We start from the raw sequence: 72,089 nt of genomic DNA on the forward strand, positions 1-72,089 counted from the left end.
TAGCATGGTAAGCATTGTCCATTACGCTCTGCGTACTAACCCATGGTCTACGTGAGAGTTCTTTGTGGGGTTAGGTATGTTTCCATAGTCTTGCGTCAAGAGGAAGATCTCATACAACCCATGGAGTATGGGGGAGAAATCAAGCTTGAATCTTGCCGTCCATTGTGGTGTCAATGGAATTGTGAATATGTGCTGAAGAGTGGCTCACCCATAGTGGAGTATGGGGGAGCAATCAACTAGTCTTCATCGAGCCAACACAATCAACAAAGGTGGTCCAATTTGAGGAAGTCAAGATCGTCATCATCTAGCTCAAGTGGACTATGTGCAAGGCAAAGGTTTGCCCTTGATAGGTTTTCTATTCTACCGGTCTCATAGTGGTCGTTGGGAGACCGGGTTGTAGGATCGATTGCCGTACTATCAAGGGGGGCTCTCTAGTGAGTAGCTTGATCATATCGTTCGTCGAGAGCTCAAACCATTGCATACTTGCATCATCTCTCTTGGTTCTTGTTTGGTTCTTCTCCTTGTGAGATTTGGTCTCATGGTCATCTTCTTGACAAGATCGAGTTCATCAAAAACCGATTTCATATGCATCTTCTTTTGTGTTTTCGGTGTTAGAGTTTTTACCGGTCTTAATTGAGAATGGGTTATCACCATTTTTATTTTGGGTATTTTCTCAATTTCTATTTCTTGATATTTCTATCAAGATTGTGTTTGCTCTTGTCCTTAGCTTTCCAACAAACTTGATTTCGTTGAATTCGGAGCTCGTATGCGAAAGTTAAGGCTGTTTAGATATTACCTGTTTTACATAGAGAGGTTGTACCGCCCCATAGAGAGGTTTTACCGGTTGACCAGTACAACCGGTGTTTGGAGTGGTTGTACCGCTCCAGAATTGGTCCGGAGGTTGTACCGGCCATGTACCTCTCTACCACCAGACTAGTTTTTGTTGTGGTGCGGTTGTTGGGCGGTTGTGGGCCGGTTGTACCGCTTATTGCCTGTTACCGGTTGTACAGGTGCTCATAGAGGTTGTAAAGCTCCTATGTTTTTCTGCACATAATGGGCAGATTCATGGGGACCTATTTAAGGGGTCTTCTTCCCCAATGGTTCCCTATCTCTTGAGCTCATTTTTGCCCCCATTGTTGACCTTCTTTCAGCTTTCTAACTCTCAATCCCTCCATAGATTCTTGCTAGTTTTTGAGGGAAAAGGGAGAGGAGATCTAGATCCACACTTCCACCAATCACTTTCTCCTCTATGTGAGGGGAACCCCTTGGATCTAGATCTTGGAGTTCTTGGTGTTCTCCTTCTTGTTCTTCCTCTCACTTTCCTCCCTAGCATTAGTTGCTTTGGTGGGATTTGAGAGAGAAGGACTTGGGCACTATGTGTGCCCTTGCCATTGCATTTGTGCATCAGTTTGAGTTCTCCACGGTGATACGTGGAAGTTACAAGTTGAGAAGCTTATTACTCTTGGGTGCTTGGTATCCTTGAGCTTGTTCCTCTTGGGTGCTTGGGCGCCCTAGATGGCTGGTGGTGTTCGGAGCTCAATCATTGTGGTGTAAAGCTCCGGGCAAGCGTCAGGGTCTCCAATTAGGTTGTGGAGATCGCCCCGAGCAATTTGACGGGTACCGGTGACCGCCCCCAAGGGTTTCCAAAGTGTACAGGTTCGGTGACCGCCCCCAAGGGTCGCCATTTGTACGGGTTCGGTGACCGTCCTCAAGGGTCCCTTAGTGGAATCACGACATCTTGCATTGTGCGAGGCCGTGAGGAGATTACGGTGGCCCTAGTGGCTTCTTGGGGAGCATTGTGCCTCCACACCGCTCCAAACGGAGATTAGCATCCGCAAGGGTGTGAACTTCGGGATACATCATCGTCTCCGCGTGCCTCGGTTATCTCTTACCCGAGCCCTTTACTTATGCACTTTACTTTGTGATAGCCATATTGTTTCTTGTCATATATCTTGCTATCACTTAGTTGTTTATCTTGCTTAGCATAAGTTGTTGGTGCACATAGGTGAGCCTAGCCATTTTAGATTTTGTGCTTGAAAAATTAACCGCTAGGTTTATTCCGCATTTGTTCAATCCTAAACCGTAATTATTTTAAAACGCCTATTCACCCCCCTCTAGGCGACATCCACGATCTTTCACATACTTATTGTGAAATTCTATTAGCCCTCAAAGCAAAGTACTACTACGCATGCCCCTAGGGGGAGGTTTGTAGGATTTAACCATCGCGTTCCCCCGACCTTCACACAAAGGAAGACACTCAATAATAAATCGTGCGCCAACTTCTTAGCATAACGAGAGACTATACCTGCATGCTTTAGGAATCACAAACCTTAACACAAATATTCTTACTAAACCATAATTACTCACTAGTACAACCCACATATTATCATCTCTATATCTCAAAACTATTGCAAGGAATCAAACTTATCATATTCAGTGATCTACATGAAAGTTTTTATTATATCCCTCTTGAGTACCTATCATATTAGGACCAATTTCATAACCCATGCATATTTCCATTACTATTTATTAAACTCCCAAAATAATATAAGTGAAGAATTAGAGTGCAACTAATTCTTTAAATTATAACCACCGCCGTGCTCTAAAAGATATAGGTGAAGTACTAGAGCAACTGCCTAGCTCAAAAGATATAAGTGAAGCACAAAGAGTATTCTAACAAATCATGAATAAATATGTGTCCTTCTCAAAAGGTGTCTACAACAAAGATGATTGAGGCAAACTAAAAAGAAAAGAAATAAAATACTCTTATAATACATGACGCTCCAAGCAAAACTCATATCATGTGATGAATAAAAATATAGCTCCAAGTAATTTACCAATGGTTGATAGAAGAAAGAGGGGATGCCATCAGGGGAATCCCAAAGCTTAGAGTCTTGGGTGTCCTTGAACATTACCTTGGGGTGCCTTGGACATTCCCAACCTTAGGGTCTTGTCACTCCTTATTTCTTCGTCCATTGCAATCTCACTTAAAACTTGAAAACTTTAGCACATAAAACTCAATAGAAAATTTGTAAGATCTGTTAGTTTAACAAGCAAATCGTTAACTTTAGGTACTGTTGTAAACCTATTCATATTTTATTATTGCATAATAGCTATTGTATTCTAAATTAACCATGACTTATACCCCCATACAATACATAGATTCATTAAAACAAGCAAACTATGCAACGAAAACATAATCTATCAAAAACAGAACAATATGTAATGATCTGGACAAACACAATACTTCTGCAACTCCAAAAATTCTGGAAAATTTGGACAACGTGGGAAATTTTTATATAAATCATATGTAAAAAAATCAGAATTTTATCAAGTTTCAGTGAATCTAAAAAATTCTGCTGCTGGGAACAAAAGTTTCTTATTTTTCACAGAATCAAATCAACTATCAACCAAATTATCCCAAAGGCTTTAATTGGCACAAAACTAATTTAAACATAAAAACACAACCATAACAGTAGCATAATTGTGTTCAAACACAAAAACAAAAAACAAAAAGTAAAAATAAAGATAACTATTGGGTTGCCTCCCAACAAGCGCTATTGTTTTACGCCCCTAGCTAGGCATACTGCATAGTTTCAAGTGTTATCATCCTTCAAATTAATTCCATAGGTGGCCCTCATAATAGATTCATATGGTGGCTTAATTCTCTTTCTAGGGAAGTGTTTCATTCATTTTCTTTAATCGAAATTGGAATCTTATATTACCTTCTGTCATATCAATAATAGCACCTAGCTATGCTACGTAGGAAAGCCCTACCAAGTATTATAGGACAAGACGGATTGCAATCAATATCAAGCACAATGAAATGAATGGGCGCATAATTTATATTTGCAATAATAAGCACATCATTTATTCTACCCAAAGATTTCTTAATAGTGGAATCCACTAAGTGCAAATTAAGGGAACATCCGTCCAAATCATGAGGGCCTAGCACATCACATAAAGATTTTGGTATAGTGGAAACGCTAGCACCCAAATCACATAAAGCATTGTGCTCATAATTTTTAATCTTTGTTTTACTTGTAGGTTCTAATCCATCAAATAGTTTTCTAGGTATTTAAACCTCCAATTCTAGCTTTTCTTCTAAAGCTTTCAGCATAGCTTCTACAATATGTTTAGTGAAAGCTTTATTTTGTTCATAAGCATTGGGTGAATTTAACATGGATTGCAACAAGGAAATACATTCAATTAAAGAACAACTATCATAATTAAAATCCTTGAAATCCAAAGTAGTGGGCACATCACTAGTTAAAGTTTTGACCTCTCCAAACCCACTTTTATCAAAAAAAAATCATTAAGATTATCACCCTTCGGACAATTGAGATGCCTTCTAGCTAAAGTTGACTCATCTTAAGTCCCTCTTTCATCAAGTTTTATATTACTAAATAAAGATCCAGTAGGTGTGACACCAATCATTTTAATATCTTCATCATGATTACGATAAAAACTGGGCGGAGTCTTTTTTCTAGGAATTCTCGCTTAGCTCTGAACCTAGCGGTTCCGTCTTTACTTTCATTAATGGAGACATAAATAGATTTAATGGACTCACTAATATCAAGCTTGGGTGGCAAAATTTTGGATTTGAGATTTTCCACATCATGAACAATTATATCCATGTTCCTAGCCATATCATCAGCTTTATTTAATTTTTCCTCTATCATAGTATTAAAAACCTTTTGAGAATTAATAAATTATTTAATATTACTTGCAAGATTAGAGGGAATCCTATTGTTATTATTAAAAATTTACCATACGGATTTCCATAATTATTAGAGAAATTTCTAGGAAATGGCCTAGTATTAAAATTACCCCTATAAGCATTACTATTGAAATTATTTTGAGAGACAAAATTCACATCAATGGGATCATTATTTTTCTCAGTCAAAGTAGATAATGGCATGCCATTAGGATCAACATGAGCACTCTTACTAGCAACCATTTTCATAAGCGCATCTATTTTATAACTCAAAGTATTAATTCCTTCAACAGAACTCACCTTTTTACTAGTTGGAGTTCTTTCAATATGCCATTGTGAGTAATTTGCCATAATATTATTGAGGAGTTTTGTAGATTATCCTAATGTGATTTCCATAAAGGTACCCCCTGCGGTGGAATCTAAAATATTTCTAGAAACAAAGTTCAATCCCGTATAAATTTCGCAGCAAGGATGAAAACCAAATTTTAGCACGATCTCGTAGTGAGGGCGGAAATAATTCAATTTTACAATATCATTATCCACATCTTTTTTCTTTTGCATATCACACAATTCAAGAAAGTATTAAGATGGGATGCATCATCTTCATTAGGAGTACTAGAAAATTGTTTTTTCATAACAAGATTTAGCAAAGTAGCATTAATATCACATGACTCCGTACTAGTGGTAGGAGGAGCAATTGGGGTACTAATATAATCATTATTATTAGTATTGGAAAAATCAACAACTTGGTATTTTCTTGAGACATAGCGACAAAGCAAGCAAACGGAAATATTTTTTGTGTTTTTGTAAAACTCTTTTAGAAGCGGGGAGATGAAAACGAGAGGCAAATGGCAAATGAAAGTAAGAACAAGTAGATGATAGTTTATGCAAAGGAACTTGACAGGTTTTGGTGATGTCTCCCGAGCAACTGCGCTAGAAATTCTTCCTCTTACTTGTGAGTTACGTTGAGATTTCCTCGAGGAGGAGAGGACGATCCAGTACAGTAGAGATAAGTATTTCCCTCAGTTAAGAACCAATGTTATCAATCTAGTAGGAGAACCACAGGAAACCTCATTAACAGCATCTACACACAATAGAGCAAATACTTGCGCCCAACACGGTCAAGGGGGTTGTCAATCCCCTTGGCGGTTATTTGCAAGGATCAAATCTGATAGTGATAGATAGATAAATAAAAACACAAAATAAAATAATGGTAAATACATTGCAGAAAGGTATTTTGGGATTTAATATATGATAAAAGTAGACCCGGGGGCCATAGTTTTCACTAGAGGCTTCTCTCTCAAACAAAAAGCATACGGTGGGTAAATAAATTACTGTTGGGCAATTGATAGAAAAGCACATAATTATGTCGATATTCAAGGCAATGATCATGTATATAGGCATCACCTCCGAGACAAGTAGACCGACTCCTTCCTGCATGTACTACTATTACTCCACCCATCAACCGCTATCCAACATGCATCTAGAGTATTAAGTTCATAAAAAACAGGGCAACACCTTAAGCAAGATGACATGATGTAGACAAAGTAAATCCAACCAGTATGAATAAACCCCATCGTTTTACCCTTAATGACAACAATACAAATACATGTCTTGTCCCCTTTTGTTAGTAGGATATAGAGCACTGCAATATTGAACCCATTACAAAGCACCTCTCTCATTGCAAGATAAATCAATCTAGTTGGCCAAACCAAACGGGTAGATCAGAGAGAAATACAAAACTATAATAATCATGCATAAGAGAATTCAGAGAAGACTCAATTAATACTCATGAATAATCTGATCCTAAACCCACAATTCATCGGATCCCAACAAACACACCGCAAAATAAGATTACATCGAATATATCTCCAAGAACATCAAGGAGAACATTGTATTGAAGATCAGAGAGAGAGAGAGAAGGATCCATATAGCTACTAGCTATGGACACGTAGGTCCGTGGTAAACTACTAACACTTCATCGGAAGGGCAGCAAGTTTAATGTAGAAGCCCTCCGTGGTCGATTTCCCCTCCGGTAGAGTACCGAAAATGGCCTAGAGATGGGATCGCGGAAGAAAAGAAACTTGTGGTGGAGGAAAAAGTATTTTGGGTGGCTCTATGATGTATTGGGAATATTTGGGAATTTATAGAGGTGCAATTAGGTCAAAAGGTGCCACGAGGGGCCCACAAGCCTGGGTGTGCGCCTACCCCCCTAGGCCGCAGCTCCTGAGCTTGTTGCTCCCTCGTGGCCCTTCAGGTCTTCTCCCGAACCTTCTAGGGTCCCTTCTGGTCCAGAAAAAAATTAATCCAAAGTTTTTTCTCCATTTGGACTCTGTTTCATATTGATTTTCTGAAAAGCCAAAAGAAGCAAAAAAACAGCAACTGGGACTGGGCACTAGGTTAATAGGTTGGTCCCAAAAAATGATATACAATTGCATATAAAACATCCAAGATTGATACTATAATAGCATGGAACAATCAAAAATTATAGATATGTTGGAGACGTATCAGCAACCCAAGGAATGTAATAACATAATATTCATGCAAGGTTCAGTACAAAGAGAAGCTACTACTCTAAGTTTGGCAGTTTGCGGAAAGCTAGTTTTCAATGCATATGTCCTACTTTTGAAAACAGCAAGGCCTCGTAGTCCGAAGAACCACGAAGCCTAAGGTCACAGATATCAACATAATCATCTTAACTTTAACATCAACTTGATCATCTCTGTATCAAGTCTGGGTACTCAGTACCCTCATTCTCATCATCATCCACATTCTCATGGCATCACAACCATCATACCCATCAACACAAGAACTTGGTTTTAAGTGTGGTCATCCCAATTGTCCTTACTGTGGACATGACTATTCAAATAGTTTTAAACTCTGTGGAGGGTGCATACTTTACCCACAACATCCGACGTACTATCCGTGAACAATCACGCCCCACGATACCTCAAGTATCTGAGTGTAGTACTCGGTCATTGGTCATCCCCAAGACTGGTCCCCCCCAACATAGAGACAAAGCTGAAGACCACACAACCCCCATATAGTGCTCACGAGAGGGACTCTTTCGAGCCACACAACCCTCATCTATCATGGAGGGGATCCTGACGTGAGGATCTATTCCAACGTCACATCAAGGTTCAAGTCAAGCCCCGTTACCACGGTATTGTGGTCGCGCTAAAGGTTGGGTAGATGGTCACGTTCTTATTCCAATCCTTCCGGAACCTTTTATCACATAGTCTCACATTATCGAGTCACCCATTACGGGTACTCACAACTTCCCCGAAAGTTTCTTTGCGTGTCCAATCTATATTTTCCCACCCGTCTAGCATGTCTAAGCAACTACAATAGCGTTTAGTTATGACCATTGTGTTTCACGGGCTATCAAGGTCAGGATAATAACGACATCTAGGATATCACCTATGTCATCATGCAAATGGGTTTAACTACTAGCAATGCATAATCGTAAATTTTGATGCGTGAAAATAAAGAGTCGATTGCACCACTGGTGCTAAAACTTGACACAAAGAGTCACTTTAGTGCCAGAACTTGCGGTGTACATATAAGTGATTCAAGAACTTGGCTTGACCGTGCAAATACGGTGTTGTATACTCCTGCAGCTCTGACTTGGCGTTCCAGCATGGCGAGGAGCCCACTTTCAGTGGCTGAAAGGGTAGGGCTGGGTGTGTGGCCTTTTTATTTTGCGAAAAGCCCCTGATATATTTTTTATCTCAGAAAAAAGTACAGAAAATAAAATGGTCCGCCAGAGGTTTGAACATGTGACCTGCAGAGCTCGTGAACAATTTTAATCCCAAAAATCAGTGCATTATTTTGCGGAAAAAATCAGTGCATTTTTTAGTCCCAAAAAACAGTGCATGATCGATCATTCAAACCAGGAACCTCATCAGGTAAATAAGTGCCCGGGCATTGCACCACAACCGACAAGGCAACTTATTTTGATGTAAATTACAATTTATGAATATAACACACCGCGATCGTGTGACTAAACTGAATTGCATTCGGCGCAACCATTTTCAACATTTTAATTTTTCACATTTTTAAATTTTGTAAAAAATATGTAAACTATAATCATGCGTTATAAATAATATACATATAAATAAAATAAACTACATTGAAAATGTTCATATAACATCGAAACATATCCAGGTACTAATTTAACAAAAATCCATATAATTAAATTTTATGACTATAACACAAAACGATCGTGTGGCTAAACTGAATTGTAGTCAGTGTGGACAATTGCAACGTTTTAGTTTTTTGCATTTTAAATTTTTGTAAATTATAATGACGTGTTATAAATAATATACATACAAAGAAAATAAATTACATTATAGAAGTTCATATAACATCAAAACATGTCCCCGTACTAAATTTAACAACCATATAATTAACTTATGTATTTAAAAAAACTATGATTTAAAACGTGTTCACATTTTAAGAAAATAGTAAATTATTTCTAGAATTTTTTATATTTAAATAAATTCATATATATGTTAATTGTTTCCTGATTTCAATATCATATTCATGTAGTATATAAAAGTGATCGTGGTTTAAGGAAATTTTAGGTTGTTTAAAAGAGTTCAGGTGTTTAATAAATTTTATGTGTTTTCTAATTTTTTACATATTTTGTAACTAAAATTAAATATAAAATATGTATGAAAAATAAATAGGAGCCTAGTGTGCCATCGGATTGCAGATTCTGATGTGTACTATTCAAATCATATAAGCATATTTTATAATTCATTAGTATTTTAAATTGTATGAATATGTTTTAAAATAACACATTAATTCTATTTAAAATGACATGAACCTTTTGAATTATGCATAGTGTAATTATACTTTTTAAACAAGAGACGTCTTGTGTTGGGGTGGTATGCCTGGGTATTTAACTTGTTATATTTTGCTTATGGGATTAAAGTTCTTAATTTATATTGTTCAGCCTAAAGTATATAAAGCTTATATATCTTACTGTGTTGTCAAATCTGACTCTGTGTGCTGGATAGCCAACCGCACGGGTAACCTGTAGGTCGTGAGTTTGAATCTGAGGAGTAGCATTTTTCTTTTATGTACAATTTCTCTAGAGCAACTTTTCCGTGAGAGAAAAAAATTATCAAGTGGCTTTTCGCAAAAAGGCAGACCACACGCCCTGCCCTCTCCTTCTTCTCACTGACAGCGGGCCTCACGCCGAGCTGACACACCTAGTCAACGCAGCAAGCGTATACAACACCGTATTTGCACCGTCAAGCCAAGTTTTTGAACCACTTACATGTATACCACAAGTTCTAGCACTAAAGTGATTATTTGTGCCAAGTTCTAGCACCTGTGGTGTAATTGACTCGAAAATAAACTACATCACGAGCAGAAACTTGGGTGAAACAACATGGTCAAAGGTTGCTCGACTGGCTCAGCAAAGTCATCAAATGCTTCTGGTCCTTCTCCAAGTCCTTAGTCTACCTCGTTATCTAACGTTGGACGAAACACAATAAGCAACACAATAAGGCAGAAAAATAGAATTGTCCTAAAAATATAGGAGAAACTTTTCGAGGACCCCTCTGGTCATGAGAAAAATGACTAAAGTGACTTTATTTATTGTAGAGCTATTGGTATTTTTGAACATTTCATTTTGTTGGAATCAAAGGAAATATGGACTTGCATGAAATCCAGAAGATGCCTTTTTATAAAAATGAGTGAATGCACTCATCAAATCAATAATGATTCCAGAAACATTTATAAATTGGTTTCACTGGATTTGGAGTTCAAATGAATACTCTAGGACTTACTTAAGTTGACATATATGCTAAAATGATCTATTAAATGAACCAGACAGAATGTGGTCGTACCAAAAATGTTCAGTATGGCTTTCTAAATAATATATCGTTATTTAGGAAACATGCATAAATTTGAATCATTGCATTTGGAATTCATTTGAATCCTAGGGAATTATTTTTAGTTCACTTGAAAAAGAAAACAGAGAAGCCAACTGAGCTAGATGGGCCGACCAGCCAGATCCAGCTTAGTCGACCGCACGGGCCGCGTGCACCAGTTTAAACCTGGCAGGCGGGGCCAGCCTACCAGTGAGACAGAGAGGGGGGAGCGTTTCTCAAGGCGTCGCCTGCATCGACGCTGGTCATATCCTCCCAGTACAGACACCAATGGACTCGGGAAACTTCCGCGTGTCAGGTGGTGGTCGAGGTGGTCACCGGAATCCACAACGGCGAGGTGGCCCGAACGGCGGCGACGGAGACGATGATGGATTTGACGGCTCGGGCACGAAGGCGTGCGAGAAAACATCGCACGAGCTCCGCCTCGACGAAAGAGGAAGAATGGGAGAGAGAGGGAGCCGTGGGGTGGCCGAAAACAACCGGTTCGACGGCGACCCGAGGCGGTTCCGCCGTGCTCGATCTTGAGCTTACCGAGGGCTAGGCAAGAAGCTTTTAGGCGCGGGCGACGGTTGGTGTTGGTGGAGCTGGATGGGAGTGGAGGAGAGGCCAGGGGCTCCAATTCGCGCCCTGGAGCGTGCCTGAGGCTCGGTCGTGGTGTTTGTAGTGGACTGAGAGCGCGAGGAGGGAAATGAGCATGGCCAGGTGGTTAAGGGGAGTGCGTGGGAGCGTTGCATGGCACCTGAGCAAGGAGAGAGCAACAGTTGTGGCTTGCACACGTCGGGCGCTCTCGGCTCGGGTCATGGCCGTCCAACAGTCCAAAGAAGAAGAGGAGAGGCTTGGACTTTGCCCAACAGTCACTAGGGGTGCAGATGGATGGTTTGGATACACCGGCTTGGCTTAGAATGGTTGGGTTTAGTAGCATGGCATCAACAGTGCCATTAGTGCACTGTTGAGCGTGCTCTGACGATTTCAGCGATTCTAGGAATGAGGAGAGGTTTGCTACTGTCCAGGGGTGGGTTTTGACCAAGTCTTGGTGCTGGGGATCAGAAGAAGATAAGGGAGAGAGAAAGAAAGTGCTCCTGCCCCCCTGTTCAGAATGCTGGAAGCATAGATTTGAGCAATGATTTGGTCAAATTGACCACTGAGGATGGCACTAGATGGGCTTCATTGCAGGAGGCAGCTCTGATAAAAATTTCGTGGCATTTGGAAAAACTTCGCTTCACAAAATTTTCAAAACCAGATTCTGCATGTAGTGAAACAGAGGAAGTAATCCAAACCAAATGAATGATCTGGTGGCTCAAAATTGGGAGGGTGGACATTTGACTACATTTAGCCATCCAAGAATTATTTGGGAATTTTTTGAGAAACTTCCCTGTGTAAAAGTTTCAAACCCTAGAAATGGGCAAAACTGAAAATTGTAGATCTAGGAATATTTTTGAATATGATAAGTGACGTGTTACGGGTTGCGAGCCGTCAGATCGGCATAACTTTGTGGTTGAGCGTTGTCCTCACTTTTGCAACAGAGATCGTGTTGCAAGTTCTCTTTCGCAACACAAGTCTTGTTGCAAAACATTTGCAAGAAAGGTTGTGCTGTAGATTTTTTTTGCAACATAGCTCTTGTTGTAGATTTTTCTTTTTGCAACAGAGGTTTTGTTGCAGAATTTTTTTTACGTCTCCCTTTTTTGGCATCAGAGCTGTTGTTGTGAAAGGAACTTTTGCAAAACGGGTGATGTTGCAGATTTTTTTTTTAGAACGAAGTACTTAGAATAGTGCGGTGCATGAGCCACATATGGGACATGCGTCACGCTCCGGAGGCGGCGGACGCCCCATCGGATCAGCCGGTTGTTCTTGAGCTTTTCCCATATGATAATGGGTTGAAACTCTTATATACGATAATGATTATGTTATTTTTGTGTAGCTCGCATAAAAATGTATTTTGCCATGAAACTTTACAGACAAGTGGTATACATCTGTAGGTGTGTGTGTGTGTGTGATTAAGAGCTTTTTTTAAACCTAAATTTTGGTTTTTGACTTTTTCTTTTCTTTTCAAATTTAAAGCTCCATGGAGCTTGAGCTCCATTAGCAATTTCCGACATGTTCGTACATATAAAATACTTATCATGCATTAAAAATACCCACAGTGTATTTGAAAAACTATTCATCGAGTATTAGAAGAAAGTTTACCGAGTATTTCAAATAATGTTCACCACATATTATTTAGGGGAAAACACCCACCATCAATTAACTATTTATATTACGGCCAACATCACCTTGGACATAAAAGAAATCTTAGTCAACTTATGTGTAAGCGGACCCTAGAAAAATGCACTTAGTGCACCACGTGCAATCGCCGCTCTCCATTCAGCTTCCAAATTAAGAGATGAAGCTAGAACAGACCAAAGAAAACCAACACCGAGCAAATGGACGCCACACAAACACTCGAGACAGTTAAAAGGCATGGTTAAATTTAGCAAAGCCAATGGCCGGGCAGCCAAGTAATTAGGTACCAAAGCCAACACGCGCGCGCGCGCACGATCGGGCACGCACGACCCCGCCAGACTTCCTCTCCACCGCGCTCTCTCCTCCCCTTCCCCTCCAAGGCGAACCAAGAAACACCCGCCGACCTCGCCAGCCTTCGACCACCGCGATGTGGTCGTCGTGGAGCCGGCGGAAGCCAGCCGCCGGGCGGCTCACGCATTCCCCGTCGTTATCCTCGTCTGCCACGTCGCCGTCCAAAGAGCACAGCGGCATCGGCTCCGTCCTTGACGATGCGGCGGCACCCCCCGCCGGCGGAGGCAAGATCGTCCTGCACCGCGTGCGGTCGTCGACCAAGCTACGGACGTGCAAGTCGTTCGCGGCGGCCGAGGAGGCAGCGGCGGCCGCGGTGGCGGCCGAGCGGCGTGTCGTGCTCTACTTCACCTCCCTACGAGCCGTGCGGCCCACGTTCGAGGCCTGCCGCGACGTGCGCGCCATCCTGCGCGGCCTCCGTGTCGGCGTCGACGAGCGGGACGTGTCCATGGACGCGGCGTTCCTCACCGAGCTCCGCGCGCTGATGCGGCGGGACCAACCGCCGCTGCCGCAGCTATTCGTCGCCGGACGGCTCGTCGGAGACGCGGATGACGTGCGCGCGCTGCACGAGAGCGGGGAGCTCCGGCGCGTCGTGGCCGGGGCGCCGCAACTTCCACCCACGCCGTGCGCGTCCTGCGGCGGCTCGCGGTTCGCCCCCTGCGTCGCGTGCGGCGGCAGCCATCGCTGGTTCAGCGAGAAGACTAGGGGGTTCCGTGTCTGCGCAGCGTGCAACGAGAACGGCCTCGTGCGGTGCACCGCATGCTCCCGCGGCTGAAGCTCCTCACATATCGGAGGCGACCATATCGCGCATGGAAATGGAAGTGCTGGCTACCTCAATTATCAAATGTGCCTGCCCCATTCGATTGAAATCCAAAGGATATGTTCCTCAAACCGTGTGATTTGTGTGAAGATCGATGTTTGGACGTGGTTCAAGCTTAGCTGATGTTCATGAATAGAAAGATCGATTAATTAAAAGGAGGATAATTGCAGATTTCTCACCCTTTTGTTTTCATGGAAATTGGATGAAATCGTAGTTGAAGTAATAACCTGCGGAAGAACCCGAAAGAAATTTGTTACTCCCTCCATTCCTAGGGAGTAGATATGATTAAGTCCCGAATGTTATATTTTGTCTCTCTATCACACTAAGGCCCTGTTTGGTTCGGCTTTTATTGACGGATTCCACTGCCGCGCAGCAGAATCTGAACCAAAGGGCAAACCCAGCAGAATCCGATTTTAGAAATCCGCTGCCAAAATCTGAACCAAAAGCGGAAGCAGCCCAGGACGTGCTTTCCAAAATCTGATTCCGCTGCGGGCCAAAATCTGAAAAAGCTGTATCAACTGGTTTGCCAAATGACCTAAAAAATTTTCACATCAGATTTTCCACATCCATTTTTCCACAGCAGATTTTTCACAGCTGCTTTTAGAAATCCACAGCCGAACCAAACAGAGATGATGGAAGACCAAACAGAGATGATGGAAGACCAAAAACCCAGCATATGCGGTGTTGCAGGGAGAAAGGGGCGCAGAGATGATGGAAGACCAAAATCTAGCGGCGTGGGATGCGGAATCTAGCATCACCCCACCCCTAAAAGAAAAACATTTACTCGCTCACCTGTAACGCTAGAACAAACCCAACCTCAGTTCTTGGCACCGGCGGCGGCAACGACTCAGATCTGCAGAAGTAGCGGTGGCGGCTTCAATCTTTGGTAGGAGGATATGGTTCTCACCTTCGCCTTTGACTCCATCTCGTCCTCCTCATCTCCGCCATGGGTAGGTCGTCTGCTCCAAAGGGTGTAAGCAGCACACAAACCTCCTTCTGATGTTAGGTCGTTATGTACGGTTAGTGTCAATTTCACCATTGCTTACCGCAACATCGATGTCGCCATTAGGTCGTTATGGACGAACGAATCAAGTTGGTTGTTCAAACGGTACCATTCATTGTTGTGATTCAGCCCTAGGCCATGTCGGTCACAAGAGAGTTGTTCGTCGGAGTGATAAGTCTGTCATCCATTATGGTCCATTGCCAATCTGAGATAGGGAGAGTATAGCAAATCTAAACTAAATCTACAACAACGACGACGTAGAGGTTGCAAACATGCTTCAAATGCAAAGGGCAACATTTGCATGTTTGTGGAGACGTTCAGATACAGGGGCTGCTACAAGATAGCATCCAGACCTCTGTTGAAGAGCAGGTAGCAATGTTCCTTCATGTTGTGGGTCATAATCAGAGATTCAGAGTGAGTAACAACTCGTTCAAGAGATCCATGAAGACCATTTCCAGGTATTTCAAGCAAGTCTTGTATGCTATTGGAGGGTTAAGGAGATCCAAGAAGAAGAGGGATGATGATGATGATGATGATGATGGACTTCCCCCTAGTTTGGCATCGATGAACTTCCCCTATTGAGCCATATGACTATTAATTCATACTATAATTTGTTAATAGTTGGGATGAACTAACATTTTTTTACTAGCTAGGACCGAAACTATGTTAATTTCCTACTGCATGTGTAGTGTAGTGTGTGATAAGGTCATCATTAGTGAGAAGCAGTGACCACAACATAGGTCACGCACAACCAAACACCATGTTTTGCACGTTGACAACCATAATCCAGAAATGTTGCCAACCAAACAACAGGCATGAAACTGCTTAGTGGTGCAATGCAGGCTACCAAACTATGTGTAGAGCAAGGTTTTTGGCCTATACCCACTCAACCATGTCCAACTCAGCCACGGATACAAATACCTCAAAATCCATGCAATCTACCAAACGCCTCCTGATACATTTTAAGACCATGACAAAGTGGCAGATGTTTGCATGCAATGCACTAGAGCAAATGGGGGTACTCCGAAGTATTATGATATCCTAGTCACGTGGCATGTAGTACCAGTACTAAGAAACTTGGGACTCTGGTTTCCACTAATCTTGTTAGAGGGAGACGTCCAACAAAACAAGGACAAGGTGCATGCTTGTCTCAAGCCCATCAGTGAAATGTTAAGCATGCGGCCTTGTACATGTTATTCATATTTCATGGACCCTAGTTGAGAGTCGGTAGTGGCAATCGTGTGAGGACGGTGGCTGGGTGGGGGAGTGGGCGATTCATGTGGCCATGCACATCTAGTAGCCATGTGATTAGGGGTTGAAAGTGCAATCCTTATCCCTGGTGGGTTTTGGTGATCAATGGCATCATGGTTCAAGGGACTAACGAACATTCAACTCTATTTCAAATCACATTTCAAAAGATGCAACTCGGGTGATGGTTGATGACCCTCAATTCTTGAACAACAAGTTTTCGCCACGTTAAGTACCTAGGATTACCTCATCACATTAGGAGGCTAACAAGGGCTGGCACACAGTTCATCATAGACAAAATAGCCTCCAGAGCTGCTAGATGGAAGGGACGCTTGATCCACATGGCAGGTTGACTTGCACTCGTCAATGCGATTATCATACCTTTCCTGGTGCATTTCCTTACAATCTTTATCCCTTCCAAATGACTGATTTAGAGGATAAATAAATGCATTAGAGCCTTTATTTGGAATGGCGTCAAGGAGTGTATGGGGGCCACTGTCTGGTACTCTAGTCAATTGGCACATAGTTTGTCGGCCCAAGACGCTGGGAAGCCTTGGGATCAAGGATGTGGCTCAACCATTAGGTTTTGATGGATCTAGTTTGATTGGATGGACACGTCCAAACCTTGGGTTGGCACTACTCTTCCAATCACAACGGCATCTTCATGGCGTCCACTATCATCTGGATTGGGGATGGGACCACAACAAAGTTTTGGCAACCCGATTCGTTGCAGCGGCAACCTTTGGTCGTGCTTGCACCTGGCATCTTCAGGCTCTCCCTTAGGGAAAACATCACCAGGAAAATGGCTCTGATTGACAACAGATGGATGAGTTCCTTTTGTGGGATAAACTCGACAATGCTGCTGCAGGAATCTGATGAGGACATGCCAACCACAGACACCACACCACCAATCATCAGCAATCCAACCACAAGAAGCCATGCAAAGCAAATACACGATCAGGTGAATGCTAACTTAGTTATCATTTGACCTTGAAACCATGGTTGCCTTCACCTCCTTCATTGTTGGTTGAACTCAGGTGCAACATCGAAGAAGGCCAACAAAATTTTCAGCCTGTGCTGAAACAATGTTTTATGACAAAGAAACAAAGTTGCGAGTTCATGAGGAAATAAGTTGTCTGCTGAGAAAACTATGTTTTGGCACTGATGAAACAACGTTTTGTACGAGTTTAGATATCCCAACTTGTGAAAGATTTTCAAAACTCTAGTTTGCTGCTGAAAAAACATTGCTCCGACTCCAGTGAACAATTTTTGGTCAGGAACAACGAACCACCTCCAATGAGAGATTTCATGAAGCTGCCTCATTAAGTTTCAAAGCTCGTTTAGTCACACCAAAGTTGGTTCTCTTTCACAACTAAGCTAGTTTGATTTCACACCTATCCGGCGGGTGTTCCTATTATAAATAGGCTAGCTCTTCCCTTCGTTGGGAACTTTTTCCATTGCTATAAAAACCAAAGACATAGACTCCTCCTGAGATTGGAGAAATCTTATTATCCTTATTCTCGTGATTCCTTGAGAAGTCGCTCCTAATGTATGCTCTATGACTATATCGTGTTGTGTAGGTTAGAGTTTGTGGTTTCCCTTGCGGGTTGCACCTATCCTGTGCTCCACGACATGAGCATGGTTGTGTGGGGTAGTATTGCGGGTTGTGGATCAGCGGTTTTTCAGATTGCAGGCTATAGTTAGCATCCTACTCGTCGGGTCATAATCTTTTATTTTCTATTTTTCAGCTGCTTGCAGCTAGTTATCCCCATCTATTCATCGATCCTACACCATGAAGATCGGACCATCCCTTGTACATTCTGTTCTCCGAAGATGGTGTCGCACTAGAATTCATGACTCTTTGGCTCAAGGTTAGGGAAGTGCAACTCAACCCTGGTATTTCTGATGAGGTTCGCTCGCATTGGACTGAGTCCGGCGTTTATGCTACTAGGTTGGCATACAAAGTGATGTTTGCTGGATCATTTTGCTCACCACAACTTCAGGGTTGTTTAGAAGGACGATGACAACAAGGTCCATTTTCGTGGTTGACTACTAGCTCATGGCAGATTACTTACATCAAGAAAGCTACTTCATCGCGGTTGGATGGGGAGCCCCATTTTTCCAATGTGTGGCACCAATGAGGAGTCTATAGTTCATCTGTTCCACTCCTGCAGTTTTGCGAGGAAGATCCAGAGAGCTATGGTGGCATGGTCGGGCTTGCAAACTCTCAAGCTGACTGACAACCCCACATCGGACAAGCTAGTGGATTGGTGGTCACATTGCCAAAGGGAGGTCCCAGGGTCGAACAGGGAGAATCTGGATGGGTTGTTTCTCTATAGCACCTGGCAAATTTGGACATAACGGGATGGCAGAATTTTTAAACAGGAGTACAACTCGGTGGCAAGCACAACATACATGATTAAGGAGATGGTCAGGCAGAGGGATTTGGCCTTTGATAGGGTGGTTCAAGATGATGGAGGCTTATGTTTAATTTGTTTTTAGCTTCATAGCCATATGCAAAGTCTAGTATATGTGCGGCACCTGACGTGAACCATTTTACTTCTTCTAATAGATATGACATCGCTCTTGTCTTTTTTGAAAAAATGCATACCTTTCATATTTCTAGTGATCCAATATCACAATGAGTCAATAGGTATGCAGATACTATTAAAAGGGGTGAAAAGAATGTGGTGATGAGTTTCCTTATCAAAGTGCTTCCATATCAAATTCCAAACTCATGCAAAACCAACCAAGCATCTCTCGGAAGCTCCGTGTATTTTCAGGGATAACCATTGCAAAACCCTAGTTCCTTTGGAGCCTCCAAGTCAAATCCACTCGAAACCACTTGAAAGGAGTAAGATGTCACCTAGAGGTGTGAATAGGCATTTCAAAACATTTATAATTTGGCTTCATCCTAATTCGAAAATGAACAAGGGGGATACTTTTGGAACAAATCCTAAATATGCTAGGCTCAACTAAGTGCACTAACAACTTAAGCTGAATAGCATGAGCAGTAAAAGGATACGAGCTAGCAATTCAAACTAAGTACAAGATATACCAATAGAAGCCAGTATGGATTGCATAAAGTAAAGGGGACAAGAGAGAACTGATGTTTTGCCAAAGTTCAAGTATCCACCGTGACTTTAGTCTCTGTTGGAGAAGTAGAGTACCAACAAAGTCCCTCAAAAGAAAACAGTGTCACCTTATTCTCCAAGAGCCTCACTGAATCAAGCATGAGCTCCCATTCCCTATGTCTACCTTCTTCCTCCCTTGCAGAGATGACAATCTCCACAACAGCTTCGCAATCTCCACAAAAAACAGCCTGGACCTCTTCACAAACACCCAAAAAAGGGGCCACCGAGGAAACAATCACAAACCTTCTAGGAGGTGGTAGCCTCATGATATATCTCTGTCATATCTACTTTTCCAAACACTTTTGCTCTTGTTGGACTCTAATTTGCATGATTTGAATGACACTAACCCGGACTGACATTGTTTTCAGCAGAACTACCATGGTGTTGTTTTATTGCAGAAATAAAAGTTCTCAGAATCAGACAAAACTTTGTGGAGATTTTTAATTGAATAAATAAAAAATACTAGAACGAAGATCCATCGGAGGGGGCTACCAGTTGCTCACAAGGCAACATGGAGCACCTACCCCCAGGGCGTGCCCTGTTGTCTTGTGGGTCCCACGGGCGACCGTGTGACCTAATTCCAAGCCTATAAATTATGTTTCCCCAGAAAAATAAGAGAAGTTTCATCACGTTTTACGATATGGAGCTGCATCCACCTCCTATTCTTCATCGGCAGGGTTGTTCTGGAGTCCGTTCGGGGCTCCAAAGAGGGGGATTCCTCACCATCGTCATCACCAACCCGTCTTCATCAACAATTCCATGGTGCTCAGTACTGGGAGTGAGTAATTCCTTTGTAGGATTTCTCGATGGTGATGGAGTTGGATGAGATTTGTCATGTAATCCAGTCAATTTGTTAGGGCTTGATCCCTAGTATTCACTATGTTCTGAGATTGATGTTACTATGACTTTGCTATGCTTAATGTTTCTCACTAGGGCCTGAGTGCCATGATTTCAGATATGAACCCTCTATGTTTTCACGGGGCCACCCAGGACCAGCCCGTTGGGGATTTGGGTCAGAGTGGGCGGGAGAGTGCTGTGGCAATGGAAGAGTTTTGTCGGAATGCCGTTGGTCCACCCGAATGGGAGTGTGAGGCCATGGGTTTCGTCGTGTAGGTACAGTGTGCTACCTCTGCAGAGTGTGTAATCTATCGATAGCTGAGTCCACGGTCACGGACACCTCATAGTAGGTCCCACCATGAGTCAACGTTTAATAAAAATTGCACACTAAGCTATGAACTTTGCATTGTTGATGGATGGCAGAAAGGCCATCGAGGCATTTGGGACCAAATGATGGTCGTGGTTGTGATCGTCATAAGGATCACGAGTTGTTCTTGAGAAAGACCACTTTGGTGGTGTGTTTGTGATCCAGAGATTATCACAGTTGGTAAGCTGTCCCGAGGGACGTTCGAGCATGATCACAGCATGTTGACATATAGTGTTGCATTATTAATAATTGGTTAAATATCATGATATTGTTTGTCATTATGATTATGCCTGTTGTGAGTTTGCAAGTACATTCAATGTACTGACCTGGCGTGTCATGCCAGATTTCAGGAAAGTATCGTTGGAGAGGAGCGATGTTCGAGTCTAGATCGTGTCCACATCGGTGTCCCTGTGATATGGAGCTTCCGCCACAATGTTATTCCGCTGCCATGTAGTTGTTCGGATCGAGGCCCCTTTATGTTTACTAAATAACGTACATATTGTTCAGCCGCACCGAGTGTGCCGCTTGGCCTCGATAGCTGTTGTAATGTAAACTCTATTCCGCTAGCATCAATAAAGTGGTTGTTTTTCTGTACCAAGATGTTGTGTGTTGCTAGAAGACATGGTCTCTGGGCTGGCAATGCATGGTAAACTGGTCGCTCTGAGCCGGGGTGCCACAGCTACTTAGGATGTTGTATTAACGAGAGGGTCCGGAGATATCTCTTCGTCACATGGAGTGACAAATCCCAGTCTTGATCCATGCAACCCAACTAGTACCTTCTAAGATACCTGAAGATCACCTTTATGATCACCCAGTTACAAAGTGACGGTTGATACCCACAAAGCATTATTATGGCATTAGGGAGTGGCATGATCTCATGGTCTAAGGAATAGTACTTGACATTAAGGAAGCTATGGCAATTTGAACTTAGTGACACGATCAGATGCTAAGCTTATGATTGGGCATGTCCATCACATCATTAAATGACAACTCGTGTCTATGGTTAGGAAACCTTAACCATCTTAAATCAAAGAATTAGTCTAGTAGAGGCTCACTAGAGACACGGTGTTTGGTTACGTATTCACACATGTATTTGAGTTTTTGGTTAATACAATTATAGCATGGAGAACAAATACTTATCAAGAACAAGGAAATATGATAATAACAACTTCATTATTGCATCTAGGGCATATTTATAACTCAACAACTCGGGGTAGATCTTGTGGTGATCTCCGAACTGGTACAAACTTGTTCTTTGACGGTTTCACACTTTGGATGCTTTGAATGACTCCTATCTGTGTAGAGGATGCAGGGTCCTCAAGAATAACAAGTCCAATTTATCTCAATCAGATTCTTTGGTGATGCAAAATCACTTAACACATTTTGTATATGGGATTTTCCTCATTTATGATTTTTCTTATGGGTTAATTGGATCTATGCCACTACAACATTCACGTGTTGGAAAAATGCCATTACAAAAACTCAAGTTCGAAATATGCCACTACAACTTCCTCGTACATCTATCTATGCCATTTTCTCCAATACTCAGCCATATACTCTCCATATACATGCGCATATACATCCATACGTATCCAATTGACACACCACCTCAGCTAGCACACACACATCTTATCCATTCTCCACCCCGACTCACACATAGCAACCCTAGCGAGCGGCGGCTGGAGGCGCGGGCGACGGCGGTTAGACGCGCGTGACGCGGCGGGGCCCAAGGTGGCGGGAGGCGGGCGCCCGGCTCACGACTGTTCGCTCACTCGCGCCGCTGGGCGCGACGCGGCGGGGCCCAAGGCGGCAGGAGGCGGGCGCCGCGGCCCGTGGCGACTGGAACTACGCGGCACGGCAGTGGCCCGCGGCGGAGGGAAGTAGGCTCCCCGGCTGTTGGCTCGTGCTGCTACGGCTGCTGAAACATCCATGGAGTCGCCAACCCCCAAGTCGCCGTACGAGTGAGTTCCCGAGCCCCAACCTCATGCCTGAACCTCACGCCTCAACCTCTTCTCTTATCGATTGTTGATTGAAATTTTTTCCATAGATGTTAATTGAAATAGCCTTTTACCTGTGTTGTTTTTACATGAAACACGTATGCTGGAGCCAACGAGTATTTTTAGCTTAGACCTAGTTCTTCAAGGGTTTCTATTGAAGGAACTAAGCGGTAGGAAATCATATGTGAAGGGGAAAACAATTAGATGGAACGTAGACTCGGTGGATTTCACAATTGATGTGCTAATGGGTGGCTTAGGTGCTGAGCTAAGAGTTGGCAGGAATCATGGTGTTACTGTGTGGTATTTTGACAAGATAATGGTGCAAGATGTTAGACTAACTCATAAGGATCAACTTCATGTGATGTTTGACATGTACAGAGCAGAGAAGAAGCTTACATTGGATGTTGTTGTGCTTGATAACTCTAATTCTGAAACTCCTGTACCCGTCGTTGACAATGTTGTTCATGTGCCTCAAGCAACTATTTCTAACAATGATGTGCTGTTGATGGATATGCAAGATTGTCCTTTAACTCCTAGTAAGAATGTACCATCTCATGCAAACACACCATTAAAGCAATCTGCACAAGTAGAGTCATCTGCCCAGAATCTAGAAACTGACCCATTTGACATGGTTGAGGAGTACGTCGGGGTATATGATGAGTACATGTATGTTGTTGAGCCATCTGCCCCTGTCGCATCAGCATCTGTTGAGCAGGGCAGCAACATTCAGGAGAAATAGGATGATGGCACTGATGTATTTGTGCACCATGAGGAGGAAGAAGTGATTGATATTGATCCTGCAGGCTATACTGTGGTGCATGACATTGAGAACCCAGACATCAGGGTTGGGGCTCTCTTTCCTGACATTGTGACTTTCAGAAAAGCTATAAGGCAACGTGCTATTTTAGTTGGGTTTAAGTTGGCTAAAATCAAAACGGACAAAACTAGGTTCATTGTTGAGTGTGCACATGGGCCATGTCCATGGCGCATACATGCATCCACATTGCAAGACGGTAGAACAGTCATGGTATGGGTTGTGTACAATGCTATTATTTATCTTATGTAGTTATTTTTTTGTTGCATCTCATTTATGTAGTCCTTGTGCTTTTTGCAGATTAAAACACTTCCATTTGAGCACAACTGTCCAACTACAAAATTATCAATTTGCAGATAAGATTGGGGACTGGGTGAAGAAAAATCCTGGTGTTGGTGCAAAAGACGCCAAAGGAAAGTTGGAAGATGAGTTCAACATCAAGCTGAAATACAACAAGGCTTGGTACGGTATGAAGGTAGCACTAGATCAAATCCATGGTAGTTATGAAGATTGTTTTCCATTACTTTTTAACTGGAAAGCTGAGATAGAACATAAATGCCCGGGGAGTATTGTAGAGATAGAGCTCCTAAAAATGGAGATAAATACCATTTTAACATAATGTTTGTTGCATTCAAGCCTTGCATCGATGGTTTCTTAGCTGGTTGTAGGCCTTATGTTGGTGTGGACTCAACAGTGCTTTATGGTAAGTTTAAGGGCCAGTTAGCATCAGCAACTGTTGTAGATGGGCACAACTGGCTATATTATGTAGCATTTGCTGTGTTTGATTCTGGAACTGGTGAAAATTGGAAATGGTTCATGAAACAATTGCATAGAGCTATAGGTTCCCCACCTGGTCTTGTTATTTCTAGTGATGCATGCAAAGGATTAGAGACTGCCATTGACCTTGTGTTTCCTAATTGTGAAAACCGAGAGTGCATGAGGCACTTGTATGCAAATTTTATGAAGAAATTCCATGGTAAAGTGTACACAGATAATCTTTATCCAGCTGCACGGTCTTTCTCACATCGAAAGTTTATGCATCATATGAAGAAAATTCAGGATGCAAATCCATCGGCTATTGAATATCTAGATATTCATCACAATAGGTTGTGGTATAGATGTGGTTTTGGAGAGGCCGGTAAGGTTGATTATTTGACAAACAACATATCTGAGAGTTTCAACAAGCAAATAAAAGACTTCAAAGGGCTCAATGTGCTGAACCTTTTTGACAAAATTAGGGAGATCATCACAGAGAAGTTCTATATTAGAGGACAAGTAAGTAAGCAGCTAAAGGGTAGGATTCTTCCTCATCTCATTAAGCAACTAAATGCTCTCAGCAAAACCATTGGTCGAAACAAGATTCTTTGGACAAGTGAACATGAGGCAGAAGTCACGTTGTTAGATCTCAAATTTGTCAAAAGACACATTGTCAACTTGAAAGATAGAACACGTACTTGTAGAGTTTGGCAAGTTTCAGGAAAGCCATGCATGCACGCATTGGACTTCATTTGTAGCATTAATGGTGCTGAGATTCAAACATATGTGGATGATTACTATTCTGTGGATAAGTTCAAGGCAGCGTATGCTGGGAAATCCCTTCCATGACAGATAAGTCACAGTGGATCCAAGTGGATTTGGGTTTCAAGGTGCACCCTCCTTTGCAGCAAACAGCAGCTGGTAGGCCACGAGTTCAGAGAATTAGAGGATGGCTAGAGCCCAGAAGGAAAATATTCAAGTGTAAGAGGTGTGGTGAACCTGGGCACATGTAGAAGACATGCAAGGTTCCTAATCCTGAATATATGGCGGTAGATGATGATATACCTATAGAGGATCCGTCTACACCTACAAACAAAAGGTAATGCAACAACTGCTACAACATAAGTATTTTCTGAATTTGTTTTCATGACTAATCTATCACAAAACTGATTTCTCTTGTTTGTACCGCGGGAAGAAATGTGATGAAACAACGGCTACAACAGATGGTGATGCAGCAGATGATGAAGTCCTTATCAATCTTATAAGGTAAATTACTGCACTTGCCTTAATCTATGATTACTCAATCTAAAACACATGTTGTCAATGCAGGAAAAGGGCCAGAACAACTCCACGGAAGCCGAAGGTACCTGAAAAGTTCAATACACCAGCCAAGAAGAAGACACCTGTGAAGATAGCTACGGTAGAAGAGAAGATCAAGAAAAAGACTCCTGTGAAGAAAGCTACAACACAACAGAAAACCAAAAAGAAGACCCCCGTGAAGAAAGTTGCATCACAAGAGAAAGCCAAGAAGAAGACATCTAAAGGGAAGAAAGTCAAGAAGAATGTTCCGTTTGCGCCTGTTATACCTCCACCTCCACCTCCAGAAAGGCAGCCTACAAATGGTGCAAAAAGAAGCCTTCTTTATTGGCTTGGTGGCTAGCGGCTGCCAAAATTAAATCGTGCTTGTGAACCTGTTTTTGTGAACCTATTTAGTCTACTAAATCATGCTTGTGAACCTATTTACGCAATTAAATCATGCTTGTGAACCTGTTTATGAATCTATATGAGTTGTGTTTGTTAATGCGTGTTAAATTGAGCAGAAATGCTATCGAAGTTTCTGGCCAGAACTTCTCATGTCAGTTTAAGGGCCCATATGTGCACAGAAATGGTTCATATTTGAACAGTAGGCTCATAATAGTGTTTATGATTTTCTGTAATTTTTTCAGATTTTTCTGAGAAGTTCAACTTTTGCCAAACTTTGACAAATTTGGACAAAATTTAGAATGTCAGTTTAAGAGTTCATAGGTGCCCAGAAATGGCTCATATTTGACCACTACACTCATACTAGTGTTTATGATTTTCTGTAATTTTTATAATTTTTTCTGAGAAGTTTGATTTTGGGGTAATTTTTGAAATTTTTGGCACCCTAGAAGACCCAAATATGCTGCTGAAAGTTGGAAACAGGGGCAGTATGGTAAATACTTTAGTACAGACCGGAATACTTGTATTATTGAACTGTTATTGTTTCAAGTTGAGAAAATGGCATGGATAGGGGTATAGGAAAGTTGTAGTGGCATATTTCCAACTTGAGTTTTTGTAATGGCATTTTTCCAACACGTGAAAATTGTAGTGGCATAGATCCAATTAACCCTTTTCTTGAATATGTGGGAGAAAGGGTTTCTCAAACAACACTTGTCAAATCACATGGAGCAGCCAACCACAAATGGTTGAGGTATGGTGGCTATTTATAGCCATCGAGCAACCAAGTGGTCTGAAATGACCATTGGAGGCGCACTTCAGCGTGCACACGACACGTGACCAACGGTCTGAATTTCAAAGTTAGGTGCGTGTGTACTGACTTGCGGAACAAGTCATCCAACTCCTGAACGTGGATTTTTAACCCAAGGCTCCCGAAGACTTAACTTCGACACTGAGGCTAAATGGATCACTTCGGAGAAGATTTCCAAGTATGCACTCGCTGAAGAATTAGGTTCGATTGAGCACACACACAAACACTTTAATTTTGCTTTCACTTAGGCCCGACATAATAGTACGGTTTGCATGCCATATGACTCTAGTATGCAAAATTCTACACAACAACTTCCAATTGTTCAATGGGCATTCTGACAACTTCAATGCTCTCACAACATTTTTAGGGGTAATATTCCATAGTTAAACTAAATCAACATGGACTTTCATCTTTGCATACTCACAAACACATTAATCCCTTATTTTTTATCATTAATCATCCAAAACTCACAAAGGGGTTTCTAGATGCACTTACAACAACGGCATCATCAGGCCACACTGTGTCTAAACGAAATCATCTGAACAACTTTGCTGGAGACTTCCACGTGGGCAACTCGCCTGCAACACTATTACAAACACTGATGGGGAACTTGACGAGGGGTAGTGACTTCAGAACCTTCCTACGTCGCGTGTAAGGTATCTCAAGCCATATTTGCTCATGCTCACCCTGTGTGAAGGGCTCATGCCCAGGCGGACACTTTTCTTGTGCCTGCCACCCCAGGTTTCCTTAAAGGGAGTCGTGCAACTACCAAAAAGAAAGGAGTTTGAAGTTTGCACACTAAGAAGGTCAAGACGGAAGATGGCGACCACACAAGACCCCTATGTAAGGGCATTCCTAGGACGGATGGGAGACTTCTTCGACTCTGAAAACTCTAGAAGCGTAGGCATGGTTGATTAGTAGTTCTGATCTAGACACCCCGTCAAGATCGTTCACCTTCAACTCCGGCGACTAGACCTCCAACTTGCCGCACACGCCATTGTGCACCCCATTGTAATCACTATTGACTATAATCCCATATAAGGAGTAGGGCCATTACTCACACACGAGAACGCGAACATATAGGCAAACTTTGTGTCTTTGTTCATCTCATAACTTCTCGAGTTGATGCCTTATCCATTTGTTTCTTTCAGCTCAAACTGTTTGCCGAAAGGAAAATACGAGTTCTACCTGAACTTGGGCACCAACTAGCCAATCAAATTATATTTTATCATTTTTGAAGACGTTGCTGTAGAAAAAGCCGACTTAGTCTACATGCTTTTTAGTTGTGATTGTTCAACGGTGGTTGCATTTGTTTTGCACTCCACTTAATAAATAATAAATATTGTTGTGTGCATCGATGATGCAGAGACCACGGGTTAAACTCCTTTTTTGGAAGAAAGAAATAGCCGAGGCACACCAGTAAATTAAAAACTTGTATTGAAATTAATGAAGCCAGAGAGCTAGAATTCAAGCCCACAGACCCAGGGTCATCCATAAAATTACTTAGGTTCGCAGATATTCCATTAGCTCGAGCTAGAAGATTATCTGTAAACACCACGTGTGGAGCTTAATTATGGGAGTTTCATGTATGACGAATTTGATGACGTGTTTATGCATGGTTTCAGTACCCTCTCAACAGAACAAAAGAAAATCAGTGAAATTCACGAACGTACCTACTCGTACAATATTTATTAAATGTATTTTTAGTTGATTTATTAAATGTATTTATCATTATACTGAATGTACAGCTTTCTTATTTATCAAATCTGAATGTACACCTATGAATTTACTTCATGGTTATCCTTGGAACAAAACCATCTGTGATCTGTCTACCTAACAAACATGATCGAATTAATTGCTTTCAATAACAGAAAACTAGAACTAAGGAGGTGTTTGGTTTCAGAAACTTTTTTGTGTAGGGACTAGAAAAAGTCCTCTTAGAGACTTTGTTATCAAACGGGAGGGACTTTTTAGGGACTAAACTAGGCATTTGGGTCTAAATGAAGAAGACTCTCAAGGAGAGTCTTTTTGGGACTTTTTGAGACTTTTCCAACAATGCCCCTCCATGCACCCATTGGCCCACCCCCCATAGTGTTATTTGATTGTTATTTTTCTATATATTAGGGGCAACATGGTCATTTAATAACCTCTAGGAAGGGACTAGGAACTTTTTAGTCTCTGGAAACAAATAAGGAAGAACTTTTCAGGGACTAGAGACTTTTTAGTTGGGATTAAAAAAAGTCAGAACCAAACACCACCTAATCCTCAATTTCTCTGAATAGGATTAGAGTGGGACAGTTGCCGCATGTCTTTTGCAGCCTTGGCCCACACATGTTCTTGCCTTGTCCCGGAGAAAAAGGTAGCAGTACTGCGACTTTTTCCTGAATCTATCTGAAGATTGCGATAGACATTTACAGTCCAAGTGTGATCGAGTTATATGCTCCCTTAATAAATTGATGGGCTAATCAATTTAATCAAGGCCGATATCGGTCACCAAACGAGTGATGTTTCAGTTTTATCTGCCGTGGTTAATGAGAGGGCACAAGGCAGTGCTTGGCAACGGAGTAATTGCAATCGTTCTCATATACTTCCTCCGGTCCTTTTTACTCTGCATATTAGGTTTGTCCGAAGTCAATCTCATCCAACTTTGACCAAGTTTATATAAAAATTATAGACATTCACATAACAACACCAATATCATTAGATTCATCTTGGAATATATTTTCATTTTATATTTATTAGATATTATAGATGCTAATAATTTCTAATATAAATTTGGTCAAACTTAGCAAAGTTTAACTTTTGGTAAATTCAATGTGCAGAGTAAAAAGGACTGGAGGGAGTAACAAGGGAAGAGCCACACACAATTCCAAGCAGCACTCAATTCCACAAGATTATAATTCTACCAGGGGAAATAATTCTTATGGCGGTGAAATAAGATTACTCATAGTGAAGAGTAACTTATACTAAAAGCGTGTTGCGCGCTTCCTTGCGCCGGCTCCTCCCTTGCGCCTCCTGCCCATCGACAACCTTGGCGCACACACACCGATCACTTACCAAGAGGGCCCACCAAGTGGTAAATCCCTCCACACAGCCCAGGAGAAGCCGGGTCAAAATTGAGATACACAATTCAAAATTAGCAATCTCACTTGATTGTGAGGCTTCTAAATTAGGGAGCATAGTGATATACTCCCTCCGTTTTTAAATATAAGTCTTTTTAGAGATTTCATTATGGTTTACACACGATTGTGTATAGATGTAGTTTAGAGTGTAGATTCACTCATTTTGCTCCGTACACAGTCTTATTGGAATCTCTAAAAAGACTTGTATTTAGGAACGAAGGGAGTAGGAGACTAGTAGTGTTATGCAGCCCATATTCATACGAGTGTATCCGTTAGCTCAACACCAAAAAGCTATATAATATTTCTATTGGTTCTGATACTATATTAAGCTATATAACACCAAAAAGTTTAACCATATGAGTGAGTGAGAGAGAGAGAGAGAGGACCTCATTATGCTCCAACAGTTCCCTGTTTATATTTATAAAAGAAACTTCTAATGTATTTTAAAGTCGGCTCCATAGGATCCCGATTCGTTAAAAAAGGAGAAGGTTGTCCAGTTAATTTGTTCTGCGTTGAACTGAATTATGCATGCATAGCCCAATCTCATGTTTGAGATGAGTGATTATAACCAGTAAGTGCTACTACTCGTGGGTTTTCTTTTCCATGAGAGAAATTCTCATGGTTTGTGTGCACTACGTGACGCAGAGAGTAAGAGCATCTCTAATGGCTTGTGCAAATGCTAGCTACCCGTCGTCCACATTTGGACAACCAAGCCACAATGTCTAAACCAAAAATGTTGGCTCATGAGCTCAGCCATTCACCAATTCGGAGCAATTGGAGGACGTCGGCAGGGAGGCGGCCGCGCCGGCGCTGGACACGGAGGTCGTTGCGCCTGGACCGCCGCCTCATCAGGGTTGAACCTGTTGCTATTGTTTATTTCTCGTAAATTATATAGGGTGTTGCTAGTGTTGAACCTAAAATAATTTCGCGGCTGGTTTATTTTCTCCTTTATATGTCTTGCGGATGAAAAAAATAAATGAGAACAACTCAGAAATGACCAACATAAGATTTTTAGAAAATATAGCTGCTATAAGATACTATTAAAATATATGAAAGAGAATATAGACATCATGTATATAGACAATCCGCTGGAAAACTTAGGTTGTCTAAAAGAAAAAAAAATTACACCATTGTATATGTAGATATAAACTATCAAATTTAGACAAGCCACTAGGGATGCTTTAAGGGCAATGGCCAGTCAGCCCATCGATCGAAAGCTTTCACTGATAGTTGTACTTTCCTTTGTAAATTAATATAAAAATATTTGAATCACTAAAGTAATGATCTAAATGCTTTTGTATTTATTTACGAAGGGAGTACTTACATACTTAGATGGCGATCGATTTTATAATTTTTGAGACTGCATCTGCATGGAGACGGGCAACCAACCGTCGTTCACCGTTAGACCTACCGCATGCTAATTAAATACGTGCAGGCTACGTACCCTTATCCACGGAGGTCTTAGCTGAAAGCTAAGTTAACAAGTACGTATCCACTCCAATCATCTACCACTACTACTAATTGACATGGAGTTAACGAATGCTAACCGTTTGTGTACGGCGGAGAGGGAGAAGGGAGAAGGCGACGTGTATGTCTCGGTCCGTATGGCTACACATGCATGTGGCGGGCGGGCGAGCGATCTCCATCGACGCGCGACCACCCAGCTAGCTAGCTGCATGGTCGAGGCCCGAGGGAGACCAGTCACCCGACGGAGGCTTGTACTCTTCCCGCTCGCTCAACGGAGCCATCCGACGACATATGTACCGTACTGACATGCAAGAGGTGTACGCAGGTTACACCCCCAAATGGTGCATGTCCTTTTAGCAGGTGATTGATCGACTGCGAGGGCGTTTTAATTAGGTGGCCTAATAGTGATAGCTAGGGGATGGTTCATCAGAATTCAAACAGAGCAAACCGTACGTCGATGCCAACGAGAGATGGGAGGTCGTTGAAAATAATAGTCCAGGGATCGAGTGCCTTTTTGAAAAAATTGGTCGTGATCTTACCTGATTACTACTGCGCGCCGGTGAGGATCGAAGGGGTGAGCGGCGCGGTCGGGAGAGAGTCGGCGGCGTTCGGTTTCCTCATTCTCTTTTGACGTACTACGTCGCAGCGGCTGCTGAGAGCTTTGCTTTTAGGTGTGAAATGCGTGACCTACACTCTAGCTCCTTCTCGCCCTGTTGCACTTTGCACCATCTACCTACCGTGCTGCTCTTGCCGGGCTGAACCTGGCTGGGTGTCTTTCGGTAGCGCATCCCCTTCAGCTAACTGGCATGGACAACGGCAAAACGGTCGAGGATTCGGCTTGGCTTTTTTTTCCCACCGTAATCCTGCTACGTACTCCCATCCTACACTCTAAAATATGTTTATATACATTCGTATGTAGTTTGTAATTAAATCTTTTAAAAGACTTATATTTAGAATGGAGGGAGTAGTTTCTCTAATGGATATACAACTAGGGGCGAAAATAACACACAAGTTCGAGAGATAAACGAGTACTTGTTACTGTTTTTATGAAAATGATCCTGATATATTATAAAAGTTCACCAAAATTACAAAGCACCTCAAACATAATAAAAATTACACCGAGGTGCCAGAAATATCGAATAACCACTACCGCCGCCATAATGAGCCGTCAGCGCATCAACATCGCATCTCCCTTACTGCAGCCAGCTTGACCTTGTCAATAACAGTTGGGAAGTTTTCGTGCATGTATCCCTAATTAAGAATCAGTGGCCTAATGCCGTAGGCGTCGTGAATGAACTCTTAAATCGATCGGAAGCACCTGAGACCAAAACTCATCGCCGCAACGCGACAAGAAACCCTAACATCGTCGCCCCAACGAGACAACAAGAATCTACTAGGAGCTCCATTGATTGTGTCTAGACGAACGAACTTGATGAGAATGGAGCATGGGAGACAAACTCGAGGACAAAGCGCCGCCAACTTCTTGAGCGCCACACCTGCAAGGTCTAAAGAAACTCTAATCTAAACTACTGGCAGGATCGAGGCACCGGGACTCCCATCACCGCCACCGACCGCGAAAGCGACATGCAAAGAGAAGGCGAATCCACGTGCTCGCCGGACAAGCCTGAAGAGAACAAGTTTGCTGAAGATTTAACTCATTAGCCAAATGAGTTTACCGAGAGTTAAATACAGTTAGTGCATCTTAGAAGGCATCTGTCTAATTTCAACCACCATATGCCCATGGATATATTCGGACATGCTCGCGGGCAGCAAAAGACTCTGCCAAAAATCCCCTTGGGGAGGTTTGAGGACTGTCTTGAATATTCGCTTCGTTTAAAAAAAGAAAGGGGATCATTGTTTTCTTGTACTACTTTTTACAGCTACAAAAGCATCTCCTCGATTGTATAGATACATGATCTTTGGCACTCCCATGAATATGCAGTATTGTACGTAATAATACAGTTTTGCTACTGAGACTTCGTTATTTTTATTTTTATTTTGAAACAAGGCAAAAGATTTACCATTTTCATTGATTAAAGGAGAAGGTTTAAGACAGATGACCGCAAAGCGGGAAACAAATATCTACTCTCACGGCATTACAATACTCAAGTGGGTGGCACCAACAATAGCCTAAAAATGGGCCTCCTCTTTTATCTTCGCGATGAGCACCATCGTCGTAGCGGCGGTGTTACGGAAAACCCTTCCATTACGCTCTTTCCAAATCTCCCAAGACATGAGCATGAACAAGGAGGCGGTAGCCTTTCTCTGATCTCCACGCTCAACCACATTTCTAATCCACCATTCTCGAACCGAAACCTTATTTCGCCAGCTCCTCACCACATCACCATGTATACCAAGCCATGTTGCAATCTCGATCCAGACATGCTAGGAGTGTTGGGGAACGTAGCATAAATTCAAAATTTTCCTACGTGTCACCAAGATCTATCTATGGAGTCATCTAGCAACGAGGGAGGAGTGGATCTACATACCCTTGTAGATCGCGCGCGGAAGCGTTCAAGAGAACGGGGTTGATGGAGTCGTACTCGTCGTGATTCAAATCACCGATGATCCTAGCGCCGAACGGACGGCACCTCCGCGTTGATCTCCTCCTTCTTGATCCAGCAAGGGGAAAGGAGAGGTTGATGGAGATCCAGTAGCACGACGGCGTGGTGGAAGTAGCGGGATTCCAACATGGCTTCGCCAAGCGCTGCGGGAGGAGGGAGATGTGTCATGGGAGGGAGAGGGAGGCGCCAGGGCTTCGGTCAGATTGCCCTCCCTTCCCCCCACTATATATAGGGCCAAGGGAGAGGGGGGGCAGCCTTGGCCCTTCCTCCAAGGAAGGGTGCGGCCAAGGGAGGAGTCCCTCCTCCCCAAGGCACCTCGGAGGTGCCTTCCCCCTTTAGGACTCTTCCTTTCCCTCTTCTCTTGGCGCATGGGCCTCTTGGGGCTGGTGCCCTTGGCCCATATAGGCCAAGGCGCACCCCCCTACAGCCCATGTGGCCCCCCGGGGCAGGTGGCCCCACCCGGTGGACCCCCGGGACCCTTCCGGTGGTCCCGGTATAATGCCGGTGACCCCGAAACTTGTCCCGATAGCCGAAATAGCACTTCCTATATATAAATCTTTACCTCCGGACCATTCCGGAACTCCTCATGACATCCTGGATCTCATCCGAGACTCCGAACAACTTTCGGGTTACTGCATACTAATATCTCTATAACCCTAGCATCACCGAACCTTAAGTGTGTAGACCCTACGGGTTCGGGAGACATGCAGACATGACCGAGATGACTCTCCGGTCAATAACCAACAGCGGGATCTGGATACCCATGTTGGCTCCCACATGTTCCACGATGATCTCATCAGATGAACCACGATGTCAAGGACTTAATCAATCCCGTATACAATTCCCTTTGTCTATCGGTACGATACTTGCCCGAGATTCGATCGTCGGTATCCCGATACCTTGTTCAATCTCGTTACCGGCAAGTCTCTTTACTCGTTCCGTAACACATCATCCCGTGATCAACTCCTTGATCACATTGTGCACATTATGATGATGTCCTACCGAGAGGGCCCAGAGATACCTCTCCGTTTACACGGAGTGACAAATCCCAGTCTCGATTCGTGCCAACCCAACAGACACTTTCGGAGATACCTGTAGTGTACCTTTATAGCCACCCAGTTACGTTGTGACGTTTGGCACACCCAAAGCACTCCTACGGTATCCGGGAGTTGCACAATCTCATGGTCTAAGGAAATGATACTTGACACTAGAAAAGCTTTAGCATACGAACTACATGATCTTGTGCTAGGCTTAGGATTGGGTCTTGTACATCACATCATTTTCCTAATGATGTGATCCCGTTATCAACGACATCCAATGTCCATGGTCAGGAAACCGTAACCATCTATTGATCAACGAGCTAGTCAACTAGAGGCTTACTAGGGACATGGTGTTGTCTATGTATCCACACATGTATCTGAGTTTCCTATCAATACAATTCTAGCATGGATAATAAACGATTATCATGAATAAGGAAATATAATAATAACTAATTTATTATTGCCTCTAGGGCATATTTCCAACAGTCTCCCACAGTTCACATCGCTATGTGATTAACACTCAAGGTCACATCCCCATGTGACTAACACCCAAAGAGTTCACTAGAGTCAATAATCTAGTTCACATTACCATGTGATTAACACTCGATGAGTTCTGGGTTTGATCATGTTATGCTTGTGAGAGATGTTATAGTCAACAGGTCTGAATCTTTCAGATCCGTATGGACTTCGCAAATTTCTATGTCATCTTGTAGATGCAACTACTACGCTACATTTGGAGCTATTCCAAATAACTGTTCTACTATACGAATCCAGTTTACTACTCAGAATAATCTGGATTAGTGTCAAAATTTGCATCGGCGTAACCCTTTACGACGAACTCCTTTTTACCACCTCCATAATCGAGAAAATTCCTTAGTCCACTAGTTACTAAGGATAACTTTGACCGCTGTCTTGTGATCCATTCTTGGATCACTCTTGTACCCCTTGACTGACTCATGGCAAGGCACATTTCAGGTGCGGTACATAGCATGGTATACCGTAGAGCCTATGTCTTAAGCATAGGGGACGACCTTCGTCCTTCCTCTTTCTTCTGCCGTGGTCGAGCTTTAAGTCTTAACTTCATACCTTACAACTCAGGCAAGAACTCCTTCTTTGACTGGTCCATCTTGAACACCTTCAAGATCATGTCAAGGTATGTGCTCATTTGAAAGTACCATTAAGCGTTTTGATCTATCCTTATAGATCTTGATGCTCAATGTTTAAGTAGCTTAATCCAGGCTTTCCATTGAAAAATACTTTCCAAATAACCCTATATGCTTTCCAGAAATTCTACGTCATTTCTGATCAACAATATGTCAACAACATATATTCATCAGAAATTCTATAGTGCTCCCACTCACTTCTTTGGAAATACAAGTTTCTCATAAACTTTGTATACACCCAAAATCTTTGATCATCTCATCAAAGCATACATTCCAACTCCGAGATGCTTACTCCAGTCCTTAGAAGGATTGCTAGAGCTTTGCATACTTATTAGCATCTTTCAGGATTAACAAAACCTTCCGGTTGTATCACATACAACCTTTCCTCAAGAAAATCGTCGAGGAAACAATGTTTTGACATCCTATCTGCAAGATTTCATAAATAATGCAGTAATTGCTAATATAATTCCAACAGACTCTTAGCATCGCTACGAGTGAGAAAGTCTCATCGCAGTCAACTCCTTGAACTTGTCGGAAAACATCTTAACAACAAGTCGAGCTTTCTTAATGGTGATACCTACAATCATTGTCCGTCTTCCTTTTAAAATCCATATGTACCTAACAGCCTTACGACCATCAAGTAGTTCTCCCAAAGTCTACACTTTGTTTTCATATATGGATCCTCTCTCGGACTATATGGCCTCGAGCCATTTTGGAATCCAGGCCCACCATCGCTTCTCCATAGCTCGTAGGTTCATTGTTGTCTAGCAACATGACTTCCAAGACAGGATCACATACCACTCTGAAGTAGTATGCATCCTTGTCATCCTACGAGGTTTGGTAGTGACTTGATTGAAGTTTCATGATCACTATCATAAGCTTCCACTTCAATTGGTGTAGGTGCCACAGGAACAACTTCCTGTGCCCTGCCACACACTAGTTGAAGAGACGGTTCAATAACCTCATCAAGTCTCCACCATCCTCCCACTCAATTCTTTCGAGAGAAACTTTTCCTCGAGAAAGGACCCGATTCTAGAAACAATCCTTTATTGCTTTCGAATCTGAGACAGGAGGTATACCCAACTGCTTTTGGGGGTCCTATGAAGATGCATTTATCCGCTTTGGGTTCGAGCTTATCAGCCTGAAACTTTTCCACATAAGCGTCGCAACCCCAAACTTTTAAGAAATGTCAGCTTAGGTTTCTCTAAACCATAGTTCATATGGTGTCATCTCATCGGAATTATGTGGTGCCCTATTTAAAGTGAATGTGGTTGTCTTTAATGCCTAACCCATAAACTATCGTGGTAATTCGATAAGAGACATCATGGTATGCATCATATCCAATAGGGTGCAGTTATGATGTTCGGACACACCATCACACTATGGTGTTCCAGGCTGTATTAGTTGTGAAACAATTTCCACAATGTCTTAATTCTGTGCCAAACTCGCAATTCAGATATTCATCTCTATGATCATATCATAGATATTTTATCCTCTTGTCACGACGATCTTTCAACTTCACCCTGAAATTACTTGAACCTTTCAATAATTCAGACTCGTGATTCATCAAGTAAATGTACTCAACATCTACTCAAATCATCTGTGAAGTAAGAACATAACGATATCCACTACATGCCTCAGCACTCATTGGATTGCACACATCAAAATGTATTACTTCCAACAAGTTGCTTTCTAGTTCCATTTTACTGAAAACGAGGCTTTCAGTCATCTTGCCCATGTGGTATGATTTGCATGTCTCAAGTGATTCAAAATCAAGTGAGTCCAAACGGTCCATTTGCATGGAGTTTCTTCATGCATATATACACCAATAGACATGGTTCGCATGTCTCAAACTTTTCAAAAATGAGTGAGTCCAAAGATCCATCAACATGGAGCTTCTTCATGCGTTTTATACCAATATGACTTACGTGGCAGTGCCACAAGTAGGTGGTACTATCATTACTATCTTTTGGCATGAACATGTGTATCACTACGATCGAGATTCAATAAACCATTCATTTCAGGTGTAAGACCATTGAAGGTATTATTCAAATAAACAGAGTAACCATTATTCTCTTTAAATGAATAACCGTATTGCGATAGACATAATCCAATCATGTCTATGCTCAACGCAAACACCAATCTCGATGGTAGAGGGAGCGTGCGATGCTTGATCATATCAACATTGGAAACACTTCCAACACATATCGTCAGCTCACCTTTAGCTAGTCTCCGTTTATTCCGTAGCTTTTATTTCGAGTTACTAACACTTAGCAACCGAACCGGTATCTAATACCCTGGTGCTACTAGGAGTACTAGTAAAGTACACATCAACACAATGTATATCCAATATACTTCTATCGACCTTGCCAACCTTCTCATCTACCAAGTATCTAGGGTAATTCTGCTCCAGTGGCTGTTCCCCTTATTACAGAAGCACTTAGTCTCGGGTTTGGGTTCAACCTTGGGTTTCTTCACTAGAGCAGCAGCTGATTTGTCGTTTCATGAAGCATCCCTTTTTGCCCTTGCCCTTCTTGAAACTAGTGGTTTCACAAACCATCAACAATTGATGCTCCTTCTTGATCTCTACTTTTGTGGTGTCAAACATCGCGAATATCTCAAGGATCATCATATATGTCCCTGATATATTATAGTTCATCATGAAGCTCAAGCAACTTGGTGGTAATGACTTCGGAGAACCATCACTATTTCATCTGGAAGATCAACTCCCACTTGATTCAAGCGATTGTTGTACTCAGACAATCTGAGCACAAGCTCAACAATTGAGCTTTTCTCCCTTAGTTTGCAGGCTAAGAAAATCGTCGGAGGTCTTATACCTCTTGACGTGGGCACGAGCCTGAAATCCCAATTTCAGCCCTCGAAACATCTCATATGTTTCGCGATGTTTCAAAAACGTCTTCGGTGCCTCAACTCTAAGCCGTTTAACTGAACTATCACATAGTTATCAAAATGTGTATGTCAGATGTTCGCAACATCCACAAACAATGTTCGAGGTTCAGCATACTGAGCAGTGCATCAAGGACATAAGCCTTCTATGAAGCAATGAGGACAATCCTCAGTTTACGGACCTAGTCCGCATAATTGCTACTATCAACTTTCAACTAAATTTTTCTCTAGGAACATATCTAAACAGTAGAACTGAAGCGTCTGCTACGACATAATTTGCAAAGACCTTTTGACTATGTTCAGGATAATTAAGTTCATCTTATGAACTCCCACTTAGATAGACATCCCTCTAGTCATTTAAGTGATTACATGATCCGAGTCAACTAGGCCGTGTCCGATCATCACGTGAGACGGACTAGTCAACATCGGTGAACATCTTCATGTTGATCGTATCTACCATACGACTCATGCTCGACCTTTCGGTCTCTTATGTTCCGAGACCATGTCTGTACATGCTAGACTCGTCAAGTCAACCTAAGTGTTTCCCGTGTGTAAATCTGGCTTACACCCGTTGTATGTGAACGTAAGAATCTATCACACCCGATCATCACATGGTGCTTCGAAACGACGAACTTTCGCAACGGTGCACAGTTAGGGGGAACACCTTCTTGAAATTTCAGTGAGGGATCATCTTATTTACTACCGTCGTTCTAAGTAAACAAGATGTATAAACATGATAAACATCACATGCAATCAAATAATAGTGACATGATATGGCCAATATCATATAGCTCCTTTGATCTCCATCTTGGGGCTCCATGATCATCTTGTCACCGGCATGACACCATGATCTCCATCATCATGATCTCTATCATCGTGTCTTCATGAAGTTGTCTCGTCAACTATTACTTCTACTATTATAGCTAACGGTTAGCAATAAAGTAAAGTAATTACATGACGTTTATGTTGACACGCAGGTCATAAATAAATTAAGACAACTCCTATGGCTCCTGCCGGTTGTCATACTCATCGACATGCAAGTCGTGATTCCTATTACAAGAACATGATCAATCTCATACATCACATATATCATTCATCACATCCTTTTGGCCATATCACATCACATAGCATACCCTGCAAAAACAAGTTAGACGTCCTCTAATTGTTGTTTGCATGTTTTACGTGGCTGCTATGGGTTTCTAGCAAGAACGTTTCTTACCTACGCAAAAACCACAACGTGATATGCCAATTGCTATTTACCCTTCATAAGGACCCTTTTCATCGAATCCGATCCGACTAAAGTGGGAGAGACATACACCCGCTAGCCACCTTATGCAACTAGTGCATGTCAGTCGGTGGAACCAGTCTCACGTAAGAGTACGTGTAAGGTCGGTCCGGGCCGCTTCATCCCACAATGCCACCGAATCAAGATTGGACTAGTAACGGTAAGCATATTGAACAAAATCAACGCCCACAACTACTTTGTGTTCTACTCGTGCATAGAAACTACGCATAGACCTAGCTCATGATGCCACTGTTGGGGAACGTAGCATAAATTCAAAATTTTCCTACGTGTCACCAAGATCTATCTATGGAGTCATCTAGCAACGAGGGAGGAGTGGATCTACATACCCTTGTAGATCGCGCGCGGAAGCGTTCAAGAGAACGGGGTTGATGGAGTCGTACTCGTCGTGATTCAAATCACCGATGATCCTAGCGCCGAACGGACGGCACCTCCGCGTTCAACACACGTACGGAGCAGCGACGTCTCCTCCTTCTTGATCCAGCAAGGGGAAAGGAGAGGTTGATGGAGATCCAGCAGCACGACGGTGTGGTGGAAGTAGCGGGATTCCAACAGGGCTTCGCCAAGCGCTGCGGGAGGAGGGAGATGTGTCATGGGAGGGAGAGGGAGGCGCCAGGGCTTCGGTCAGATTGCCCTCCCTTCCCCCCACTATATATAGGGCCAAGGGAGAGGGGGGGCGCAGCCTTGGCCCTTCCTCCAAGGAAGGGTGCGGCCAAGGGAGGAGTCCCTCCTCCCCAAGGCACCTCGGAGGTGCCTTCCCCCTTTAGGACTCTTCCTTTCCCTCTTCTCTTAGAACATGGGCCTCTTGGGGCTGGTGCCCTTGGCCCATATAGGCCAAGGCGCACCCCCTACAGCCCATGTGGCCCCCCGGGGCAGGTGGCCCCACCCGGTGGACCCCCGGGACCCTTCCGGTGGTCCCGGTACAATGCCGGTGACCCCGAAACTTGTCCCGATAGCCGAAATAGCACTTCCTATATATAAATCTTTACCTTCGGACCATTTCGGAACTCCTCGTGACGTCCTGGATCTCATCCGGGACTCCAAACAACTTTCAGGTTACCACATACTAATATCTCTATAACCCTAGCGTCACTGAACCTTAAGTGTGTAGACCCTACGGGTTCGGGAGACATGCAGACATGACTGAGATGACTCTCCGGTCAATAACCAACAGCGGGATCTGGATACCCATGTTGGCTCCCAAATGTTCCACGATGATCTCATCGGATGAACCACGATGTCAAGGACTTAATCAATCCCGTATACAATTCCCTTTGTCTATCGGTACGATACTTGCCCGAGATTCGATCGTCGGTATCCCGATACCTTGTTCAATCTCGTTACCGGCAAGTCTCTTTACTCGTTCCGTAACACATCATCCCGTGATCAACTCCTTGATCACATTGTGCACATTATGATGATGTCCTACCGAGAGGGCCCAGAGATACCTCTCCGTTTACACGGAGTGACAAATCCCAGTCTCGATTCGTGCCAACCCAACAGACACTTTCGGAGATACCTGTAGTGTACCTTTATAGCCACCCAGTTACGTTGTGACGTTTGGCACACCCAAAGCACTCCTACGGTATCCGGGAGTTGCACAATCTCATGGTCTAAGGAAATGATACTTGACACTAGAAAAGCTTTAGCATACGAACTACATGATCTTGTGCTAGGCTTAGGATTGGGTCTTGTACATCACATCATTTTCCTAATGATGTGATCCCGTTATCAACGACATCCAATGTCCATGGTCAGGAAACCGTAACCATCTATTGATCAACGAGCTAGTCAACTAGAGGCTTACTAGGGACATGGTGTTGTCTATGTATCCACACATGTATCTGAGTTTCCTATCAATACAATTCTAGCATGGATAATAAACGATTATCATGAATAAGGAAATATAATAATAACTAATTTATTATTGCCTCTAGGGCATATTTCCAACAGTCTCCCACAGTTCACATCGCTATGTGATTAACACTCAAGGAAATATAATAATAACTAATTTATTATTGCCTCTAGGGCATATTTCCAACAAGGAGAACCTACATTGGAAGAGAAGGTGTGCTGCGGTTTCCTGGACTTGCTTGTAAAGCGGGTAGAGGTTGCAGTTCGGCCATCCACGACGGTGCAATCGATTGGTTGTCCAAACTCTATTTTGAATTATAAACCAAGCAAAAAAATTGCATTTCAGAGGGGGCCAACACTTCCAAATAGCAGCATTCATGATGCTTATCGTGTGTCCCGCAAACTGCGCCATATAGGTCGTCGACGCCAAGTATTCTCCATGAGACGTGAACTTCTATAGGATATTATCATGCGCACCATTGTCGAGAGTAACAAAGGATAGCTTTTCCCATAGCAAGGCGAACTCCTGGATATTCTCCATGGTGAGCCCATGATGGATATCAATCTGACTAACCCAATAATTATTGAGGAGAGCTTTTTGGACCGAGATAGATTTCTATTCTGAGAGGTCAAATATCTTTGGGGCAATATCTTTGGGTCTCATGCCGTTGAGCCAAGATGATTCCCAGAACTTTGCCTTACATCCGCTTCCAACACTAACCGTGGTGGTTGCCACAAACTGGTCTCTATCATCATCATTGCACGGTGTTCCCGTCCCAGCCCAAGTCTTGGCGGGGTCAGCCCACTCATACCAAAGCCATCGCAGTCGAAGGGCAGTATCAAACTTCTCAAGGTTGAGGATGCCCAAACCACCGAAGATCTTGGGCTTGCAGACGAGTTCCCAGTTGACCTTACATTTTCCACCGGTCACTTTATCGCAACCCGCCCAAAGATAGGCATGCCGCAAGCTGTAAATCTTCTTCCTCACTTCCGCCGGCAATTGCAGGAGTGTAATATGATATATAGCAATGGCGGTAAGCACTGCCTTGACCAAGACGACATGGCCTGGCATGGCCACATGTTTGGCAACCCAAGGTGGTAGTTTCCCCGCAACTTTATCCTCTAAGAATTGAAAGTGAATCCTCTTAAGCCTTGAAACCTAAAGGGGAAGCCCCAAATATCTCATAGGGAAGGTGGACCGAACCGCTGGGAAGGCTTGCAGGACGTCGTCAAGGTTAATGTTACCGCAGCGAATGGGCGCAACTACACTTTTGGCACAACTAGTGACCAATCATGTAACATCACCAAAGGATGCAAGAGTTGAAGCCAGGAACTGGATGTCATTTTTTATTGGGGTAATGAAAATGGCAGCGTCATCGGCATAAAACGACGCACAGATGGGTCGACCTCTGAGCGGTTGAAGATGACCTTGAGAAGTCGCCTTGGCAAGGATGTGGTGCAACGGGTCAATGGCAAGAACAAATAGCAATGGGGAGAGGGGGTCCCCTTGACGAAGGCCTCGACCATGCCGAATTGGGTCACCGGCAATACCATTGAGCAACACAGCGCGAAGATGCCAAGGAAAGAAGGGCAGAGATCCAATCTCTGAAGCGACTTGGGAAGCCATGGTGGCGCAGCAAATCCATGAAGTAATCCCAACACACCGAATCAAAAGCATTCTTTATGTCAAGATTGAAAAGCAAAGTTTGGTGTATTTGTGCGTTGGAAGCGCCTAGCCAAGTTGTGCACATACATAAAATTGTTATGAATACTTCTTTTTTTGATGAAAGCACTCTATGCATTGGATACTAGTTTGTGCATATGAGGAGTGAGCCGTGTGGCCATCATTTTTGCAATGATCTTAGCAATATGATGGATGAGATTAATTGGTCGAAAATCTGAGATGTCCTCTGCACCATCTTTCTTTGGAATGAGAGCTATGTTTTCCGAGTTCAGCCAATTCAAGTTGGAGACATGAAGGCTAGAGAAGTTGTTGATGACCTCCATGATTTTAGGTTGGACTATTCCCCAACACTCTTTGAAGAAGGCTCTGGTGAATCCGTTAGGGCCTGGGGCTTTATCACTAGGGAGGGCAAAGATTGCCGCCTTGACCTCCTCCACCGAGAAAGGCATCGCCAAGTCCGTGAGGTCACAAACTGGAGCAAGGATGGATTCCCAGTTGAGGTCCATAGCACGGGGCACCCCTTCTTTTATGGCCTTCCTAAAGTGTTCTTGTGCAATCTTCTTCTTATCCTCGTGGTCTGTGACCCATCCATTGTTATGTTTCAACCGATGAATACAAAAAAATCTTCTTCTCTGGTTGATGTGAAGGTGGAAGAAATGCGTGTTGGCATCACCCTCTTTGAGCAAAGTAACCCAAGAGCTTTGTCTCTTTCTAGCTCTCTCAAGAACGGCAAGGGCCACAATCTTTCTTTTGAGCTTCCTCCGAAGGTCTCTCTACTCAGAGATCAATATTCTACTCTCTTGGGCCAAATCCAATCTAAGAATGATGTCAAGGGCCATGTGAAGTTGGACCTTATGGTTTGAGAAGATCTTTTTGCTCCAAGTGCGAAGGTGTTGACTAACTCTTTTTAGCTTGTGAAAGAGGATTTGACATGGCTTGACATGGGGGACTCTCTTATTCCAAGCATCTTGAACAGTCTTCTTGAAGTTAGGCATCTTGATCCAAAAGTTTTCAAAGTGGAAGCATTTTGGCCGGGAGGGCCCCGCATCACTAGCAAGGAGTAGAGGACAGTGGTCGGACAATGAAGATGACAATGCGTGGAGAAGGTGGGAGCCAAACTGAATGTCCCAATCTTCATTGCAAAAGAAGCTATCAAGTTTGCTCATGGTCTGGTTTACTTGCTCATTGCTCCATGTGAATTTCCTATTCTGCAAGTGTATCTCCTTTAGCTCACAAGCATTGAGGGCGTTGCGGAAGCGGACAATACGGCTGCGATCGATATTTGTACGGTTCTTATCTCTGGCCCGATAGACTTGGTTGAAGTCGTCGGTGACAATCCATCTCGTGCCAACAGGAGGTTTTTGTCCAACCATTTCAAAGAAAAAGGCATCCTTCAAATTGCCTCTAGTAGGGCCATACACGGTTGTGATTTGGAAGGATGTGTTTGATCCAATGATAGTCACCATGGCCGAGAGGAAGAAGTCCCCAAAGCTCACATTATCAATATTGACTAGGTCTTCATTCCATAATAGAAGAATTCCTCCACGGGTGCCATTCGCGGGCCGCTCAGTGAAACTTTTCAGACGGTGGCTGCCGAGGAAAGTAGCAATAAAAGGATCCACGGCTGCAAGCTTGGTTTCTTGAAGACATACAATGTTGCAAGAAGTGGAGGCGATGTTTTCATGTACAGTAGAACGACGGTCTGGGCAGTTCAATCCACGAACATTCCAATTCAAAATGCATAAGTTGTTATCTTCCATTAGAAACTAACAATACATCAATCATCAGTGTAGAAACATCATCATGCCGTCGTCGTGGCCTCCTCACTTCCCATGGCATGTAGGTCTGGGGCCGTGTCGCCACCATGCTCAACTAGAGCGTCTTCGACAACAGTGGCCAGGCCACAGTCAAGCTTGAATAGTGCACGCAGAGCCGCCACCACAATGTCTGGCAGTTTACCATTGAACAACGCGACATACTTGTTGATGGCCTCCTCGGTCATCATTTCACCTTCCTCTATGATACCCAGCCTTTGGCAAAGCAGCTTCTCCGCTAATTTTGCGATAGCATCGATCGGTTCTTGGCCTGGAGCCGCGGGCTGCTGCGTCCCACTGTGAAACTGGAGATACCAACCAAGGTCTTCCTTCTCGTTGGTGGCCTTGGCAGGGTTGATCTTGGCGTTGGCGATGGCAGCAGGGCCTGCTGACAAGGCACAAAGATGGGGGTGCTCTGCTCTGGCTGGTCGGAGCAGTCCTCCTGGGAGCTTTGAGGAGCAGAGACGACCCTCGCTGGCAAACTTGGGATCGGAGAAGTTCTGGACAGGCGAAGCAAGCCAGAACGGCGCGTCAGGGTGCAGCCATCCAGAAGAGGCGGCGATGGCTGCAACAGATTAGTCGGCCCATTGCGTGTTGGCGACCTCATTCTTCTGATAGAAGGCGTCCACGGCGGGGAGGTGGTGGGCGTTCGTAGTACAAAGACAGGGGTGCACGTCGGGCTGTCGGTGGATGGAGTCGCGCCCAAAGAGGAGCCTGTAGTCGAGGAGGTTGCACGGCGCATGAGATGAGGGCGGCGAGCAAGAAGGCCAGACCGGTGGCGTGTTCGACGCAGGCAATCCCAGGCCCGGGTTCACGCAATGCAGCCAATCAGGAGCAGTTGAGGAAGGGCGCAGCTCGATGATGTCCTGGAATGTAGTGCGAGGAGAAGGTGGTGATCTTTCGTTGCTCCCAGAGCCAGCTGACGAAGGTCTCAGCTCGATGATGTCTCAGTGAGTAGTGCGCGGAGAAGGCAGCGGTGACCGACCACGAGTCTCAATGTTGTGCGGGCTGGTACTGTTGTTTCTTCGGCGCACGCTCCTATGTCTCAGTCGATACTATAGTCTTTTAATTTCGTATGGACATTCGTGCAAAAAATTCTTTTTACTTTTTTCTTTTTTTTTCTTACTCCCTCCAGTCTTTTTTAGTCTGTATATAAGTTTTGACTCAAGTCAAAGCATCTCTACTTTGACCAAACTTATTTAAAAAAGGATCAACATTTACAATGTCAAATCAACATAGTTAGATTCATTACGAACTGTAGTTTCACGGAATATATATTTAGTATGATAAATGTTGATATTTTTTTAATATATATTTGGTCAAACTTTATAATGTTTGACTTGACCAAAACCTAATACGCGAAGTAAAAAAGACCGAAGGAAGTATTATACTATATCACTTGACTAAGACTTGGTTAAGTCTTAGTCGACTGAGACCTAACCACACCCATAATAAAAAACAGATGAGAGCCCGTCTATGAAACCACGGTAGGTGGTGCTCGGCCGAGTGAACCCGACCGCTCACGTTAGCGCATCCCCGCCGCGACAGACGGCGACGCATTTAGCCTTGTTTTCACCTGGAGCCGTCCAATGCGGCAGTCGGTAGACTGGACTCCGAGACCGAGAGTGGGCACGCACGGGCGCGCGTCGTACCGCTCTAATCCGAACGGAGCCAAGCAAGCAGGATTTCATCGGTGCGTGCCGTGGGCGGCGTGGCATTCGGTGGTCACGCCCCCAGCAAAACAACAAGCCATCGTCGAGGCCCCCCTCCCTCCCTCCTCTCCTTCCAGGTGGCCGCGCGCCCAATATCCTCCCTGCTCCTCGCTCCTTGCTCGGTTATCCGCCTCTTGACCCCGAGCCTTCCTCCTCTCCCCTCCCTCGCGCCATCGCTCCACCATATTGTGCCGCGCGCTTGACCAGCCCAGGCCCCTCTCCCCGTTTCGGAGCTCCATCCGTGTCGATCCATGGGGAGGCTGTGCTGCGCGGCGGCTGCGCTGCTGCTGCTGCTCGCCTGCCTCAGTTTCAGCCTTGGCGCCTGCAGCTCCGATGCTCAGCGAGGTATGTCGGTGTGTGTACCTCTGCTGCAGTGCTGCTGCTGAAGAAACATTGCTGCTATTTGATTCTTGTGCGTGTTCATGTCATTGGAGCAAGCTTCTTCCCTTTTTTTAGTTTACTTGCTTGTTTTTGTTTCTTTAAAGTTGAGATGTATAGTGATGGTAATTAAGTACGAACTCTCTCACTGTAGGATGGGTGAACGACCGGGAGGAAGATGCACGCCCCGCAGACAGGTGAGATCTCTCTCACCATACCTTTCATGTTCTGTGCAGGAAGGCTCTGAATTTCAGTGTCACTGGGAGGAAATAGAGTGTAAAATCTCGTGAAAGCCATTATAGTAGTAGCATGAAATCTTCCTTCGTCTAGGCAGAGTAGCTTGGAAACTTCTTCATCTGCATGTTTCGTGTTTCGTCATCGCAACATTCCACTCTCCATTTTAAATTCGCGAGGAAAACGATTAAAAAACACTTAAAATACTGCAAAAACATTCTTCGCGGCCATCTTCTCAGATTGCATCGCATGGATAAACACCAATAAGATCTGAGGTGGGAATGGCGTGTCGGCTGTCAGAGACGGACAGCTGAACCACCGAGCAACCCTGGTTGGTGCATGTCCGTCGTCCAATTGTTCTTCACCGCTTCTGCTCACTCCCATCTGCCGACTCCAATCATTGGCAGGCGTGTAGTCCAGGCGGTACACATCCGAGAAGCTCTGCCACAACCAACCAGGTACAGTTCCAAGCAGTCGACGGCGTTCCCGCAGTGGCCACCCTGGCCATGGGCACCGGCACCGACGCCGACGCCGAGTTCTCCGCCGTTGCAGGGTGCTGGCTCCCCGTCAAGCGCCCCCGCACCGTCGCCGGAGGTCGCCAAGCCTCTGGCAGTGCCGCCTCGGGACGTCGAGAAGCCTGCGCACAGCATCACGGTGCCACCGATGCCAGCCACGGTGGTGGCCCACGGCGCTGCAGCGGTCGGAGAACCGTCGACTGAGGCAGCGGGGCACGCTCCTACCAGGCGGCGTGTCTATGTCATCGCCGGAGCAGGAGCTTCCCTCCTTGTGGCCATTTCGGCGGCGCTGTTCGTCCTGTGCTACCGGTCCAATAAGGTGGTCACCGTCAGGCCGTGGGCGACCGGCCTCAGCGGGCAGCTGCAGAAAGCGTTCGTGACAGGTTCGGCTCGCCCCTGAAAACTGTGCCCAAGTTTCCATCTGTGCTGCTACGTGGCTCGCTTCTTTTCTTGGAAGTGATTGGGAGATGGCTGCAGGCGTGCCGTCGCTCAAGAGGTCGGAGCTCCAGGCGGCCTGCGAAGATTTCAGCAACGTCATCGGCTGCCTGTCGGATTACATGATGTACAAGGGGACGCTGTCGAGCGGCGTCGAGATCGCCGTCATATCGACGACGACGAAGTCCGGCAAGGAGTGGTCCAAGCACTGCGAAGCCCAGTTCAGGAAAAAGGTGGCTGCAAAGCTAGGATGAAACTGAACAAATTAGATAGTATTACCCTGAAAATAAATAGACTTACCTTAATGAACTTAGTAATGATGGGCATTGTACTGTTTCAGATAACAAGCCTGTCCAGAGTTAACCACAAGAACTTTGTGAACCTGCTGGGCTACTGCCAGGAAGAGCAGCCGTTCACAAGGATGATGGTGTTCGAGTATGCTCCAAACGGCACCCTCTTCGACCATCTCCATGGTAAGATTAATGGAGTTTCATCCATCAGACGTTTTTACAAGAGCTGTAGCAGATTAACTAACAATGGTGTGGTTCGCTGCAGTGAGGGAAGACGGTCACCTGGACTGGCCGACGAGGCTGCGGGTGGCGGTGGGGATCGCCTACTGCCTGGAGCACATGCACCAGCTGAGCCCGCCAGAGATCCTCAAGACGCTCGACACGTCCACCGTGTACCTGACCGACGACTTCGCGGCCAAGATTGCGGATGTCTTCTTCTGCTCGGACGACGCCTCGTCGACAAGGGCGGAGATGGCGAGCCTGCAGTCCCTCCTGGCTCTGTCCGACAGGGAGAGCGTTGTGTACAGCTACGGCATGGTGCTGCTGGAGATCATGTCCGGCAGGTTCACGGCGTCGGCCGGCGGCCTGCTGGAGGGCTGGGCGGCGAGCTTCCTCCGAGGGGAGAGGCAGCTGAGGGACGTCATGGACCCTGGCCTGAGCTGGAACGCGCCCCGCCAGGCCGAGACCGTCAACAGGCTGGACGGCGTGATACGGTCCTGCACCGACCGGGAGGCGAGGCGGCGACCCGCGATGGCAGAGGTGGCGAGGCGGCTGAGGGGGATCACGGCCATGCCGCCGGAGGCGGCCACCCCCAAGGTGTCGCCGCTGTGGTGGGCTGAGCTGGAGATCATCTCCACCGAAGCCACCTGAAGGAGCTGAGCATACAGGTTTGCTACAAGAGTTCGTATACCAACAGTTGAAATCGCAGTGTGTGCAAGTGGTGTAGCATAGCATAGTGACAAAGGTGTGCTTGTATTTTCGCTTCACTACAGACCTTGTAGTTTGTCCAGATTTTGTAACCAGACTGCCTCAGTGCATACTGCAGCTCGCAGAAACACCATGCAGAAGAGACATCAGCAGCAGCATAGCGTGCATGCAAGTACGCAACACAAACGAGTAGAATACAATAATAAGTTTAGCTGTTCAAGACGTCCAATGCCCATAAACCCCACTGCCGTCGAATGTGACGCATAACGACTTGACAGACTGAAAATAATAAACCACCACAGAAGACATCTACGACAATGTTCCTACGACTGACTGACGCTATACTTTGGTACCCTTCTGTTCATCTGAACCAAACCCAAACGGAGTTTGGCGCAGCAACAAAACCAAACATCCACCATAACAGACGACGCAAGATAATTTCTCGTCTAGGAGACTATCGCTTGGTTTATCATCCCCTGGGTCCATGACGCCGTCTCCCTGACTTCATCATCCAAATCGAGGCACTCCCTCAGGAACTCAACGTGGAAGAGGTGGCTCTTGAACAGATCCTTCGAGATTGGCCCAAGCGTGTCCGCAAGATCCCCCAGGACAGCAACTGCAGCCTTTGTCACGCTCTCGTCCCTGAAAGTAAACGCATGCATATATATAATGTTAAGCAAGAGAACCAATCACCCATGTAATAATGTAACAAAAAAGAAAGGCGAGAGAAATGACATGGACCTGCTCCGATCTTTGTAGACAGCTTCAGTGAACTGCAACAGATGTCCTGCATAAGGTATCATCAGCTGAGCTTTTGCGCCCTTTATGCCCTGTAGTATGCCAGAGTACGCCTCAAATATTCCCCGTCTGAGCTGGTTACCATAATCAACCATATCCTCATCATTTTGATCCAAAACAACAAGAAGCTCAGCCGCCCCTTGAAGCATTGGCATAGCATACGGCAGGTACTTCTCAAAATTCTCACCGATGGCAAGAGCAATGTCTCCAAAGCATGAGAAAATCGGAGGCTTGACAGACCTGTTGAGCTGTGAGTTTGAGAGATCCTTGAGAAGCACAGTCATGATCCCATCACAGAAGGGCAAAATTTTATCTTCCAAGGCACGGCAAATATCACCCACCACCCCTACAGAGATGGAGCATACTTGGTATTCTTCATAATTCTGCAAGCCTGCCTCAAGGTACTTGAAAAACTCAGGCATGTATTTCACAAAATCTGGACCTGTGGCATAAGCAAGAGCACCAATGGCAAGCATTGCTTCTTCATGTACAGTAGCACTGTGGCAGGCAAAGACGCGGAGAAACAGAAGCATCAGCTGATCAGCAGTCTGTGCAATTATGGACTTTGCATCTGAGCTGCTCAGTTTCTGGATAATGACCTGCAGTACACCACACAGCAAAGCCTGCAGATCGCTTTGCTTCTCCTTGTCGCCTGATGAAAATATTTGGTGATCAAATGTCAGGTTCAATCTTCTCATGATCTCCTGCAATAACTGGCCTATAATGCTTGAAGTTTCGGGTATGTTACTGACTCTTACAATCTCATTCAGCGCTTCATAAGCAGATGCACGAAGCCTCACATGGGTCATATCACCACGATCCGCGGCAGTAAGGAGTGCAGCAATAACATTAGGAAGATAAGGTGTAAGCAAAGATGAGGCCGGCTCTGCATCTTCATAACCTTGGGCAAGAAAATATATGGCTCCACAGACTTTCTCAGCCACATTTGGAACATCTTTGCTACTCTCTAGCAGCACACCCATGATACGAGGAAGGTTTGCATTTGATATGATTGGATTAGTACTGCATGGAGAATGCAAAAGCTCAAATACCCGTCCAAGAGTCCATGCAGTGGTGTCTTTTACCTGGCTGTTTGGATCATTCATTGTATTGAGCAAGAAATCAAGTCCGGCCTGTACCAGGGGAGCAAGTTTCTCAAGGGATGGGCCATCAAGGATAGAACCAAATGCAAAAGTGGCTGCCTCACGACAACGCCAGTCTGGCTTTGTGATGTTAGCTTCCACAAATGGCATCACAAGAGGGACAACTGCATCACCAACAGTTCTAGCAATGAGTCCAAGGCATGTTCCGCCACTCATGGAAATGTTCCAAGCATTATCATCTTGCTCTTGATCTTCCTCTTGCTTCAACAGAGTTTCTAGCAGCATTGGAACAAGTGAAGGGAGGGCCTTCTCAATGAAGCGATAATTTACAGTTGAGTTAGCATCATCAGATCCCTCATATTCCTCTTGGAGTTCAATCTCTTCCTCACAAATAGTACTCCAGAACTCAACAGCCTGCAGTGCAACTGGTTCCTCATCTCCTTTGACAGCATTAGCTGTCAGGTTGAATATGGTTTGCATATAAGGATCTAAGTGCACATAATATGTGGATGCAATTGCCACAAGGCATTCAAAGGCTGCCTGTCTGATCTCCACTTCCTTAGATACAGCAGTATCACAAATTACCTTCATTATAAAGGTCCTCTCCATCTCATTTGCAAAGTTGCTCTCAGCAAAGTCAAGAGCATTATACAGAGCTTTAACTGCTGCAAGACGGACTTCAGAGCTTAGCTCTGTCTGGTTCATCCCCTGAACCACAGCAGTCAGAACAGCGTTCACTTGATCCTGCTCCAAGTGCTCAGGAGGAATCTCCTCACACACATACCCCAATGCTTCTAGAGTTGCTTGCTTTAGTGGCGCAGAGGCCCCAGGCTGCGTCATGTTGCTCAATAATTTGGCAATGAGGTCTTGCCATTCCCGACGGGGTATCTCAATGGATGCAATCTTTGCAATGACTTGTGATGACGTCTGCCGCGCATCACCCACCGAAGATCCTAGTGTTATCAGCAATGACTCCTTAATCTGCAATTTGATCGAGTGATCCAAGCTGACCCATTGTTGAGTCAGCAGCTCCTTCTTTGCAGAATCCTTTGCGTCCAGTGAGTTCTTAAGGATAATACCAGCAAGTCTTCTAGACTCTGGTGGTCTTTCATCATTCGATAACTCCACTGACAAGGATAGGAGGAAGTTGGGAAGATTCTGCTCCTGGAACTGCTTGATGTTGCCTTCTGCTGCTGAGCGAAGGTTGCCATCTGGAGACTGGGCAGCTAGCAGAATCTGAGTGATATCCATGGCTGTTGCACCTGCCCTGGCAAATATTGAAAGACCAGATTGTATCAGTTAGCCAGACAAATATGGGAGGAACAGACTGTGTCAGTCAGCAACATTCAAGGATAAAGCATCTAAGTACAAATACAAATTAAAACAAAATAGCACTTGTGAGCTGTCCTAGATCTACAGGCTACTGACCAGTTTCACGTAGCTTAGTGTTCTTCCACAAGTAAAATTAAGAAAGGCTTGACAACCACATAATGCAGTTACACGGTTAATCAAAAAATAGTTTTGCTAAAATACAGTTACAGGATGCAAAAAACATCTACCACAAATGAAACAACGCATTCATAAGATAGTTACCGTTACTTCAGTAGATAGGTACTGTTTATCTCTATCAGCGAGACATATTTCCTAGTTAAACAGTTACAAAGGATCTGACCATGCGTTAAGTTTATTTGATTGAGGAGGCATAGCTAAAAAGGATAAAGAACCCCACCGGTAAACTAGGTATTCATGAGGCAACTGCACACTACATCACCAGGGCTGATTTTGACAAAACCAAACCATATGAAGTTGTTCTACAACCAGATAAATTATGATGCCCCTGAACAATGCTACTGCATGCATGGACAATAAGAGTATACTATTAAGAAAACAAAGTTACGGCAGGGAAATATATGGATACACTGCCAGGACCTTGAACATGTCAAATCAAATTGTACTAATCAACAGCGCTAGATCAATTCATACTAATCCACGGCGGGCTAAGCTATACATACAAATACGCTGGTCGAACCAACTTGGACACAATCCCTGATGCACCTGTAGGATGGCCAACTGGGCTACCACTACCAGGGTAAAGCTCCGATGCATATATAGGCGGCTTACAATAATACATAAATAAATAAATAAAACGACTACTAGCCCATACGGCTGGTTCCGCCGCCGGCCCACGACGGGGTGCTGCTTCCCGCAGACGCCGCGCGCTTAACCGGCGGTGAGACGGATATAAACAGGGTAAAGTGGAGGAAGGGGAGACCGGACTGGATACTGCGGAGACTGACGGGGTAGGCGGCTAGGGTTAGGGATTGGGGACAAGTCCGAGAGAGATCGGGGATTGATTGAGACAGCGGAAGGAAACTGCGAGAGACCAATCGAGGAAGCGGGAGAGCTTACCAGAAGAACGAATCTGCCGGGGGATGCTTCCGCGCTCGCTCGCTCGCTCGGCCGCCTCTCCCAGACAAATGGAAGGAGGCTGCGGAGGAGGGAGAGAGGGGAATATAGGCAGCGCCGGCGGCTAGGGTTTAGAGGCGGGAGTCTGGGTTTTGGGGGTGGGCCTCTGGCGGGGAGGGCAGGACGCGTGGTTTAGTACTAGTGGACGCCCTCGATCCGACGGCCCACGCGACTCCCGCCCGGGCCCGACAGGCTTGCTCGATGATCGGACGGTCGACTCGGTGTTGTATTTTCTGTTCTTATAACGACGAAGGAAAAGGTGTCCTGTTCTCCTTGAAAAATGACAATGGCTTTTTACTTTTTGGATTGGAGGACTTCCTTTTTCCGTGTGGAGTTGATTCGTGAGAATCACCTGATTACTGCACACACACACGCAATGTTTACTGCTTCAAGATTTGACTATCAATAGGAATGTCGTCTCCACGTTAATGAGGCAAACATGTGTCAAATCTAGGGTTGTATTCTTGTTGTGCTATAAGATACAACGATCATCATTGCCTCCAACCACATACTGCTATTATTTTTAAAGGATCTTATTAGGGATGGAGCTAGGCATGGATTGTTGATGGGGCAAACAAGAAAACACGAACACTGCGTTTGGATGTCTGTATTGCAGCCTTGAATTGGATTTGGTATTCCCGAACCGCCAATTCAGCTGTTTGGGTGCGCACTGAAACATCGAATGGAAATGAGGCCAAATACAGCGCCGTTTTCACTCTCACGCGCGCTCCCCTCCCACAATACAGACCCCTCCGGCTCCGATTTCGCTGGATTTGCACTCACCCGCAAAACATACCGCTTCGGCCCCTCTCTTTCCCCCCGCGACCAGAAAAAGAAAACAGAGGCGGAGCGAAGAAGCTCTAGCGACACCGCGTCATGCTCCTCTGCGCATGGCTACTCCCGCATCCCGGCGACGTAGCAGCAACCGCGGCGTTCCTCGCGGCGGTAGCGTCTGGATCCTCTCCATAGAGCGTGGCCGACCTTCTCAGCCATTACTTCCGGCGGTGGCGGCCACCGCGACATCGCGGAGTGGCGGGTGGCGGTGGCGGCGACAGCGGCCCAGAGCCAGCGCGCGGGCGAAGATTCTTCCCACAGCCGGCGTCTGGATTCGCGCCATGGATCCATGCCCGACCTTCTCCTCACAGCCTGAGATCCGCGCCATCAGGCGGCGTCCGCATCCATCGGCGCGGGCGGAGATGCTTCTGACGGCAGGCTGAGCGGCTGGCGCGCGGCACAAAGAGGAGCACGACCGCGCGCGGAATTAGATCCAGCCCCTCTGCGGGGTCTGCTTCGTCCTTTGATCCTAGCTAGCTGAGTCTGCTTCGTCCTCTGAACTTCTCCCCATTCACTAGGAAGCAACACTTTCAGTTCGTTGTAGCCAAGGCAGACGGTGGATGGTCCAGATCGAGTTTGCTTCTTCCTCTCAATTTCTCCTCGTTCACTAGCTAGCTGTATTGTGATTCCAAAAAAATGTATGGTGATATGAAACTTGTGATTTGTGAAGTAAACAATACTTGATAGCTTTTACTCCAATTTGTTGTGCAAATTTCATTTTGATACACGAAGAGCAAAGCATCAGCCACAGACTGTATATTTTTTTGTCATTTTTATTGCTATATAATCATTTTTATTCTAGATTGTATTAAAAAATTGAGTCATAAAGAACAAAGCATAATCTTCATACTCATGTAAATATACAATTCCATAGTTTGTCATCCAAACAAGATTTGGTATTGAAACCTCTATGAGATTCCATGAGCCAATTCGGTGAACAACCAAACAAGCGAATTCGTATTCGTTCTCATTTCAGTTTCCTTGCTGAATTGGTATTGCAACCAATTCAATACGGAGCCCTTCAATACAGACATCCAAACAGAGCGAATTGTTAAGGGCAAAAAATTGTTTTTTCTTTATCTAAGTGCTCCCCCCCCCTCCCAAAAAAAAACTTTAAGGTTGGGGGTGGATCAATGACATGTCTGTAGATTCCACCAGTGGATGCTAGTGTGCATCCCTGCAAATGCATTTCCACATCCTCTCGCATAGTCTTGTTTTTTTAAAAAAGGGAATATATTAATATCGTGAATATACCAATTACACTCAGCCTCTACACCTACAAGATGTCATAAAGACATCCAAGATGCACACAGCCAAAAGAGAAAATGAAAAGAAAGGTCCCGCCACAGTGATCGACTCCTCTCAACAGCAGCACACCTACCACCACCTAATACAACACCCGAAAAACATAAAAGGTCTCCAAAAGCAACGCCTCCAAGATGGGAACATTTTTCACCCTAGAGAAAGTCCGCGCTTTCAAAACAATTCCATCAGCAAGCCAATCGCCAGACACAAACGATGAAGGCCAGACCTTAGGTTTTCACCCTAAAAGTCACAACTCGGCACCCGAGGAGTACCACCAAAAATAAATCCGTCAGTGTTGCCACCCCCACTTATCACTGCTGCTCCTGAGAGTTATCTAACACGTGGCTGACTCCATCGTCTCCAAGGCTCCATCCGTCCAACCGATCCTCCAATCTCAGCCATCATGACCTTCTCCACCGCTGTCCACACTCTCAGAACCTCGTAAGCTGGTATGGGCATGCATGACCGAAATCTAACCGATCCAGATATCATGAGCAAGATCTTCGGCGGTCGTCCCGAAACACGTCGATGGCCAGATCGAGGAGGAACATGTTGGGGAACGTAGCAGAATTTTAAAATTTTCTACGCATCACCAAGATCAATCTATGGAGTCATCTAGCAACGAGGGAGAGAGGAGTGCATCTACATACCCTTGTAGATCACGTGCGGAAGCGTTGAGAACGGGGTTGATGGAGTCGTACTCGACGTGATCCAAATCACCGATGACCTAGTGCCGAACGGACGGCACCTCCGTGTTCAACACACGTACGGTTGGGAAGACGTCTCCTCCTTCTTGATCCAGCAAGGGGGGAGGAGAGGTTGATGAAGATCCAGCAGCACGACGGCGTGGTGGTGGAAGCAACGGTGATCTCGGCAGGGCTTCGCCAAGCGCAGGGAGACGGAGGAGTGCTACGGGTGGGAGAGGGAGAGGCCAGGGGCTTGGGTGCGGCTGCCCTCCCTCCCCCCCCCCCACTATATATAGGGTCCCTAGGGGGGGCGCCGGCCCTAGGAGATTCAATCTCCTAGGAGGGGCGGCGACCAAGGGGGTGCCTTGCCCCCCAAGGCAAGGGTGGCGCCCCCCACCCCTAGGGTTTCCAACCCTAGGCGCAAGGGAAGGCCCAAGGGGGGCGCACCAGCCCACTAGGGGCTGGTTCCCCTCCCATTTCAGCCCATGGGGCCCTCCGGGATAGGTGGTCCCACCCTGTGGACCCCCGGGACCCTTCCGGTGGTCCCGGTACAATACCGATTACCCCCGAAACTTTCCCGATGGCCGAAACTTGACTTCCTATATATAAATCTTCACCTCCGTACCATTCGGGAACTCCTCGTGACGTCCGAGATCTCATCCGGGACTCCGAACAACTTTCGGGTTACCGTATACTAATATCTCAACAACCCTAGCGTCACCGAACCTTAAGTGTGTAGACCCTACGGGTTCGGGAGACATGCAGACATGACCGAGAGGACTCTCCGGTCAATAACTAACAGCGGGATCTGGATACCCATGTTGGCTCCCACATGCTCCACGATGATCTCATCGGATGAACCACGATGTCAAGGATTCAATCAATCCGCATACAATTCCCTTTGTCAATCGGTACGTTACTTGCCCGAGACTCGATCGTCGGTATCCCAATACCTCGTTCAATCTCGTTACCGGCAAGTCACTTTACTCGTACCGTAATGCATGATCTCGTGATCAACCACTTGGTCACATTGAGCTCATTATGATGATGCATTACCGAGTGGGCCCAGAGATACCTCTCCGTCATACGGAGTGACAAATCCCAGTCTCGATTCGTGCCAACCCAACAGACACTTTCGGAGATACCTGTAGTGTACCTTTATAGTCCCAGTTACGTTGTGACGTTTGGCACACCCAAAGCACTCCTACGGTATCCGGGAGTTGCACAATCTCATGGTCTAAGGAAATGATACTTGACATTCGGAAAAGCGACAACAAACGAACTACACGATCTTTGAGCTATGCTTAGGATTGGGTCTTGTCCATCACATCATTCTCCTAATGATGTGATCCCGTTATCAATGACATCCAATGTCCATAGTCAGGAAACCATGACTATCCTTTGATCAACGGGCTAGTCAACTAGAGGCTCACTAGGGACGTGTTGTGGTCTATGTATTCACACATGTATTACGATTTCTGGATAACACAATTATAGCATGAACAATAGACAATTATCATGAACAAAGAAATATAATAATAACCATTTTATTATTGCCTCTAGGGCATATTTCCAATAGTCTCCCACTTGCACTAGAGTCAATAGTCTAGTTACATTGTGATGAATCGAACACCCATGCAGTTCTGGTGTTGATCATGTTTTGCTCTAGGGAGAGGTTTAGTCAACGGATCTGCCACATTCAGGTTTGTATGTACTTTACAAATCTCTATGTCTCCATTTTGAACACTTTCACGAATGGAGTTGAAGCGACGCTTGATATGCCTGGTCTTCCTGTGAAACCTGGGCTCCTTGGCAAGGGCAATAGCTCCAGTGTTGTCACAGAAGAGAGTCATCGGGCCCGACACATTGGGTATGACTCCTAGGTCAGTAATGAACTCCTTCACCCAGACTGCTTCTTGTGCTGCCTCCGAGGCTGCCATGTACTTCGCTTCACATGTAGATCCCGCCACAACGCTTTGCTTGCAATTGCACCAGCTTACTGCCCCACCATTCAAAATATACATGTATTCGGTTTGTGACTTAGAGTCATCCAGATATGTGTCGAAGCTAGCATCGACGTAACCCTTTACGACGAGCTCTTCGTCACCTCCATAAACGAGAAACATATCCTTAGTCCTTTTCAGGTACTTCAGGACATTCTTGACCGCTGTCCAGTGTTCCATGCCGGGATTACTTTGGTATCTTCCTACCAAACTTACGGCAAGGTTCACATCAGGTCTGGTACACAGCATAGCATACATGATAGACCCTATGGCCGAGGCATAGGGGACGACACTCATCTTTTCTCTATCTTCTGCCGTGGTCGGGCATTGAGCCGTGCTCAATCCCATACCTTGCAATACAGGCAAGAACCCCTTCTTTGACTGATCCATCTTGAACTTCTTCAATATCTTGTCAAGGTACGTACTCTGTGAAAGACCAATGAGGCGTCTCGATCTATCTCTATAGATCTTGATGCCTGATATATAAGCAGCTTCTCCAAGGTCCTTCATTGAAAAACACTTGTTCAAGTAGGCCTTTATGCTTTCCAAGAATTCTATATCATTTCCCATCAACAGTATGTCATCCACATACAATATGAGAAATGCTACAAAGCTCCCACTCACTTTCTTGTAAATGCAGGCTTCTCCATAAGTCTGCGTAAACCCAAACGCTTTGATCATCTCATCAAAATGAATGTTCCAACTCCGAGATGCTTGCACCAGCCCGTAAATCGAGCGTTGGAGCTTGCACACCTTGTCAGCATTCTTAGGATCGACAAAACCTTCCGGCTGCATCATATACAATTCTTCCTTAAGGAAACCATTAAGGAATGCCGTTTTGACGTCCATTTGCCATATTGCATAATCATAGAATGCGGCAATTGCTAACATGATTCGGACGGACTTCGGCTTCGCTACGGGTGAGAAAGTCTCATCGTAGTCAACCCCTTGAACTTGTCGATAACCCTTAGTGACAAGCCGAGCTTTATAGATGGTTACATTACCATCCGCGTCTGTCTTCTTCTTAAAGATCCATTTATTTTCTATGGCTCGCCGATCAACGGGCAAGCCAGTCAAAGTCCATACTTCATTTTCATACATGGATCCTATCTCGGATTTCATGGCTTCCAGCCATTTGTCAGAATTCGGGCCCGCCATCGCTTCTTCATAGTTCGAAGGTTCACCGTTATCTAACAACATGATTTCCAAGACAGGGTTGCCGTACCACTCTGGTGCGGAACGTGTCCTTGTGGACCTACGAAGTTCAGTAGCAACTTGATGTGAAGTTTCATGATCATCATCATTAACTTCCTCTCTAGTCGGTGTAGGCACCTCAGGAACATTTTCTTGAGCTGCGCCACTTACCGGTTCAAGAGGTAATACCTCATCAAGTTCTACTTTCCTCCCACTTATTTCTTTCGAGAGAAACTCTTTCTCTAGAAAGGACCCATTCTTGGCAACAAAGATCTTGCCTTCGGATCTAAGGTAGAAGGTATACCCAATAGTTTCTTTAGGGTATCCTATGAAGACGCATTTTTCCGATTTGGGTTCGAGCTCTTCAGGTTGAAGTTTCTTGACATAAGCATCGCATCCCCAAACTTTTAGAAATGACAACTTAGGTTTCTTCCCAAACCATAATTCATACGGTGTCGTCTCAATGGATTTTGACGGAGCCCTATTTAAAGTGAATGCGGCAGTCTCTAAAGCATAGCCCCAAAATGACAGCGGTAAATTGGTAAGAGACATCATAGATCGCACCATATCCAATAGAGTGCGATTACGACGTTCGGACACACCATTACGCTGAGGTGTTCTTGGCGGCGTGAGTTGTGAAACTATTCCATATTTTCTTAAGTGTGTGCCAAATTCATGACTCAAGTATTCTCCCACGCGATCTGATCGCAAGAACTTGATTTTCTTGTCACGTTGATTCTCAACGTCACTCTGAAATTCTTTGAACTTTTCAAAGGTCTCAGACTTGTGTTTCATTAAGTAGACATACCCATATCTACTCAAGTCATCAGTGAGGGTGAGAACATAACGATAGCCACCGCGAGCCTCAACACTCATTGGACCACACACATCAGTATGTATGATTTCCAATAAGTTGGTTGCTCGCTCCATTGTTTCTGAGAACGGAGTCTTGGTCATTTTTCCCATGAGGCATGGTTCGCACCTGTCAAATGATTCGTAATCAAGAGACTCTAAAAGTCCATCTGCATGGAGCTTCTTCATGCGTTTGACACCTATGTGACCAAGGCGGCAGTGCCACAAGTATGTGGCACTATCATTATCAACCTTACATCTTTTGGTATTCACACTATGAATATGTGTAGCATTACGCTCGAGATTCATTAAGAATAAACCATTCACCATCGGAGCATGACCATAAAACATATCTCTCATATAAATAGAACAACCATTATTCTCGGATTTAAATGAGTAGCCATCTCGAATTAAACGAGATCCTGATATAATGTTCATGCTCAAAGCTGGCACTAAATAACAATTATTGAGGTTTAAAACTAATCCCGTAGGTAAATGTAGAGGCAGCGTGCCGACGGCAATCACATCGACCTTGGAACCATTCTCGACGCGCATCGTCACCTCGTCCTTCGCCAGTCTCCGCTTATTCCGCAGCTCCTGCTTTGAGTTACAAATGTGAGCAGCCGCACCGGTATCAAATACCCAGGAGCTACTACGAGTACTGGTAAGGTACACATCAATTACATGTATATCACATATACCTTTAGTGTTGTCGGCCTTCTTGTCCGCTAAGTATTTGGGGCAGTTTCGCTTCCAGTGACCACTTCCCTTGCAATAAAAACACTCAGTTTCGGGCTTGGGTCCATTCTTTGGCTTCTTCCCGGCAGTTTGCTTACCGGGCGCGGCAACTCCCTTGCCGTCCTTCTTGAAGTTCTTCTTACCCTTGCCTTTCTTGAACTTAGTGGTTTTATTCACCATCAACACTTGATGTTCCTTTTTGATTTCCACCTCTGCTGATTTCAGCATTGAATATACCTCAGGAATGGTCTTTTCCATCCCCTGCATATTGAAGTTCATCACAAAGCTCTTGTAGCTTGGTGGAAGCGACTGAAGGATTCTGTCAATGACCGCGTCATCCGGGAGATTAACTCCCAGCTGAGTCAAGTGGTTATGCAACCCAGACATTTTGAGTATGTGCTCACTGACAGAACTATTTTCCTCCATCTTACAGCTGAAGAACTTGTCAGAGACTTCATATCTCTCGATCCGGGCATGAGCTTGAAAAACCATTTTCAGCTCTTCGAACATCTCATATGCTCTGTGTCTCTCAAAACACTTTTGGAGCCCCGGTTCTAAGCTGTAAAGCATGCCGCACTGAACGAGGGAGTAATCATCAGCACGTGACTGCCAAGCATTCATAACGTCTTGGTTCTCTGGGACAGGTGCGTCACCTAGCGGTGCTTCTAGGACATAATCTTTCTTGGCAACTATGAGGATGATCCTCAGGTTCCGGACCCAGTCCGTATAGTTGCTGCCATCATCTTTCAGCTTGGTTTTCTCTAGGAACGCGTTGAAGTTGAGGACAACGTGGGCCATTTGATCTACAAGACATATTGTAAAGATTTTAGACTAAGTTCATGATAATTAAGTTCATCTAATCAAATTACTCAATGAATTCCCACTCAGATAGACATCCCTCCAGTCATCTAAGTGAAACATGATCCGAGTTAACTAGGTCGTGTCCGATCATCACGTGAGACGGACTAGCCAACATCGGTGAACATCTTCATGTTGATCGTATCTTCTATACGACTCATGCTCGACCTTTCGGTCTTCCGTGTTCCGAGGCCATGTTTGTACATGCTAGGCTCGTCAAGTCAACCTAAGTGTATTGCATGTGTAAATCTGGCTTACACCCGTTGTATTCGAGCGTTAGAATCTATCACACCCGATCATCACGTGGTGCTTCGAAACAACGAACCTTCGCAACGGTGCACAGTTAGGGGGAACACTTTCTTGAAATTATTACGAGGGATCATCTTATTTAAGCTACCGTCGTTCTAAGCAAATAAGATGTAAACCATGATAAACATCACATGCAATCAAATAGTGACATGATATGGCCAATATCATTTACTCCTTTTGATCTCCATCTTCGGGGCTCCATGATCATCGTTGTCACCGGCATGACACCATGGTCTCCATCATCATGATCTCCATCATTGTGTCTTCTTGAAGTTGTCTCGTCATCTATTACTTCTACTACTATGGCTAATGCTTTAGCAATAAAGTAAAGTAATTACATGATGTTTATGTTGACAGGCAGGTCATAAATAAATAAAGACAACTCCTATGGCTCCTGCCGGTTGTCATACTCATCGACATGCAAGTTGTGATTCCTATTACAAGAACATGATCATCTCATACATCACATATATCATTCATCACATCCTTTGGCCATATCACATCACAAAACACTTGCTGCAAAAACAATTTAGACGTCCTCTAATTGTTGTTGCAAGTTTTCACGTGGCTGCTATAGGTTTCTAGCAAGAACCTTTCTTACCTACGCCAAAACCACAACGTGAATTGCCAATTTCTATTTACCCTTCATAAGGACCCTGTTCATCAAATCCGACCCGACTAAAGTGGGAGAGACAGACACCCGCCAGCCACCTTATGCAACTAGTGCATGTCAGTCGGTGGAACCAGTCTCACGTAAGCGTACGTGTAAGGTCGGTCCGGGCCGCTTCATCCCACGATGCCGCCGAATCAAGATAAGACTAGTAACGGCAAGCAAATTGACAATATCAACGCCCACAACTGCTTTGTGTTCTACTCGTGCATAGTAACTACGCATAGACCTAGCTCATGATGCCACTGTTGGGGAACGTAGCAGAATTTTAAAATTTTCTACGCACCACCAAGATCAATCTATGGAGTCATCTAGCAACGAGGGAGAGAGGAGTGCATCTACATACCCTTGTAGATCGCGTGCGGAAACGTTCAAGAGAACGGGGTTGATGGAGTCGTACTCGACGTGATCCAAATCACCGATGACCTAGTGCCGAACGGACGGCACCTCCGTGTTCAACACACGTACAGTTGGGAAGACGTCTCCTCCTTCTTGATCCAGCAAGGGGGAAGGAGAGGTTGATGAAGATCCAGCAGCACGACGGCATGGTGGTGGAAGCAACGGTGATCTTGGCAGGGCTTCGCCAAGCGCAGGGAGACGGAGGAGTGTTACGGGTGGGAGAGGGAGAGGCCAGGGGCTTGGGTGCGGCTGCCCTCCCCCCCACTATATATAGGGTCCCTAGGGGGGCGCCGGCCCTAGGAGATCCAATCTCCTAGGAGGGGCGGCGGCCATGGGGGTGCCTTGCCCCCCAAGGCAAGGGTGGCGCCCCCCACCCCTAGGGTTTCCAACCCTAGGCGCAGGGGGAGGCCCAAGGGGGGCGCACCAGCCCACTAGGGGCTGGTTCCCCTCCCACTTCAGCCCATGGGGCCCTCCGGGATAGGTGGTTCCACCCGGTGGACCCCCGGGACCCTTCCGGTGGTCCTGTACAATATCGATTACCCCCGAAACTTTCCCGATGGCCGAAACTTGACTTCCTATATATAAATCTTCACCTCCGGACCATTCGGGAACTCCTCATGACGTCCGGGATCTCATCCGGGACTCCGAACAACTTTCGGGTTACCGTATACTAATATCTCAACAACCCTAGCGTCACCGAACCTTAAGTGTGTAGATCCTACGGGTTCGGGAGACATGCAGACATGACCGAGACGACTCTCCAGTCAATAACTAACAACGGGATTTGGATACCCATGTTGGCTCCCACATGCTCCACGATGATCTCATCGGATGAACCACGATGTCGAGGATCCAATCAATCCGCATACAATTCCCTTTGTCAATCGGTACGTTACTTGCCCGAGACTCGATTGTCGGTATCCCAATACCTCGTTCAATCTCGTTACCGGCAAGTCACTTTACTCGTACCGTAATGCATGATCTCGTGATCAACCACTTGGTCACATTGAGCTCATTATGATGATGCATTACCGAGTGGGCCCAGAGATACCTCTCCGTCATACGGAGTGACAAATCCCAGTCTCGATTCGTGCCAACCCAACAGACACTTTCGGAGATACCTGTAGTGTACCTTTATAGTCACCCAGTTACGTTGTGACGTTTGGCACACCCAAAGCACTCCTACGGTACCGGGAGTTGCACAATCTCATGGTCTAAGGAAATGATACTTGACATTCGAAAAAGCGACAACAAACGAATTACATGATCTTTGAGCTATGCTTAGGATTGGGTCTTGTCCATCACATCATTCTCCTAATGATGTGATCCCGTTATCAATGACATCCAATGTCCATAGTGAGGAAACCATGACTATCCTTTGATCAACGAGCTAGTCAACTAGAGGCTCACTAGGGACGTGTTGTGGTCTATGTATTCACACATGTATTACGATTTCTGGATAACACAATTATAGCATGAACAATAGACAATTATCATGAACAAAGAAATATAATAATAACCATTTTATTATTGCCTCTAGGGCATATTTCCAACAGAACAATCATGCAGGGTGTTGCTGTGATGCGAGAAGAGCACGAGGACTGCCACCTTAATCATCATGGCAGAAGGCCCCCACACCGTCTGAAAGAACAAGTGCTCCATGGGTGGTTTTGGTAATTAATGTCAACATATCTCTTGTTGGACTAATGTCTTCATCTAGTTTATTTCAGACAAGTTCAATAGATGGAGTGGCGTGGACAAGAGGATATGGAACCCTTTCAAGATGCTAAGGACAAAGGATTGGCTCAAGCTCAAAAGCTCAAGACTCTACATTTTACTTTTAGTGATCCAAGATCACATTGAGTCCATAGGAAAGCCAATACTATTAAAAGGGGATGAGGTGTTGCTTAATGGTTTGCTTGCTCAAAATGCTTAGTGATATGCTCCAAAACCCTCAACCACTTTCTCACATCCACATATGTCCCAAACCAAAAAGTCAAACTCGGCCCCACCGAAACTTTCTATCCGGCGCCACCGAGTTCACTTGACATAGCCACTGCCACAAACCCTAATCAACTCGGTCTCACCGATGGGATCTCGGTCTCACCGAGATGGGCTTGCAAACTATCTATTACCTATTGCAATAATTTCGGTCCCACCGAGTTTGCCTGACTAACTCTTTGGTTAGCTTATTGCCAAAATCGGTCCCACCGAGTTTGCGTAATTGGTCAAATCGAGATGAGGTTTTACACTAACCCTAGCACATCGGTCCCACCGAGTTGATCATATCGGTCCCACCAAAATGCCTAACGGTCACATTTTAAACTAAATCGGTCTGACCGAGTTTTTTGATTTGGTCCCACCGAATTTGGTGATGTGTGTGTAACGGTTGGATTTTGTGTGAAGGCTATAAATACCCCTCCACCCACTCTTCATTAGTGGAGAGAGCCATCAGAACATGCCTACACTTTCATCATACATTTTTTGAGAGAGCACCACCTACTCATGTGTTGAGGTCAAGATATTCCATTCCAACCATATGAATCTTGATCTCTAGCCTTCTCCAAGTTTCTTTCCACTCAAATCATCTCTCCACCAAATCTAAATCTGTGAGAGAGAGTTGAGTGTTGGGGAGACTATCATTTGAAGCACAAGAGCAAGGAGTTCATCATCAACACACCGTCTATTACCTTTTGGAGAGTGGTGTCTCCTAGATTGGTTAGGTGTCACTTGGGAGCCTTCGTCAAGATTGCGGAGTTGAACCAAGGAGTTTGTACGGGCAAGGAGATCACCTACTTCGTGAAGATCTACCCTAGTGAGGCAAGTCCTTCATGGGCGATGGCCATGGTGGATAGACAAGGTTGCTTCTTCGTGGACCCTTCGTGGGTGGAGACCTCCGTGGACTCGCGCAACCGTTACCCTTCGTGGGTTGAAGTCTCCATCAACATGGATGTACGATAGCACCACCTATCGGAACCACGCCAAAAATCTTCGTGTCTCTAATTGCATTTGCACACTCCAATCCCATCCCTTTACATTCTTGCAAATTTCATGCTTTACTTTCCGCTGCTCATATACTCTTGCCATGCTTGCTTGAATGTATTGTGACTGTTTAAACTTGTGCTAAAACTCTACCTTAACTTGAAGAAAATAAAAACTGCAACTTTTCTTTGTTAGGAGTCTATTCACCCCCCTCTAGACACCTTTCCTCGATCCTTTCAATTGGTATCAGAGCATTGGTCTCCATTGCTTTGGTTTAAACACCGTTGGAGGAAGATGGGTGAGTCTATGTTGGGGAGTCTTAGACTAGAGTACCTATTCTTGATGGAGAGTACTTTCATGAGTGGAAAATTGAGATGCTTGAGATTTTCAATGAATATCATTTGAACAAGTACATTACTAGCCCGTGTGCACCTCATGTTGATCCTTTGCATCCTACCCTTGATGAGTCTATTGACATGATCTGTAATCTTAGAAGTGTCAATTTAATCACTAGAGGTTTGCTTAGAAACTTGCTTGCTAGCTTACCTGCTCTTGATTGTGCCTACACCATATGGAGATTTCTTGAGAAACGATTTCCAAACTATTCCTTGCAAAACTTGGATGAAATTCTTTATAAATCTATTGATTTGAGTAACATGAGTTCCAATGATACCAAATTTGGTGATTGTCTATTTGAGATTACTAATCTTACGAGTGCCAAAGAAGATGTTGGAATCATTAGCAATATCATCTCCGAAGCCATTAGAATTCATAAAGATGACTATTGTGATGACCATTTATCTAATGAATTGCCCTCTCTAGGAATTGATCCATCACAAGACAATGTTGAACATGGGTACTATGATGAGGATTATGATAGTGACCTTGATCTCGATGAGTCTATGAGACACTTTGGTCTTATGGCTAATCTTCGTGGCTACACGGCCCGAGGAAAGGAATGAGTCCTTGATAGTGGGTGTACTGATCATATGACCGGAGACAAAGATATGTTTCGTGAGCTTGCTGAAAACGACGGCCCTCAGAAGTATGTCACTTTTGGTGATAACTCAAAGGGTAAGGTGGTTGGCCTTGGTAAGGTGGCCATCTCACATGATAGCTCTATACAAAATGTTATGATCGTTGAATCTCTTGGCTACAACTTACTTTCCGTATCTAGACTTGCTGACTTTGGTTTCAGTGTCCTATTTACTGAAGTAGATTGCCAAGTGTTTCATAGAGATAATCATAAAATGGTCTTTACCGGTATACATAGAGGTGATTTTTGTATTGTTGATTTTACTAGAAAGGCTCAACCTATAACTTGCCTAATTGCTAAATCCTCGAAAGGATGGTTGTGGTATAGAAGGTTAGGTCATGTGGGCATGCGAAATCTTGATAACCTTATTAAAGGTGATCACATCCTTGGAGTAAAAGATGTTATATTTGAAAAGGATAGATTGCGCAGTGCTTGTCAAGCATGAAAACAAGTCGGAGGAAGTCATCTCGTGAAGAACATCATGACCACGAGGAGACCGCTCGAGCTACTTCATATGGATCTCTTTGGTCCCAATGCCTACTATAAGGGCATATTTATCCCTAAGGTGTTTTGATGATTGATGACAATGCTTTTGCGGACTAATCGTGTGCCTTGAGTTTCCCAGACATTTCATCGCTAGGCACAAGACGGGTTGGTGCCCCTCGAAGACTGTTGAAGACGACATCTTTTCTACGTTTCTTTTTGGTGGATTTGAGTCGTAGGAAAGCCGTACTATTAAGAGGGGGTTCGTGTCGGAAAGGTTTGGGTGGAATCATCACGTACACGTTTTCTTCCTTGTCCCCTCCTTTCCCCTGCTCTTTGGAGCATCCTCCATTGATCCTCCTTTCCCTTGTCCTGACTGCTGTTGGTGGGCTTGCGGTAGTACTGCTCCCTGTTGAGCGGTAGTACCGCAGGCACCCGCGGTAGTACCGCACTTCGGCGCGGTAGTACCGCAGGTGCCCACGGTAGTACCGCTCCTCTGGAGCCACAGTACCGTGGCCCCCAGGCCAAGTACCTCTCCTTCGCGGTAGTAGGGGCGGATGCAATTTTTTACATCCGCGCCACTGCGGTAGTACCGCATCCATTGTGCGGTAGTACCGTGCTCGGCCTGGCTCAGCTGCCAGGCGGTAGTACCGCTCCTCTGCGGTAGTACTGTGTCGGATGTTTGCTTCTTCTGTTTACCAGCGGAAGTAGGCATGGATGTATTCGCGCTCTTCCCAGGCTAGGGGTTTCCTGCCTTGTGGTAGTACCGCAAGGGGAGCGGTAGTACCGCGCCCGCAGCAATACCGCCCTCAGCTCTTGTGCTACAGGTCTGCCCTAGCTGCTGCGACTGCAACGGTAGTACCGCGAGTCCGCACGGTAGTACCGCATGGCCTTGCGGTAGTACCGCTTGTCAGCAAGCGGAAGTACCGTGTGGCCCTGTGGTAGTATCCCTGGTCTGGGGCGGTAGTACAGTTGGTCGCGGGCTGGTAGGTGGATAACAGTTGGATTTTTGTCCTAAGCTATAAAAGGGGTGTCTTCTTCCTCTAGTTGACTACCTCTTCCAACCCTAAGCTCCATTTTCACCCAATCTCACTCCCTAGCCAATCAAACTTGTTGATTTGCTCGGGAGTGGTTGAGAAGGCCCCGATCTACACTTCCACCAAGAGAAATTTGATTCCCCCCACCAATCCCTTGCGGATCTTGTTACTCTTGGGTGTTTGAGCACCCTAGATGGTTGAGGTCACCGCGGAGTCATAGTCCATTGTGGCGAAGCTTCATGGTGTCGTTGGGAGCCTCCAATTGAGTTGTGGAGATTGCCCCAACCTTGTTTGTAAAGGTTCGGTCGCCGCCTCCAAGGGCACCAATAGTGGAATCACGGTATATCGCATTGTGTGAGGGCGTGAGGAGAATACGGTGGCCCTAGTGGCTTCTTGGGGATCATTGTGCCTCCACACCGCTCCAACGGAGACGTACTTCCCCTCAAAGGGAAGGAACTTCGGTAACACATCCTCGTCTCCACCGGCTCCACTCTTGGTTATCTTGTGCCTTTACTTGTGCAAGCTTATTTGTGATATATCTCTTGCTTGCTTGTGTTCCTATCTTTGTTGCATCATATAGGTTGCGCACCTAGTTGCATATCTAGACAACCTACTTTGATGCAAAGTTTAAATTGTTAAAGAAAAGCTAAAAATTGTTAGTTGCCTATTCACCCCCCTCTAGTCAACCATATCGATCCTTTCAATTGGTATCAGAGCCTCGTCTCTTTGTTAAGGACTTTACCGTCTGAAGAGTATGGTTGATACCATAGACGGTGTGGAGGAACACTCCGGTGTGAATCCGATCTCGCCTACGGGCGATGGGGGAACCTCGGTCTCTCGTGAGGAGTTCAATGTGGCCTTGGAGACATTGAAAACCTCCATGACGACCAAGGTTGAAAGCATGTTTACTAAATTCCTTGAAGGGCTTAAACTATCCACCGCACCGTTGAAAGTGGGTGATCCCACTGACAAGGTGACGGACGCTATCTCCAACAAGGGGGAAGCTAGTAGTGAAAAGGCTCCTTCTTCTAGTGGTAAAAATTGCACCGGCATCTTTGCTCATGTGGAACCACCACTTGTTTATGGTGGACCGGTTCCTTCCACTCATTTGAATTATGCCGGTCCTCCCCCTAAGATTGTGAAAAATGAGGACTTTGATTCTTGGGTTTATTGCTTTAAGCGTCATTTAAATCATGTGAACACTAATCTTTGGAGAATCATTGAAGAAGGTTTTCGTCCGCACAATCCAAGCAACTTCACTCCTTGAGAAGCCGCGGATAATCAATTCAATGAGAATGCTCTCTTCATCATACAAGATGCAATTCCACCCGAAGAGCTTCCTCATCTTCGGCCCTTTGCCTTGGCCAAAGATGCATGGCTTTGTGTTGTCTCTCTCTACCGGGGAAGCGCGAGCATTCAACGCTCCAACTATGAAGTAGTGCAAGATGAAGCCGATGAGTTTTCTATGAAAGAAGATGAAGAACCCCGTGAGCTTTATAGGAGAGTAACCAAACTCGCGGTCTCACTCCGAGATCACGGGAGCAAGGACACGGATGACAATTGGATCAAGCGCAAATTCCTCAAGGCAATGATGCCTTACCACAAGGCCATGTCCTCCGTCATTTGTCAAAGGCCGGACTTCCACACTTTGACCCCAAGTGAAGTGTTGGATGAGTTTGTGGCTATGAAAATCTTGGACAAGACCGCCGGCAATGCGGTGCTTCGCTCTCAAAGGGCAAAGAAGTCCAACCTTGCATTAAAGGCCAAGGTTTGCAGTGAAGAGGAAGAAGAAGAGGAAGAAGAGGAAAGCAACCCCGAAGATACAAAGTATGCCTATCATGAACACATGGCACTTGCTTCAAGGCAATTTTGGAGTAAGAAAAACTCAAGGCCAAACTTCAACAAGAAAAACTCAAGTGGCACGAAGAGCAAGCAACGTGCAAGGACTTGCTACAATTGTGGCAATGTGAGTCACTTTGTTGCGGAGTGCCCGTATGAGAAGAGGGAATACAATGGTGGCAAGCTCATTCGAAAGGACAAAGCCAAGTCTTTCCCCAACAAGAACAACTTCACCAAGAAAATCCCTCACAAGGCATTGGTGGTTCAAGAAGAGTACCATGAGGATGATGATGATGATGATGAAGATGGTGAGTCGGTGGCCATGGCATCCGTTGCCATTGCAAAAACTCCACGAGTATCTCTCTTCGACTCACCCAATGAGAACATCACCGCCAAGTGTCTCATGGCTAAAGCC

At 44.9% G+C, this 72,089-nt stretch overlaps 3 protein-coding genes across 4 annotated transcripts; 2 read left to right on the top strand and 1 right to left on the bottom strand.

Annotated features, from left to right (window-relative positions):
* The first annotated feature begins 13,267 nt into the window (after positions 1–13,267).
* Positions 13,268–14,244, top strand: LOC119353370 (uncharacterized protein At3g28850-like). The gene has a single exon (XM_037619982.1). The coding sequence runs from the start codon at positions 13,268–13,270 to the stop codon at positions 13,961–13,963; it is 696 nt and encodes a 231-aa protein (XP_037475879.1). The 3' UTR covers positions 13,964–14,244.
* A 33,038-nt stretch (positions 14,245–47,282) lies between these two features.
* On the top strand, positions 47,283–50,222 carry LOC119276084 (probable inactive receptor-like protein kinase At3g56050). Its single transcript, XM_037557070.1, has 6 exons — positions 47,283–47,648; positions 47,836–47,878; positions 48,323–48,813; positions 48,908–49,098; positions 49,206–49,338; positions 49,421–50,222. The coding sequence occupies exons 1-6, from the start codon at positions 47,555–47,557 to the stop codon at positions 50,023–50,025; spliced, it is 1,557 nt and encodes a 518-aa protein (XP_037412967.1). The 5' UTR covers positions 47,283–47,554; the 3' UTR covers positions 50,026–50,222.
* A 44-nt stretch (positions 50,223–50,266) lies between these two features.
* Positions 50,267–54,542, bottom strand: LOC119276074 (importin subunit beta-1-like). 2 transcript variants are annotated; one of them, XM_037557064.1, is made up of 3 exons: positions 54,393–54,542; positions 50,824–53,245; positions 50,267–50,724 (listed from the first exon to the last, which is right to left on the bottom strand). In XM_037557064.1, the coding sequence occupies exons 2-3, from the start codon at positions 53,232–53,234 to the stop codon at positions 50,529–50,531; spliced, it is 2,607 nt and encodes an 868-aa protein (XP_037412961.1). In that variant the 5' UTR covers positions 53,235–53,245; positions 54,393–54,542; the 3' UTR covers positions 50,267–50,528. The 2 variants fall into 2 exon arrangements, with proteins under 2 accessions (XP_037412961.1, XP_037412951.1); XM_037557054.1 differs by having other exon boundaries at positions 50,824–53,250.
* Between the last annotated feature and the right edge of the window lie 17,547 nt (positions 54,543–72,089).

The sequence above is a fragment of the Triticum dicoccoides genome, chromosome 1A (assembly GCF_002162155.2).
Source record: "Triticum dicoccoides isolate Atlit2015 ecotype Zavitan chromosome 1A, WEW_v2.0, whole genome shotgun sequence".
In the NCBI taxonomy this organism is placed as follows: domain Eukaryota; kingdom Viridiplantae; phylum Streptophyta; class Magnoliopsida; order Poales; family Poaceae; genus Triticum; species Triticum dicoccoides.

Excerpts from the sequence above, each read along its gene's own strand:
- LOC119353370 (XM_037619982.1), top strand. The coding sequence starts at position 13,268 with ATGTGGTCGTCGTGGAGCCGGCGGAAGCCAGCCGCCGGGCGGCTCACG.
- LOC119276084 (XM_037557070.1), top strand. The coding sequence starts at position 47,555 with ATGGGGAGGCTGTGCTGCGCGGCGGCTGCGCTGCTGCTGCTGCTCGCC. Across the intron at positions 49,099-49,205 it reads AAGCCCAGTTCAGGAAAAAG|ATAACAAGCCTGTCCAGAGT; the intron begins GTGGCTGCAAAG and ends GTACTGTTTCAG. Across the intron at positions 49,339-49,420 it reads CCTCTTCGACCATCTCCATG|TGAGGGAAGACGGTCACCTG; the intron begins GTAAGATTAATG and ends GGTTCGCTGCAG.
- LOC119276074 (XM_037557064.1), bottom strand. The coding sequence starts at position 53,234 with ATGGATATCACTCAGATTCTGCTAGCTGCCCAGTCTCCAGATGGCAAC. Across the intron at positions 50,725-50,823 it reads GTCTACAAAGATCGGAGCAG|GGACGAGAGCGTGACAAAGG; the intron begins GTCCATGTCATT and ends GTTTACTTTCAG.